We start from the raw sequence: 72,089 nt of genomic DNA on the forward strand, positions 1-72,089 counted from the left end.
AAAGATTTTTTAATGAAAGCGTATTGGGAGAGTAAGAAAATGATTCCTTTATTCACATGTTTTTAAACTTTTCAAATCAACGAAATGTATGTCAAGTTATGCAAAGAAATGATTTGTAGTTTTAGGGGAGAGTTATTTTTTGTGAACCCTTTATTATGATTACTTGAAAACACCATGAATAATAATAATAATAATAATAATAATAAATGTAGACATTTATATAGCGCTTTATGCCGTAAACAGCCTCAAAGCGCTTTACATTTATTCCGCCGTCATTAGATTATGCCGGAACCACGTTTGCAGCCTACAAATGGCGCAGGGTTCATCAGTACAACGACTGTGACTAACCCTAACAGCTTCCCAATTGCACCTGGGTGGGGTGAGGCAAGCGAGGTAAAGCGCCTTGCCCAAGGGCGCAACATGAAATAGTAGCATGTATATGAAACCAGTTGTAAAAGAGGAAATTGTAAAGATTCAACCAAAATAAAAATGCCGGGCATGATGATATAGGCAATTTTGTTGTCAAAAGGATAGCAAACGAAATATCAATACCTCTAACTCTAATTTTTAATATTTCCATTACTACTGGAAAAGTCCCTGATGAATTTAAGAGTGCAAAAGTAATCCCTATCTATAAGAAGGATAGTCATGACGTGTTCTCCAACTATCGACCTGTCTCTGTTCTTCCATGTTTCAAGATTCTTGAAAGACTAGTGTTCAACAGATGCATCAATTACATTAATAAAAACAATATTTTAAATGAAAAACAATTTGGTTTTAGGTCTAATCATTCTTCGTATATGGCAATTTTGGAATTAGTTGATAAAATCAGTACTTCAGTTGAAAATAATGTAAGTACAGCAGGAATATTTTTAGATTTGTCTAAAGCCTTCGACACATTGATCACAACATTTTGTTATACAAGTTAGAGTATTATGGGTTCAGGGGAAATGTATTAAATTGGTTTACAGATTATTTGTACAATAGGAAACAATATGAATATTACAATTCATGTAAATCCAGCTATATGAGCATTTCATGTCGTGTACATCAGGGTCGATTTTAGGCCCATTACTATTCATACTGTATGTTAATGATATTATAAATACTACCTCTGTTCTAGAATTTGTTTTGTTTGCAGACGACACTACTATTGCCTATTCACATCCAGATATTATATCTAAATTTGATCTCATTAACAAGGAACTAGAAGAGGTCAATAATTGGTTTAAAGCAAATAAGCTCTCTGTAAATGCAAGCAAGACAAATTACATGCTATTCGGTACAAGTCGTAAAACATGTATTTATAATGATAGTGTTAACATTGTATTGGATAACACGAATTTGGAAAGAGTTAAAAATACAAAATTTCTTGGAGTAACAATTGACGAGAACCTGACATGGAAAAATCATATCGATATCATTGCAAAAAACATGTCTAGGGTATGAATCATTAACATTCTATATTCATTATATTGTACACTGATACTTCCTTATGTTAATTACGGTATTATAGCACGGGGCAGCACTTGTAAGCATACTTAAATAAAATTCCAAGCTGCAAAAGAGGGCACTGCGAATTATATCAAATAGTCATTACCTAAGTCATTCAGCTCCTCTCTTTCAGAACTATAATGTACTTTTAAGTAAATTACTTTAAAATGTTTAAATTTTACTGTTTAAAGGTATCATTAAAATGTTTACGACACCTATGATCTTGAATTAAGTACTTTTTTGTATAAACATTTTACCAATCAACTTCCAGAAGCATTTCAAAAGTATTTTGTAAGGCAGAGTACTCTGCGCAAATACCACACATGAAATAATGAAGATAATCAGGTTCCTAAATCTAAAACGAATTTCGCTCATAAAACCTTAAAAACAGCGGGCCCAATTAAGTGAAATTCACTTGAGAAACATATAAAGACTATAAAGACGATCAAACATTTCAAAACCAAAGTGAAAGATAATATTATTCTTAGTATAGTAGTATATATAGTATTTTATCTAATTTCCTTGTACGGCTTAAAGTAATTTAACTGTGTATCGTATTATCTGTAATATAGTTAATGTAGAATAATCACGGTAATTTCTTGCATATTATTGATCACAAAACAGGCTTTTTTGGTTTTTGTTAGGGTAAATGAGGGGATGGGGGGGGGGGGGTAACCTTTTTAAGGGACACCTTGTATCTTTCAAATGTTCAAACAAGATAAGCTTTAAAACAAATATCACAACCATGTATTTAATTATAACTTGCAGATGATGTCTTGATAACATACTTAATAAACTCATCATGAACACAGTGTGACATCATGAGTAGTAAACAGGCTATGTGAAATATCCAGTTTTTTTTCCTATGCTCAGCGACCTTATCACTGAGTCTCATTACAAGATAAGATGTGCTAAATAGGTCCTTGTCATGTGGGGCAGGATTAGATAAAGGCATACAAACGAGGGTATGAGATAATAGGAATTATTTTCTAGCCTCTTAACCATAGGGTTGGTGGGCTACAACAGCTATTCAAGACACATGGTATGTAAGGGATAAACTTTGCATATGAAATGTGGGTGCAAGTGACATTAACGTTCACTTGCGTGAACAAAAAACAAAACAAAAACCGTGGTAATTTCATCTTATTGATATCTAATGCCAGGTGTTTCAGAGACGTGTTGATGGTTCAGAAGATTTTTACCGTTACTGGGCAGATTATAAGGCTGGATTTGGAAAACTTGCAGTAGAACATTGGCTTGGCAATGATAACATCTATGCCCTAGTTAACAATGGCAAAACCTACCAGTTAAGGATAGACTTAATTGACGGGTCTGAGTGGGCGTATGACTTGTATGCGTCATTTGTCATCAGTGACGAGGCGGGTGATTACACATTGACGCTTGGAGCAGATATTGGCGGAGAAGGTAAGAACATGTGAATCTTGTGTGGGGTGGGGTGGGTAGCTCCAGGAAAGGTAAGAGGAACGTAAGGGGGGGGGGGGGGAGAAAAGGGGCAAATGAGAAGACGGAGAAGGCGAAGATGGGATTAGGAGCAGAAGTATCTAAAGAAGGACCAGAGAAAGCGAAAAGGAACAAGAAGGAGCAGAGGGGTTAACTCAAAATTAGAGAGAGGATTAAATGATGAAGAAGACGCAGATGATAAAGAAGACGAAAATAAAGAAGGTGAAGGTATTAAAGCAGTTGAAAATAAAAACAGTTAAGGTAGCAGTAGTATACCGAAAGATACCACTGCCTCATAATACTTGCTCTCAATTTTTCTCAAATTTCTACTTTTTGCACGATCGTAATTGATGTAAATATCCTGTGAAATGCTTAGACTGAAGTGCTTTTAAATAAATCCCCGGGGTTTATTCCTCGATCGAAAAAGTGTCGAACCAGTGAAAACTATCATGTGTGTCATGCTTTCGTTGCTAATTATGTGTATATAAAAAGTGAAGGTATTTCAGTGTCTAGCAAAAAATTAAAATAACAAAACCAATAAACACCTTCATATACTGTTTATATTAGTACTGTAGCAACATGCAAATTGACGTTATTCACATACATTTGTAATTAGTCACGTTATTACTTTTGCTTGTTTTCTCCAGCGGGCGATTCATTCACTTATCAAGATGGTTATGCATTTACAACACGTGACGCAGATAATGATGTGTATGAAATCGGACTGTTGTCCATCCAACTTGAATGGACTCTATCTTAACGGATCTTATTCTGCTGAATTTAATATGGGTGTTGACTATATATCATGGAAGGGTGTTACATATTCATTAGCTGCAACGGAGATGAAGGTGCGTCCACCTCCTTAAAATACATGACTTGAATAAATCAGGCTTATGTTAATTGTAGTTATTAGTCCGGCTGCAAACACCACATTTTGGGGGTTAGATGATTTTGGCAGTTAAATTTTTTTTTGCTGATTATTGATCTTTGAGTGGTGTAGAAAAAGATTCTGTAGGATAGAAAATCGTCACCCTTGGGCAATCCGAGATATTCAAGATGGCCGCCACGTAACTCTGAAATAGCATTCAAATGGTGTTTTAGTGACAAAAGGTATGATACCAAATAACTGTAGTGTTTTGGGCAGTTTTGGGCAGTTTGTTGCTATAATGATCGGTCCTACACTCAAGTTGCAGGCGATGTTGATATCAGTCGTCAAGGAATTGAAGACGCTCAGGAAGGATTGGTACAACTTGGGCTGATAATATTGATACATATATCAGTTCAGATATTACCAAATGGGAAGCTTTTAACCCCGGGCTGTCAGACTTCACTCCCTTGAAAAAAGTCTTCCAAAATGTGTTATATTTCTACCTTTCATTTCGGTGGTGGCCATCTTGGAATTTTTAAGCGATTGTGGAGAAGTAAAATGTCAAATTGGATCTGCTTGATTCTACGGTGTACATTAATTATTGTAAAAAACAAAATCTGGCAAAAGAACTTTACCTTGAAACTAATGGTTTTTGCTTATGATATGCTTTTTTAATTGTGTGAGTGTCACATTTAAAACTGTACATAGTTTATATTTGAAGCATCGAAAAGGCAAATATTTACACAAAATACTTTTAAGTTATTATTTATTTTTATTATCCATAGCGGCCATCTTTAATATTTCTAATTGCCCAGTGGTTACCATTTTACATCCCCAAAAATCTTATGTTGTACCACTCAAAGAGTCATAATCACTAAAGAAAACTACTTTAACAGGCAAAACCATCTAACCTTGCTCTGCCACTGGACTACAATGCCGGATGTTCTTTCGTGCATCTTCTTAATAATTCGACTGACTATTTTAGTATTGGAGATTCTTGCACTAACGAACGGAAATGCCTGAACTATGAGAGAGAATGTGGTGAAAAAGGAATGAATAGCGAGGCACATTTGACTTAATTTAGAGGGCATATGTGCAAAGCGATCACTATTTGGCAACCCACAAGACGCATACCTTCATCACCTAGCTAAATCTAGGTACAACGAGCCCAGTGTAGAGAACACCCAGTACCCAGTACATTACAGTATACTAAGTTTCACCGTGCGATATTTAGTAACGACGAGATGATGCTAAAGATGTTTGCAGATCTCTGATCCTCAAATGATTTCCGACAAATTTAATGACTGTTTACAAGCATTGGGCCTAAATTAGCATCCACAATAGTTACATATGGGAATACATACATACATACTCTGAAACCAATATACTCTGAAAGACACTAATCATTTGATTGATGATTGTTTGCAATTTGTGTATAAGCCTTTATAGTCAATATCATTTCTGTGTATGATCAAGTGTCATAATGTTCTTTATCTTATTATGATGTCTACCTGGTTCCACAATTTATATCATTTTGAGCAATCAAGTGTATTGTGTTCCTTTTAGCCATAATGTCAGAATCACCAAGCAATTTGCATTGGCTTTTATATGATCCTGTCCACTTGACATATTGAAGTGGATCCCTCACTTATATTCCTTTGTGATCAATTTTTTATGATGTCTATTCAGACAATCTGTATTGAATTTTATGGTATTGCGCACTTGAAATTATGGCATATTGACTTCTATGGTTTGTGCACTTGACATGATTTTATGTAACATTATGTAATCCTTTTATGCTTGGTGTTGTGTATATTTTAGTTTATGCCTCATTCTGCATTAAGTTTCTGATGAGTGAGGGCCTATTGGCCCTTACGAAACAGCTCTGTAAAGCTATGTAGTATCAAACAAATCCAAATTATTTACATATACAATTTATACCGCGCATATTATCTAATTAAAGGTCAAAGCGTCATTACAAACTACAGCCAAGGCTGGAATGGAAACAAACAAAAAATACATAAGGAAATAATTACAAATTACAATTACATAAAAAGATGTGTTTTTAAAAGTTTTTTGAAAACAATAAGGGAAACAGCTTCTCTGATGGAGAGAGGAAGCATGTTCCATAGCCGGGGTCCAATAACAGAAAAGGCTCTGTCACCTGTTGAACGATGGGTTTTGGGAATGTGGAGCCTAGTATGATCAACGGATGAACGGAGGTAGTGATGTGAAATGCTTTGACTGTTGTATAAAGTAATATCGGAGGAAAGGTATGTTGGTAGTGAGCCATTCAAAGATTGATACATATACACAAGCAACTTAAAATTAACACGTTGGCGGACAGGTAGCCAATGAAGCCTCGCCAGGTAGGGAGATATGTGCTCACGTCTCTTAACACCGCAAATCAGACGCACAGCTTTGTTTTGAATACGCTGAAGTTTGTCAAATTGCGCATTGGTGATGCCTGCAAGCAATGAATTTCCGTAGTCGAGGCGAGATAGAACAAGAGCCCTGATAATATGATGGCAAGTGTCCTCATCTAAATATTTCCTGATTCGGCCAATGTTTCTTAGCTGGTAGTTAAGAGTGCGGCACAATCCAAGCACCTGGCTGGTCATTGACCCATCCGAATCCATGATAACACCCAGATTGCGGACGGAATTTGTGGGTTTAATCTCAGCAGTACCAACATTAAGGGTGAGATCAGGATGAGATCTTAAATTGTGAGGTGATCCAATGATCAGAAACTCAGTTTTCTCCATGTTTAGTTTCAATTTGTTTGATGTCATCCAATTTTGAATATCTGTTATACACCTCTCAATACAAGTGAGTGAACTAAGACATTCTGCTTGGTTCCTGGGATCATACGATATATAGATTTGAGTGTCATCGGCATAGATATGGTACAATAAATTGTGACTGCGTAATATATTACCAAGGGGAAGAATGTATGTTGTAAATATCAAAGGCCCCATTATGGAACCCTGAGGCACTCCACAGTCTAAAGGGATGTCACTAGAGCATTGGCCATCAATAGAGACCCGACTGTATCTATTTAACATGTATGACCGGAACCAAGCAAGAGGTGGACCTGTAACTCCAAGAGCTGTTTCTAGTCTGTGAAAAAGAGTGTTGTGATCGATCGTATCAAATGCTGCTGTGAGATCCAGCATAACTAAGAGCACCATTTTGTTGTCATCAAGCTCACGCAGGACATCACCATGAACTTTCAGCAGTGCTGTCTCGGTGCTATGCCCTTTGCGATATGCAGACTGCATAGAACTATTATGATTACTTGAAAACACCATGAAATAGTACCATGTATAAGTCGACCCCAAGAAATCCGAATCTGACATTAATTTGACGTTATAACATAATTTTTGCCCAGAAATCCAAGATGGCCCCTATTAGAGCGTAAAAGTGATTTTTGAATGAGAGCAGAAGCATAAGTGTGTCATTTTTGCCTTATCTGGGGTTCATGTCCCTTATATGGGGTTTAAACTGCCTTATCTTGGGTTTACATCCCTTATCTAGGGATAAGGCGCCTTATCTGTGGTTTAGACGGCCTTATCCTGGGTTTACGTTCCTTACCTGTGGCTAAGATGCCTTAACCTTAGCATATCGCAGTCTAAACCCAGATAAGGCATCTAAACCCCAGATAAGGAGGAAATGACACACTTATGCTTCTGCTCTCATTCAAAAATCACATTTACGCTCTACCAAATGGGGGGCCATCTTGGATTTCTGGGCAAAAATTATGTTGTAACGTAAAATTAATGTCAGATTCGGATTTCTTGGGGTCGACTTACCAGAAAAGGCGTCTTTGTACACGATTTTAGGTAATCTGGTTCAAAACCTGTTTTTTTTTCAAGATGGCGCCGGCGGCCACCATCTTGGATTTCTGGGTAAATTATGAGTTCGTAATGTCAAAGTAATGTCAAATTTGAAATCCTTGTGGTCGACTAATCCAAAAAAGTGTCTTTGTACACGATTTTAGGTCCTCTTGTTCAAAACTAAATTTTTCAAGATGGTGAGGGCCACCATCTTGGATTTCTGGGTGAAAATGATGCCGTAATGTCAAACTAATGTCAGAATCGGAATCCTTATACTCGACATATCCGAAAAAGTGTCTTTGTGCATGATTATAGGTGCTCTGGTTCAAAACTTAAATTTTCAAACTGGTGGTGGCGGCCATTTTGGATTTTGGCCTCTAGCGAAAAATGCCGTGATTTTCGCGAGGAACATGGTGGCTATTTTTTTTCTAAATGGTCCATATAAGTCGAATCAATCGTCAAACCTTACTAGCCAGAGAGTGGTCACCAAATTGAACTTTTTCACCTAACTAAAAGTAATCATTATTTTGATACCTAGTTTGGCACCATGTGGCTTTATTTCCCCAAGTTATACCAAATTGAATGGAAAAAGAAAGCATGTGAAAAGTTCAAGATAGGCACAAGTTGATACTGGATCTACATAAAAGAGCAAGCATGTCCATAGACTAGTATAAAGTCTGCACAAAAAAGAAACTCAGCTGTTATAAATACGCCTATAGCTTCAGAACTAATAATTGTTTTCACGACACAGCAGCGTTGTGAAAGAAAAATACCCGAATTTAAAAGTTGCAGCTATTTGTATTGATTTGAAGTCAGCGCGAAGATAATGGCGGGTTTTACGTGCCACATGCTTGTGTAATAACCATTGATGGCTGTAAACTGCAACTTTTAAATTCGGGTATTTTTCTTTAAAAGCTCTGATGTGTTGTCAATATTGAACGGCATTGGACAAATGGGGTATCAAAATGCGCGTAAATAACCCATCATTCTCTCTATGTTGAAATATTGTGAAAACAATTATTTGTTCTAAAGCTATAGGCGTATTTATAACAGCTGAGTTTCTTTTTGTGCAGACTTTACATACATGTAAGCATATTATTCAGGTTTTGGTATAGGAGCTATAGCACCTACCCTATTGCGCTATTTGAAATCCATACACGCTATTTGAAATCCTTAGCGGGTGACCCCATTTGAAACCTCCGCCCCATGTGTGAAGATCGGGTGAAGGGTGATACGGATTAACCTCATCGTCACCTGCCACCACCTTTTGAGGTGATTTCTAGTGGGCGACATGCGGAGACGTGCCTAGTAATAACCCCGGGGTGGGGGGGGTGTACTCAAATTTGGTTTTGGTAGGGACGTGCCGTTGAGAATTTGAAAGGGGACCCATAATTATACCAATTTTTCAAGAAACTTTGACCCATTGATATTCCAAAAGTCAAAATTTTCGGCCGAATTTAACCGAAATTGTCTTAGTTTTTACACATTTTCCCAAAATTTTGGCTAGATTATGGAAAAACTGTGCTATTTTCCGAAATAATTGAGAAAATTTTGAAAAAGGGGTCATTGATATACCAAAAGACCGAAAATGCTACCCATATTTGCGGCACGTCCCCGTATGGTCATTTGTACTGAGTACCCCCCCCCCTCCCCCGGAGTAATAACAAAAGATTTAGTGGTTGACACCGCGACCGTGAGTCATTATACTTGTCAAGCTACAATACAGCGCGCAATTCAAACCTGACCTTAAAAACAGCTTAGAAGTCACGAAAAAGTGTTTGCTGAACATCCGCCCTCCTCACTAAATACGTGGATAGCCATTCCCCGGTAGTGAATCGTGACCCTGCATTTGAAAAGCAAGAGAAACGATCCGATTGAAAGAGAGAGGATTAAAAATGCGCCGGAATAAAAGCGAGCTAGCGCGGTGATGAAAGTGCGACTTTTGATACGGGCGTGTATCAGTACCACGGCAACTTAGCTTACTTGCGGTAATTTTTTACCGGCGTGACCTCTGCTGTTACATAAAGAAATGTTGCCAAATACGGTTTTTTTGAAAACACTAAGAGAATGGAATACACGATTCATTTCTCGCTTAACTCCCGTATTGAGCCTACAGACAACAGATAAGATTTGAAACATGAGTTTAAAGCAAACAGTAAAGTTGAATTATTGCGGAAAAATGAATATCTATTGTGCCCGAAGTGATGGACATTAAGGCTACTTGCCCATCAGTTTCATTCAGGGGCGTGTGAAAAACGGCACAGCGCATTAGTAAAAAGAATAAAAAATACTAACATTTTCACCTTTGTTCGAACCACTGCCAATTGCACTATGAATGCTAAAGATGCCTACTGTGCCACGGTGACTGTGGTTAACATTCGGCGATTTTCAAAGATATACATATCAACACGTTTCTAGTGTATTGAAAACCAGATTTTGGTAGGAATACGGTCATAGAAAGACATATGACTCTACTTGTCTGTTTGTTTTTCATTTAATACAAATTAATTTTAGTAATAATAAAATGAAAACGCTGGGTCATTCACGACGTCATTTGTAATTTATGTCAAAATCTGGGGAGGACCACACACATCCGTGTTGCATGTATACGTGCGCAATCGATACTCAATGATCCAGACAATAGCGTTTGAATATACCGCCCTGCTTGACGCATCTTGTCACTTGCGGAAAGATTTACTATAGGTCTACCCTTATAGCTTACAATAGATACCCCACCGTAAATAGCTCTCTTCATTACCTCGCTGTGCCAGTTTATACGCGGTGTGTACGCACTTTTGAACTATATTTTGTTCAAAAATGATAGGAAGGGACTGTTTTCAGCTAAAATGTTGGTTATCAGCACATGCTTAATGATACCGGGAAGTGTTGCAGAAAGGTAAGCGTACTCTTTATTTATTCAAAATATCACATATCAATGAATTTAAATTTGAAATTCAAAAAGGAAATGTCAGGTCAAAATTATCACCTTAGAATTATTGTGAAATAAAATCAAACCAAATTTAGACTCCGCAAACAACGTTCAATTATTCCCATTGGTGTTTGCTACACGTGCATATAATATATTATGATTTGGGGCTAATTTGAGAAGAGTTAATGCCTCGAGTTTCAAAATACACCGAGTGATGTTTTTTGATCAAAAACAAATCAAGAATTTTCTGGGATAATTGCAACTAAGTATAATGAAACTTATGATCTAAGCTACCAGATGCATCATTAATTTCCTGACTATGATATTTAGTTGTGGGAAAAGATTACTATAATGTTTTGGCGGGATTATTTCCCACCAAAAATTTCAACCAAAATGAGCATGTAGCCTTAACCAACGTCAGCTTGTATTAAATTTTCAGCGAAAATGATTGTTGGAATACAGTCGTAGGTTGCGTGACCATTGGTGACCAGTGTCACTAGGAAAATTAACAGTCAGCTCTGTTCTTAATTAATATTCATCAAACAATGCAAATAAACTTCTAAAACATAAAAGTGTGATCATATTAAATGAACAAATTTGCAAGTAAATATTGTATCTCTCGTGGCTCTCGGACTGTTACGTTTTTGGTAGAGTTCTCTTTATAAATGAAACGACGCAATGCTTTTACAATGCGCAATGCAGTTATCGTGCAAACATTATTGCAAAATGTATAGTTCATACCAGATATATTAAAATAATATTGCACCGTTTGATATAAATTCATGCAAATAAATACATTGCCCGAAATTATGATAATCTGGGAAAAGTTAGTTATACCAGCTTGGTAAGGTTCAATAACTCTACATGAACATATTCGTTCATGTATCACATTATGTTAAAAATGTTAGGTTAAATTCACATACTATAGTATAGTAGAGCTCTTCATTAAATATACATAAATAAAACTGTTATTTTCTAAATGTAACGTGATAACATATTTGAAGAAAAAAGTGTTTGAGTTCACTTTTATAAACATAAGTCAGACATTGTCCGGTTCTGCCCAGGGGCGTCGCCAGACCTTTTTCATTAGGGGGTGTAAATGATTGCCGACGAGCCGTCTGTGTGCCGACATACCAAATACTAGAGCGGTTGTCACCATGCAGCTGAACCATGTTGCATCAGCCGGGGCGACTTTGTATTTATTTTACACCTTGGGAATCATAGCTTCTTGGCATTTCGAAATGGACCAAAATATGAATACCACAACGTAGGAAACTTGTGCAAAATGAAGACCCAATTGAAGCGATTTGGTGGACCATTTTGACACTATTAGAGTGTAGAATTTTAGTTTGAAAAAGCCCCCCACGTGAAATGAGCGGTCCATGAAGCCTTTTGCGCGAACTTTCCCCTATTTATGTAGGCCTATAAATTGTGTTAAACAAAAATTTGAAAATGTCGAGAACAGAAACGGAAATGGTCATTTGTAATCCCCCCTCAGAAGTAAGAAACTTTTGCAAAATGAAGACCCAATTGAAGCGATTTGGTGGACCATTTTGACACTATTAGAGTGTAAAATTTTAGTTTGAAAAAGCCCCCACATTTGTGAAATGAGCGGTCCATGAAGCCTTTTGCGCGAATTTTCCCCTATTTTTAGTAGGCCTATAAATTGTGTTAAACAAAAATTTGAAAATGTCGAGAACAGAAACGGAAATGGTCATTTGTAATCCCCCCTCAGAAGTAAAAACTTTTGCAAAATGAAGACCTAATTGAAGCGATTTGGTGGACCATTTTGGCACTATTTTGTGTACAATTTTAGTTTGAAATCTTTCGTGGACAAGTTTTCCCTATTATTGCAAGTGTATAAATTTTGTAAAACATGTTAAACTATAGGCCTAGGGCCTAAACTGGCAAATATTGAAAGCAGAAGCGAAAATGGCCACTTGTTTATCCACTACGCAGGGTTTTTTTTAGGAGGTTCCCCCTCAGAAGTTCCAATTGAAGGTCCAATTGAAGCCATTTGGTGCAGCATTTTTACACTATTTAAATCATTGCTTTACAAGATTTGAGACTCACATTATTAAAGCATGCATGTATTGATGTTGAAGTCAGCACGGAGTCCGTCTTAATATAATACTGACTTTGTGACAGAATGTGACGACGGGCCCTGCATTTCTGCGGGCCGGCAGTAATTTTCACATACTTTTAGGACGAGGACCCTCCTTCAAGCAATGCCTAAAATAATTGCAGGCCTATTATAAGACCTACTTCCGAGCGACCCGACTGCATGTTTTTTAGGCATAGGCCTACTATACGTGCAATTTAACTTTTTTCTCACTTGCCTTTTCCTCTTCTCTCCTCTCCTCTCCTCTCCTCTCTCTCTCTCTCTCTCTCTCTCCTCTCCTCTCCTCTCCTCTCCTCCTCCTCTCTCTCCTCTCTCTCCTCTCCTCTCCTCTCCTCCCTCCCCTCCCCCCTCCCCTCCCCTCCCCTCCCCTCCCCTCCCCTCCTGACCCCCCCTCTCCTCTCCTCTCCTCTCCTCTCCTCTCCTCTCCTCTCCTCCTCCTCTCCTCTCTTCTCTTCTCTTCTCTTCTCTTCTCTTCTCTTCTCTTCTCTTCTCTTCTCTTCTCTTCTTTCCTTTTCCTCCTTCTCCCCCTTTCTTTGCGATTTGCCGACGACGGCACGATTTTGCCGACGGATTTGACGATGGGGGGGTGTCACACCCCCCATACCCCCCTCTAGCGACGGCCTTGGTTCTGCCTTCAATCTAAAGGCCCTGACGTTTGATGCATTATCTTGCCTGTTACTGCGTCCTGTATGCGTTGCCGCTATATGCAGAGGCGGATTTAAGGAAAAGGGTACTGTCAGCAAAATATCCTGGGGCCCAATAGTAAAGAGTTGAAATCAGAAGCGTGCCTGACTTTTTGTCGTGAGGGGGTGTGCAAGAAAAAAATTGACCAGTGAGCATTTGTTCGGCCCAATGTCATGAATGTTATGAGATATGTGCTCGCAGTGCGCGAATATCATTCATTCCATTTCATACTATTTAAAATCATTTTGGTTTTGAGCGAAGCGCACAAAATTTGTAATTTTACACCATTCTATACCCAAATGGAGGGTTTATCAAATTTGTGCGTGTTTAAACGGTACTTAAGAACAAAAAATATTTCTTTTCTGTTTTTGCTTGATAGTCAAGAAGCAAGCAAAATCTCTTACATTATTTGTAATTAAGGTCCAGAATCAGTTTTATTATCATAATCTGACCTCAAGGAATAGGAAAAACTTGGGTGGCAAAAATGCCCCTTGCTCAGAAAAGAGTTAAGGTCATTCAGGGGTCCAATTTCAAAATTGATAAGATCATATGTTATAAACCACGCCAAAGTTTTGGTCTGATCATAACGATTCAGACAATGTATGATTTGACCACAGAGGTCTACGATGTTCACGTAACCGCATTTAACTCATTTGCAAAATTTTGGATACCAGGATCGTATTTTGATATAGGGCCAACTCAGAACATTTTAGGCCCTGGGGCAGAGGGCCGCAAATGTTTAAACAAAGGGTCAAGGGGGCCTATAATATTTGACCTTTGGATCTCATGTACCCATGAATAGTTATCGAGAAACGGTTGGCTCTTTGATTTGACATTTGGGCCCCCGGCAGGGCCGGGTTACCTTTTTGGGGGCCTTGGGAAGGCCAAATTTTGGAGGCCCCAAACGCACCGTGAGGAAGGCATGTGCACTCAAGTGGCCAAGTTTTTAGACTCTATTTGGACATTTGCGTGCGAAGCGCCCGAAACAATTGATTTTAGACTATTTTAGCCCAAATTGAAGCCAAATTTTGCTATATAACAGGCCAGTGTGCGCGAAGAGCGCGAAATTTTGCATTGTTTGTACCCTATTTTGGCCCAAAACATGGTATTTTCGGCTAAAATGGAAGATGCACACTGCACAGGGCAATTTTTTGGGGCCCACAAATTTGAGAGCCCTGGGCCGTATGGTAAATCCGGCCCTGGCCCCCGGGAACACTTGATCTTTGATATCTGGGCCAAAATATGCAAAATTCACATCTAGGTGGAAAGGCCTTTAGGCCTAAGTGTATCACGGTCCACATGTGGGGTCCTTTGTAGTTTTAGAGCCAGCTTTAATGATACCCTAACATTCGGGGCCCTGGGCCCATACTAGGTGACCTACTTGTATTTTGAGTATGTATAATGCTCTAGGATTATCCATTTCTACAGTCTATGGATTATCAGTGTATACCAACTCGTAGACCTGATTCTATAGAAACTGTATTAAATTTGGGCCTCTGGGGCCCTTGACCTTTGATCTCTTGCTAGAGCCAAAACGGGCAAAATGAAACTTTTCGTGGTAGGGCCTGGGTATGCCACATACCGGGCCTGATAATTTTTTGATTAGTTTTAGGGCTACTAGTCTTGACACTCATATGGAAGGAAAAGAAGGAAAACCAACCCACGAATTAAAAATGCGGGCATAAAATGGCCTCTTGCACGCACGGGCATAACTTTTTCATTACTATTCTACCCAGCAAACCTAGATTTGAACCTTGCACAAAACAATTAAAGCAAAAAAAAAAAAAAAAAGGGGGGCCCTTGGATCAAAATAGCAGGGGGGCCTTGTCAGCAACTGTTGACTTGCTGACAGCTTAAATCCGCCACTGGCTATATGCTTGAAGACTTGGAGGTGAGCCTTGAAAATATACCTGGAACTTGAGGTCACCCCATAAGATATAATTCAGCGGGGTTAAATCCTTACCAATCAATACACAATAGGTACTTGGAAAATGAAACCACGTGCAGCTACAAAAATGGGCGGTTTAATTCAAGTGAGTATAATTTGGCTTAACTGTAAACAATTACAACAATTTGTTTTTATTTAGGCGCTTAGAATTAAAAAGAATTTGTAAAAGAATTTTTAAAAGAACAAATTTTGTTCTTTTAAATGACATTTTCATTTGCAGCAGATTCCTTATACAACATTGGTGACAGCCCCTCCAATATGAGTTTACTTCTATTTAAATCAGCTTGTAGCAATTTAAACACTATATCACTTTTCAGAGGTGTGTCACATATTCAGAAAAATACCTTAATTGTAATATTGTCTGGTTTATTATGTTAGTGGTTGCATTATACACTTTTGCTGTTACTTTTGAAGCTTTAACAATGCTGATTATTGTTGTTGTTCATTTTGTCCTTCACAATCAATATAAACCAATAAACAACGATAAACAATAAAGTGTTTTTGTTTGCTCTTATAACGCCACTGCGTTACCTGGTTGCCAATGTCATGTAATTGCTTTCTTCAATTTGTATGCTGTAAGACATAGGTTGAAATCACTCAGTGTGTCGAATGCTAATCATAAAACGCTACAGACAGACAACAAGAGTAATTACAGTTAGGGAAAAGAAGAAGCGAAAGTGAAGTCGAAGTCAATTACCGTGTTTTTTTGGTGATAATGATCATTTGTTACTCCAGTTACTCCCTACATTCCTTTATAATTTTGGCACACAGCTATGGGTCTTCTCCTTAGTAAAGGCAGAATATGGAACCCCGTGGGACAGGTGGAGAAGGGTTGAAGATGTTCTTGTACTTTAGAGGGTGCTGATTAAGAATTTTTGGGTCCAACATCTGTGAAAAGTGGGGAACTCTCGCTAGAGAGCGGTTTTCAAATTGACCAAAATACCATTAAGCTCCATTAAATGGCATTCTAGAGCCTTAGAATAGTATACTAGACTGATAGGATAAATCGAATAACCTGTGCACTTTTGAGGATGCTGAATAATACTACATATTTGAGTCCAACCTGGGGACACGTGGGGAACTCTCGCTAGAGGGCGTTTTTCAAAATGACAAAATACCATTACAGAAATGGCATTCTAGAGCTCTAGAATAGTAAACTGATGGGATATATCGATTGAACCTTGTACTCTTGGAAGTTGAATAATAATATTTGGGTCCATCTTCGGGACAATGTGGGGAACACTCGCTAAAGGTTTTTTTTTTGCAAAATGACCTCCAAAATTCCATTAAATGGCATTTTAGGGCCATAGAATAGTATACTAATATGATATATCAATTGAACTTTGTACTTTTGAGGATGCTGAATAATAATATACTGCGCCAAGAAAGTATCCTTACACTTGGAAAAATAATCACGATTTCACAACTGAACCATATTGGGGTAAATTTGTTTTTGTAATAGATGCACTACCTAATCCTGCACATTATGACACCACATTGAATCCAATATGACCTCAAGATGTAAAGTTACAAGCAATTGAATAGACGAAGGTCCAGTTTTAAAAGTGACAAATTGGCCTATACAAATTACAAGGCCCAAAAAATTCCAACAAGCGCAACAAAGAGACTACACAGTTTCTTCAATGAAGCCTTATTTAAAGCAGTATTTATTTTAGTTTTTACTTCTCTGTACTTTTCATAACTTGCATTTTATTTGTCAGCTCTTTTGCTTCAGTAATTCTTTTGTTCCTTTTTTTTAATTAAAGGCACGCACAAATTAGCCATTTACCACTCTCAAACCAGATGTCTAGTCCTTGGAGTTTTGAATAGGCCAGTGTGTCACTTTTAAAACTGGATCTTTGTCTAATCAAATGCTTGTAACTTTGCTTCTTGAAGTCACATTAGATTCAATGGGGTGTCAAAATGTGCCGGATTAGATAGTGCATCTATTAAAAAAACAAAGTTACCCCAATATAGTCCAGTTTTGAAATTGTGATTATTTTTCCAAGTGTAAGGATACTTTCTTGGCGCAGTATATTTCGGTCCAACCTCAGGGCCATGCTGTAAACTCTGGCTGCATGGCGTTTTTTTAATAGATGCCAAAGTTCAATCAAATAAATGGCATTCTTGATCACTAGGATAGCATAGGCCTACTGATGGGATATATTGACTGAACTTTTGTATTTTTGAGGATGCTGAATAATAATATTTGGGTCCAACCTCGGGAACATGTGGGCGTTTTTTTTAATGGTCACCAAAATTCATTTAAATAAAACCATTCTAGAGCCCTTGAAGAGTATACTGACGAGATATATTGACTGTACTTTTGAGGATGCTGAATAATAATAATTTGATCCAACCTCGGCGACATAAGGTGACCTCTCGCTTTTCACAATAGTTCCCGAAATACCGTTAAATGACATTCTAGAACACTAGAATATACTACTAATGTGATATATAGACTAAACTTTGTACCGTCAAGGATACTGAATAAGTATATTCAAGTCCAACCTCAATGGACTGTGGGAACTCTTGCTAAAAGGCTGGTTTCAAAATGGCAGCTAAAATATCATTATATGCCATACTGCAATTTATAGTGGCAAAGCAAGTAAAATCTTTGCTAAAAGTAGATAAAAATGTCACAAAAATACTTATTTGCCAAGATCCACTTGCCATGGTTAAATCCAAATTATTCGCCTATGTTGACCTAAGGTAGTCCGCTCCTTGACTCCTATGAGAGCAATCATTTTAACAGATTTTTGTATTCGATTCACTGAAACTGTACATAATAGTTAAATGATTGCTTTAATTTTATGTGGTGAGACACATGTGCAGCAATGACAATAACGTGTTTAAAAAATTAGTCAACACATCCCATCAGCAGATTATTTAGATAGAATGCCACATAATGGTATCTTTGCGGCCGTTTTAAAAACCGCTCTCCAACCGGGAGTTTCCGGTATTTCCCCCAAGGTTGGAACCCAATATTGACATCCAGCACCCTCGAGAAAACAAAGTTCATTCGATCGATCCCATTAATAGACTATGGCTCTAGAATGTCATCGGAATTTAGGTGGCCATTTTGAACACCACTCTCTAGCCAGAGCTCTCTACCTTTCCCCGAGGTTGGACATAGATATTATTATTCAGCACCCTCCAAAGTCAAAGTCAGTCGATATATCCCATCAGTATACTCCTCTAGGGCTCTAGAATGCCATTTATTTAATGGTATTTTGGCGGCCATTTTGAAAAACGCCCTTCATCGAGAGTTACCTACATTTCCCCGAGGTTGGACCCAAAAGGTATTATTCAGTATCCTCAAAAGTATGAACTTCGGTCGATATATCCATCAGTATACTATTTTAGGGCTCTAGAATGGTATTTTGGCGGCCATTTTGAAAAACGCTCTCTAGCGATAGTTAAACACATTTCTCCGAGGTTGAACCCAAAAATTATTATTCAGCATCCTCAAAAGTACAAAGTTCAATTGATATATCCCATCAGTATACTATTATAGGTCTCTAGAATGCCATTTAATGGTATTTTGCTGCCATTTTGAAAACCGTCCTCCAGCGAGAGTTCCCCACCTTTCCCAGAGGTTGGACCCAAACATTCCTATTCAGCACTTTCGAAAGTACAAACAAAAAACAAAAAAAATCTTCAAACCTTCTCCGCCTCGTTAATCGCACGGGGTTCCACTACTCTGCCTCCACTACATTCCGGTGATACCATGCTTAATACAAACATTCCTCAATGACGTCATAATGTGAGCTCGCCCTCGCGAAATTGGGAGATTCTTGCTATATACAAAGCTATTTATCCAACGGACATTCCATCTTAACTTTGAAACTAACTAAAGAATTTGTTTGTGATCTCAACCACTCACACACATTTTAAATACATGTCTACGTGAGGGTACTTTTTCAACTGTCTCGAAAACTTCTCCTATAACACCAAAAATCCGAAATGCCAAATCTGTCGAAAACTTGAGGCAAATTAGCCTTACCAAATGATTCGGCAGAATCTTGAAAGCTTCCTGACTGAATGGTAATTAATTATGAAGGGACTTTACCCGTCTCTTTATAGATTAAAAACATTACGGGAATATGTATTATACATACACTGGGCATTTATATTGCGCCATTTCCTATAGACCCTGCGCACAAAATACAACAACTACGTAAACATGGTAAAATTAACAAGCAATAAATAATCAACAAGATTGAAAAAAACAATTCTACAACACATTATTTGCTTGTTCCTGTGCACGATATTATCGCATCATATTTCAGACAATTTGAGAGTTTTGTAGCCAATAGTTGTATTTTTTCGATAATGAGGGACCACATAGCTGGAAGTCTTCAGTCTAAATGTATGTGCAATGGGCTCCAAAGACCCAAAGTGTATTTAAAAGTGCGTTCCTTTATTCCCTGACTTTTAAAACCTAAATTTTCGCCTTGCTATAACATTGAATTGCGTCTTCTGTTGAATGTGTTAGTTAGCTTTCGTTCGACATAAAAATTGGATTGGATGAATCCAACATTGTAACGAATAATGTTCTCTAAACGTGCGTGGTACTCTGTCAAAATTATCATGATCTGCTGTTGCAACTTTGATTTAGTAATTTGTATTATGTAATGTCCCAAATTAATAAAGTAAAATAAAATAAAATAAAATAAGGAAATGCAAATCTGCGAATGTCCCTTAAAAGTTATGATTCACTCTCATTATGCTACATAAGACTGTTATAGTGCACTACCCACATGTCCCTTAACAATGTCAAAGTGATATGATCTACATTGTGGCTGCCTGTTGCATAGGTCTACTTCTCTTCTGTCGTGTTGATGCGTAACTCCTGCTAAATAACTGCAGAAACGCTTGACGATATCTTGGATTGGTAACGCTGTAGATGAGCGGATTGGTAGTCGCATTTACTACAGACAAGCCACGGACAAACCACAACATGGTCCACAGCTGAATGTCTGTCATCATAATTCCGATGCGATAGTCGCTGAGATACAATACAGCAACATTAACTTGAACGAAGAAATACGGCATGAAACACAGAGAAAAGACCGCGTGTGTGACAAAGAGCAACCTAGCGACGTGATTACGTGATTTTAAGGCGTTCTGATCAAACCCAACAGCTTCATTAATGCCGGATATTCTTTCGTGCAACTTCTTGATAATTCGACTGAACATTATGGTATTGAAGATTGTTGCAATAACAAACGGGAATGCCTGAACTATGAGAGAGAATGCGTTGAAGAAGGGATGAATCGCAAGGCAGACTAGACTGAATTTAGAGGGCATATCTGTAAAACGATCGCTATTTGGCCACAAGACGCATACCTTTATCACCTTGCTAAATCTAGGTACAACGAGCCCAGAGTAGAGTACGCCCAGTACCCAGGACATTATGATCAGTTTCACAGTGCGTTCTTTGGTAGCGACGAGGCGGTGTTGAAGAGGTCTGCAGATTCCTAGGTATCTTTCTGTTGTCATGGTGAGCAGTAAACATACCGATGTAAAGTGGGTGACATACAGGCTTAAAGCAGTCATGATGCAACCAAAATTGGTTTTATGGGACCTCATATCCAATGGTGCATGTCGTATGTAAGAACCAAGAATGTCATTGGTCTGTGTGATGATGGTCACCGTATCACATATTGCTAAATTAACAAGATACACATTGGTCAATGTACGCATTGATGGTATCCTCGCTACTACAGCTAAAAATGCGAGATTACTGAATAAACCAAACGCCAACAGGATTGGATAAAACACAATGATTATGTAACGTTCCCCAGTGGAAAAGAAATACTTCTCAATAACGTCTTCTTCTAAGATAGTGCTCTCATCCCTGAAACTTCCTCCCTTGCAGAAAGCGTCGTGTGATGAATTACTCTGTGACTCCATTGTATGACTAAACGTTACGTTTCTCTAGATGTTAGGGTCCAGGTTTATGGTATCAGACGAAATAATGAGCACCAGCTAATTTAACATCAATGTTCCAAATGCTCTCATCAAATGAAAAATACTATAAGTTGCCAGTTCTTCGGTTGGTAGCAAAACCAACAAATTCAATAATTTTGAGTAGAAACACGCGTTATCAACTACAACAAAAACCCATTTTTGTTAAATAACATTCACCGTAATAAACACTGCAAATTACTAGTCGACTAGAATATTAAAAAATCTAATGCAATTGGTGCTGCAAGATTAATTTTATAATACAATTTATTTTCATAAAATTACCATGAACTTGTATATTTTATCTGAAATCTGCTCAATTTAGGTTGAAATACTGGTGATAAATACAAATATGTACTTTACTTTACTTTTGTCCTCCGCTTGATCCTCTCAGAGTCGCGGGGAAATGATGGGATGCCTGTCTTGGGCTGCATGGGTAGCATCTGACAGGTGGGTATTGTGCCTTGTCAGGATTTTCTTGACCCCCTCAATCCATCTTCTTCTTGTTCTTTTTACAGGCTAGCATAGGCTTGGTGTCAACCATGTCTCTGATGACTTCATTCCTCATTTTGTCCCGTCCTGTCTTGTTTACAGCTTTTCGTAGGCATTTCATTTCACAGGTGGTGATCTTCCGTTCAGTCTTTTTGTTCATAGCCCATGTTTGTGCCTGATAACACAGAGAGTCGGAGTATATATTACGTTGATGATTGTCCTTTTTGCATCCATTGGTACCGCTGGGTGGGGTAGAATAGGCCCAAGCATGAAGGTGATGTTGTTTACTTTCTGGCATCTGGTTTTGATTCCTCAGTTACTTAAAATCCTTCGATTGCTGGAGGGTGGTGTTGTCAATCTTGATGCCCAAGGTCTCTTGGGATCGGCTGATCAGCATGGTTTCTGTCTTTGGGATGCTTATTCATGCAATACTTCTGGCAGGTTGCGTGCAGTCTGTTGGTGTGGTTTTGTAAGCTAAGGCTGTCACGATGGATGAGACATTGATCAAACAGGAGTCCACTGAGAGCTTCTTCATCTAGATTTGCTTCTTTGGTGATCCTTTCCATAAAAAGATGGCTCTCACACTGTCCAGCAGTTGCCGCTTTACACCGTAGTCTTCTAGCACAGTCCAGAGTAGATATCTGTTTACTTAAACAAACGCCTTTTCTTGGTCTTTGAATATAGTGTATAAATCTTGGTTGTACTCAATACTCCTTTCACACAGCTGTCTCAGACCAAACATGGCATCAGTGCACCCCTGTTCTTTCTGAGCCCAAACTGCGCTTCACTCAACTGATGTTCCACAACTGGTCTTATTCGTTTTTCTAAGATCTTTGCATACATTTTTCCTGTATGGCTGAGTAGAGAGATTCCTCTATATTTACTACAATCTCTTTTAACGCCCTTTTGCCTCCAGATGGGGGACAATTATTGCACGTTGCCAGTCATGGGGCACTGCTCGCTCATCCCAAGCCCTGATAAACACTCTTATCAACCATTTGACTCCTGTATCTCCACAAGCAACTTACGTATTATCCAATAATATGCACACTGAACGACAGATGGCAGGTTAGAAACCTACCCATACAATGCCAAATATTTGTATGCTAGAGCAGCAATTTCCAAAACGAACGATAACGATATCAAATCATCTGATAATGTTAACTTCTTGTTGGATGTCTTAATCACCTCTGTATCAGTGATATATAGAGAATCTTAAGTGAACTGTGAAGTAAAAAGGACATTTTTGTTTAAGGCTTCGGATACGTAAAGTAAACCAGATGCATTCTTTGAAAGTAAATGATACTAAACCGAAAGGTTTGTGTAAGAAAGACGCAAACGATTTTGTAATAATTTAACAGGAGACGTGCTTTGGGTTTTTACCGGTCAGTGGAATCATATTCAACTAAATGTATGTATCCTTACCCGGCATAAAAGGCAAAAGTAAAATAAAACATACGACAGTATATAAAATAATTGCATATTTTGAGGTGCGACGCAAATAGCACCGTTGTACTTTAACGCAAGACGATAGGTCGTTATGTGAAACGGCGATTTTCACGAAAACACCCTTACGACGACAGAATGATCGTTATGTGAAAGGAGAATTATTGCAATCGACAAGATACGGCACGATGAAAAACACGTGTAACCCAATTGCGTTTGGCACATACGTCTTTATTTGAAATAATGCACATACGACCATATAAATAAATAAATTAATTAATTAATAAATAAATAAATAAATAAATAAATAAATAAATTTATTAATTAATTAAAAATTAAATTATTAATTAATTAAAAATTAATAAATAAATAAATAAATGAATAAAGAAAGAAAGGAAGAAATATAAATAAATAAATAAATAAATAAATAAATACATAAATTAATTAATTAATTAATTAATTAATAAATTAATTAATTAATTAATTAATCAATTAATCGTGAGACGATAGGTCATTATGTGAAACGGCGATTTTCACGAAAACACCCATATTATCCAACATCTCTAACCAGGTTTCCTAAGTTTGAAAAGGATTATTAAAATTCACAAAAATGTCAAAAATGCAGTGATGTCTGTTTCATTTGTCTCATAAGGCCATTTAATATTTCGGCTTAAAATTGACAGAAAATATGCAAATTTGACAGATATCATACAGTACGAACCACTAAACCATGCGCACGCGCATACATCCGTGTCCAATATATTTTCGCGAAATGCGCAGACCGACTAGACTCAGAAAATAGACGCAGAGCCAGCGAGGTATCAGTGGTAATCTGATGTGTTTCCGAGCTGCAAACAAAAGTCATTTTATTTTGGAACCACCTGAGAAGATTACTTTAGACATTTAGGAAGGATCCGAGATGATATTGGATAATTGGGCCACCTACCTGGTGGCCTTGTCGGGTGAGTTATTTATGTTTCTTGAAATGATGCCATAGAATTCTGTTGGAAAAACTACGCTCGTTTTCGGATTTGGTTTAATTCTTTTTCACATAACTTGGGTTTGAATCTGCAGATGCTTAGCATAATTATTTTAAAACTGGGAATTTTAAAATAGGGAAGAGCATTTTATACAAGTATTGTATATTATTACACTGTGCGGTCAAATTCGTGCCAAAATGCTCCGAATTTTTCTTGTGACAACATACATAAAAATAGTAGAACTTTTCAGTTTGATTTTTATTACGAAGAAGAAGAAGAAAAAAGATGCACTGCAGCGGGTCTTTACGTTTGAGGCGAGCCATAGCTCGCAAAACTTATCATAACCTATAAATTCAGTCGCTCTCAACTCCACAAAGTGGATTCGCTATTACACATTCCAGGAAACCGCCCCTTTTCATAATACGATTAGCACTGACTCCTTAGTCTCGTCTGATTCCCTTTGATATATTGTGATGTATCATGGATGCTTGCAAACAAGCTAAAGTTGAACGCCTTGAAAACCGCGGAGCTTTTCTATAATTGCTCCTTGATTTGAAAATCGGTGGCTAGGTGATTTTTCCACCTGCTTCTATTACAAATAAGACCCAAACTGTTTAACAACTTGTCCACGAACGTACGTACTGAGTATGTGGAATGTTCATAGGCAGTGAAAGCGGGATGGGGATGGCGAAGGGTACACGTCCCTCCCCCCAAAAAAAATCCTCCTAAGAGAAGAAAAATTCAAAACAAAAGCGCTCCATATGCCGGAAAGAAATCTAACAGAATTGCCTTGTGCATCTTTCTTTTAGGTCCCATAAAACTGTGCGCACTGGCCCGGTTAATATTACATTTCGCATTCATTCAGATTGAAAATATTCTGAAATCCTGTAGAATTCCCCCTATAAAACCGCCCCTCTGAAAGTGTTCTGTAAAGCCTTAAGCCGTAGTCGTTTGTTTTATTCTGGCTGCTTTTTATATTTAATTGTTGGATTTTAATTGTCTTTGAACATGTTGAATTTCCATACAGATATAATTATATATATAATTTTTATAGTATTTAATTTTATTTATTTATTTAGTTAGTTAGTTTTTGTAATATCATTAGGTTTTTACATTTGGTAGTACGTATTTGACGATGTAATATTGAGTGTGGGATGTGAAGAGTTTTGGGGTTGCTGTGTGATTGTGGGTGGTGTCGGTTGGAATGTAGACTATTACTGCTGTATATTAAAGGTCTGTAACCCGATCGACAGAATCACCCCTCTCCCCCGATTTTGACCCCCCAGTTCGATATATTTCCGTATAAATCGTAAAGAAACGTCATATTTGTTGTATACGATGTTTCGTTTCCATGGTAACACAGCAAAGTTGAGTTCAATTGATATTGATATAGTGAAAACTATTCTTTCTGAGAATTATTATAACAAGACAATTTGTATCTATAGATCGGATTAATTTACTGTATTTGACATTATATTGAGCACAATTTCAACCTTCGACGTTTTCGCTAATAACTCCAGACTTATTGGTCGTAGGTTGGTTAAACCATATATTTTCGGAATCCGTGTGACCTTGGGAATATTTTGGTAATGTCCCCCTGTATAACCATATGTGTTATAACCTTTGACATCACATTTCTTTAATAATTGCTCAAGGTTGCTCACTTGGCATCTGTCATTGTTGACCTCTCAACATGTTAGGTGTCAACTTTAAGCAAAAGAATGTTGCCCTACGCATCTTTACACAAAACGAGAAAGAACAAAATGCATCTACTCGACTATTTTTAGGGGTGCACCTGAAAATCTTCTTTTTGTTTATTGTAATATAATTATCTTTTGTACTTATACTTTGCATGTATTTTTGCATTATGTAAAACGCATTGGTCTTTTCGGCAATGTACTAAAGAAATATTGAAATATTTTCCACTTTGAGTGATCCTGCGTGCCACCCTGTGTGTTCTTGATATGTTATTCTAGAATTGGCTCAATTCTCAAACCATCACGTAGACACGAAATTAACATAACAGTTTTTTCAGTGATTGTAAGTGACTACTATGGGTCAAACTTCTGTCTTTAAAATGTTTGGCAATTGAAATTTCACCAGATAGATAGACCGTTCTTTATGATTGTTGGGAAACAAAACCACTCTAATAATTTGTTAAAATTAATAAAAAATAGCGTGGATTATAAATTCTGTGAAAATTAATTCCGGATGTAATTGTTTCAAAATTAATCAGCTCGTGGCTATGGATCTTTCAAGCATAACAAAGATAATGGAAACGGAAATGACAAAAATGTTATCATATAGTATATTTCATTGTCACCATTCATATTTTATTCATGTAGCAATATTAAAACCCATTAGATTAATTTGAAAAGTTCTAAGCAAGTGAAGCAGACGGAAACATATCACTTGATATCATTTATGAAAAATCGACGTGTTATTAAAAAAGTATTAAATTAAGTACTCTTACGAAAGCTTTGTTTTATGCATGGTCTTATACTAATGACTAATTTGAAAAGAAAAAAGAAGGGATTAAACAATCCGATAATAAGCAAAATCAATCCCAGCAATGGTGTTATGCTTCTGTGAAAAGATAGTAAACTCCTCATTATTATACAAATATTGAATGTTTGTGAATACAAAAGAATATTTTCATGAGGTGAAACATGGACTGTTCCATTCAACGAGAATATTTGTTTTATATATCTCAAATATAAATTCGCTTTCTTGCACTTAATTTGATATATCACCAGGAAAACAAAATAAATTAAAACAATATATAAACTATATTTATTTCAGAAGCGACACTGTGAGCGACACCCACACCTATATTTGGCGAGTCGAAGTGGTCGTTGGGCGAGCTATACGCACGCGTATGTCAGCGTTGCCATGGTAGCTGCGAGTGAGTGCAATGGAAAATTGACTATTGCACTCGCGCGGAAAATAGCAAAAATAATCAATTTTAATTGACTAATCAAATGACCAGAATCTTTGTGAGTTATATAAAAGATACTGACAGATTTTTTTACACATTATAATGTTCATGTCATTAGTGTATTAATTTTTAAATGGTATTTTTTTGAGGGGGGGTCCTGCATATACAAAACTACATAAAAAGATTACAGTTTGTTCTCCACTTTGCGTCATAGGTCTAATCATTGGTAAGATGCGAGATATTTTATGCAGCTACGGGGTTATGATTTTACCCGCGAAATATTTCTTTCATTTATCAACCATAAAAAGAATAGAATAATATGTAATTTAGAATAGGAAAAAAGTGGCAATCCTGTTTCTTGAATTATAGATCAAGCAAAGATCAATAAAACCAAACAACAAATATACGAAAACAAGCAATACTAACCTAAAACAATATTCAGTAGGTGACTTAAATGATTCAGGATCAGGAGAAAAACATGCCCAGTAGAGAGTACCACAAAGGAGAAGCTGCCAAAGCATATTATCTGTTTCCCCATTTTGGTAGCTGAGCCCAACTCTGTTCAAGGTGGTTTGACCAATTTCCAACCTATCGTTCTGGAGATAGGCCAAAAGGTCAATGGTTAAATTCGAAGCTAAAATACAGGGATTTAAATAGATGAAATACTCCAATTTTTATGAAAATGGTCTCGAATTGTTGTCATTGTTATCTCAATATAATAATAATAAATAATAATTAACAACATTTATCAAGCGCAAAATACAAAAGATTCTAACAAAGGCGCTAACTAAAACTTACACTACAACTTAAAATACAACAAAATGACATGAACATGAAAAGCAAGAAATGCAGAGTCAATTAATTGAACAAGAAAGTTTTGAGCTTAGTTTTGAATTGATTAGTGGAGACAGCAGAACGAATGGCGAAATGGATACTGCTCCGGAGCAAGGGTGCCGTACAAAAGAGAGTTGTTGCAGTCCAATTGAGATGAATCAAAAGCATGGACGAGGCGCTCAGTTGATTGACGATCTAAATACTTGCGAATGAGGCCGATCTTATAAATACAAAAAGAAGCGTTCCGGCATATATTGCGAACACGGTCTTTTAACAGCAATGTGTCATCAAGCAAAACACTTTATAGAAACACGGAATAAGTACGGAACTTGGAATGGAAATGAATGATTTCAGTTTTTGAATCATTTAACATGAGTTTGTTTTTAGATTGCATAGCAGCGAACGTCTGAAATGCATGATTCAAGCTTACATTTTAAGGATAATTGGTAGGTTCCCGCGTCAAGTAAAGTTGAGTATCGTACATAAATCGTATATAAATTACATGGTGAATATCATGATGAGCATTGATGACATCGCTCAGCGGTGCACTATACATAATACAATCAAGTGGTCCTTTGACAGATCCTTGGGGAACACCCCAAAGTAGCGGAAAGGATCAGAGACGGAATCTACGATGAAAAAGCAGTGCCATATATGACATACCTCCTTTGGAATCTTTCAGATAACATGATGTGGTTAATTGTATCAAAGGCAAATATATAATTTCTTCTAAACAAAACCAAAATTACTCACTAGTTTGACGGTTTCGCTTTTCATGGTCGAAAAGCATCATCAGAATATTGATTGTTGATCACTTCTTCCGGTTGGACGATTCCTGACCACAGAGGGTGTAGAACTGTCACTCAGTAGAGGTTCATATACGTGACTTAGATAGTGTGCCCCGTCGTCCCTATTCATGACGTTGGGTCCTCTTCTACGAATCCAGATTGATTCCTTGATGCGTCTTATATTTGCATTACACTCCTTGCTAAGGATTTTTGATTTGTCCCAATCTATTATGTGGTTCTGTTGAACTGCATGGTCTGCAATAGCCGATTTTGATTGTTCAGTTTCTGATTGTTTGCGAGTTTGACGCGTGTAGTTTTATTTTGTCTGTTGCCCCCTCATAGTTTCTTTTTGATGTTCTTTGAGTCGTGTTGCAATTATTATAACTTGTAAGGATTGCTCAATTGGGGTGTTCGTAAACAGAGATACTACGTCATGAGAATTAAATATCTCCTCCTCTTCGATCATGACTTCAGCTAAACCCTCGGCTAAATGTTTTGAGTTTTGCACGTGATGTTCTGTACCTCCAACCAAAGGTGACAGAATGTCTGCTAACGCACGGGAAGTCTGATATGCGATGGTACCCGTGTAGTCAACTATGGGTCTGACTTTATTTCCAGGCTTGTGGATCTTGGGTGTTCCATAAATCCTCGGGATGTTTTCCGCCGTAGGAAAAAGGAGGTCATACTGAGTTCTATTAATTTTACCATCTTTCTTTAACCTACTCAATATAGCCACTAACTCTCTTTTATAGCGTTGCGTAGGATCAGAAGGGAGGGTTTCATATGTTCTTTTATCATTAAGCATCTCAGATAATTTCTCCTCATATTCATGAACATCCATAATGACACTAGCTTTACCTTTGTCAGCTGGAAGAACAAGCACTGATTTTTCATTTTTGAGCTCATTGATTGCCTGTCTTTCTTCCCTCGTGATGTTGGATTTGGGGGGTTTTGAACTTCGTAACGCACCGGCCATTTCTGATCTAAGTACTGTAGCTTCATTATTATTATTTAACTTACGGCATGCTAATTCCGTGGCAATGATGTAATCCTCGTAAGGAAGCTTACTCGGTGACGGTGCGAAATTGAGTCCTTTGGCCAGAATGCTCTCTTGCGGTTTCGTGAGTTTGTGTTTGGAAAGATTAATCACCCATTTCTTCAACTGCTCACCTCCTAATTCCACATTATCGGGTGTATTTCTACTTTGAATTGGAACATAATGTTGTTGTAACCGGTCCAATTTTCGTGCATGACGGCATTTTGTTTTGCAGAATTCACTTTCCGATTTTTTGGTCACATGATCGGTCACGTGTTTCGCTATATCCGAATCCTGGGGCAACCGCGTAAACAATTCATTCTCCGTTCGCGATTTTTTCTCCTTGTAAGAATCTAATTTGTTGTTGATGACACGGATACGCTCGCGAACTAGTTGTTGTCTCGCTTTTTCCACAATATTCCTGGCTTTTGTTGTGTTGATGGGGCATTTTAGTTGTAAACTACGAGGTGTGATATGTAAATCCTTGCAACGGAGTGTAAACACAAGGTGATTCCTATGTCTGGCGATCTTCTTGCCTAAACTCTCTAAATCTCGTACTTTCTTGACAGTTTCTTGTCCATAAGTTGTTCATAAGTCACTGAATAGATTCATCAGGTTTGAAGATAAATAAATATATAATTTCTTCTAAACAAAACCAAAATTACTCACTAGTTTGACGGTTTCGCTTTTCATGGTCGAAAAGCATCATCAGAATATTGATTGTTGATCACTTCTTCCGGTTGGACGATTCCTGACCACAGAGGGTGTAGAACTGTCACTCAGTAGAGGATCATATAAAGCGCTTTGTTCATACTTAAGCTAAGGCGCTATATAAATTCCGTTTAATGTAATGTAATGTAAATTGCAACGGTTATTCATGCTTTAATCTAATCTCCCCAGTAAAATTGAGTAAATTTCCCCAATAAAATGGTTAAATAATGGGTCTAAACGGCAATTTCAGTGGAAAAGTTCTTCTCTTTGAATTCTCCTAATAGCGTAAAATTAAGAAAGCCCTTTATATCAATACTATAAAGTGTAATTCAAACTTTTTATGCACTAAATTGGGAACGGAATAGAACGCGTAACAAATTTGACAACATGGCAGAAAAGATTCTGCAGAATCTTCTGAACATTTTGAAATAATGATTTGTCCATTTGAAACATCCGTAAAACGACACGAAAATTTCATTGGGCTGTCCCCTCTACTGCAACATATTTCTAGTTGATACAATCGAGGAGGGAATTAACATAAATAACAAATAATAATGGACCCAAGATTGACCCTTGCGGAACACTAATATCAATATTTTTCAAGTCAGATAAGCTTCATTTATTATAAGATATGAAGAAAACCACCGAAGAGCATTATTTTTGATTTCATATTTGTAAGGAATATGACTATGATGAACAGTCAATTTTGAGGTCAATAAAAACTATGTTATGGTGACTAAAATGACCCACGCCAAAATCACCTGCTTCCGAGTTCACTCAACAGCAAATACACAAACACACTGTTTAATATATAGAACAACTTAATTACTATTGATTAATTTGTGCAGTATGGCTGTCAATCAAATTATAATGTAAGATCGTAATAGAATTAAACTTAAATTACTACAAAGATTTCTTTATGCTAAACCATCTGATTCTGTACGCAACCTTGGAGTTCTTTTTGATTCAACCATGTCTATGTCATCTCAAATATCTGCTGTCTCTCGCTCTTTAAATTATCATCTTCGTAATATAGGACGCATTCGCTGTTATATTGATAAAGATACTTGCAACCATGCTGTCCGCTCACTTGTTATTTCTCGAATTGATTATTGTAACTCTTTATTATATGGAACAACTGTAAAAAACACACACAAAATACAAAAGATACAAAACAGAGCTGCCAGACTTGTTTTCAAGGCAAACCGTATGGAACACACCACTCCTCTTCTGAAAGAGCTTCACTGGCTTCCAGTAAATGAGCGTATTACCTACAAACTACTCACATTCGCTTATAAAAGTAGACATGAAACAACACCACTGTATATACAAAATCTTCTAAAATCTCACACATTTTCTGATGGTATGTTCCTACGATCACATGCTGATGGCAGTCTGCTTGAATGTAAAAGAACTCACACAACACATGGGAATAATGCCTTCTGCAATTCTGTGCCAGCTCTCTGGAACAAATTACCTGTAAAACTTCGTACTTCTCATAGTCTGGCCACTTTTAAATCTAATCTGAAAACCTATTTGTTTCCAAACTAAGTTTATTTTGTTTATTTTTAATTAAGTTGTACATTTTACTGTAGCCTAAGATGTAGTGTAAGTTGTATTTTTAAGATCATTGTAAAGCGCTTTGTTCATACTTATGCTAAGGCGCTATATAAATTCCGTTTATTGTATTGTATTGTATTGTATGATTACTTAGCTAAGCCTGGAGATCTTGATTGACTGTCTTTTTGATTCCCTTGACTCGACAATCTCAGTTTTTGATCAAAGATCCGGAAATGTCCAAGATCATGTCCACTACAGGCTCTGTCCTAGTCCTGAAGACTATGCTTTCACTATCCTAGCTGCTGTGCTAGTGTTTTCCAAATGGTCTTCTATGTTGACCGCAAGCTCCTCTTTTGGAGATCTCTTGAGCCAAATACTTGTTGTCAATGGAATTGCTCCCCCATACATATATGAACTTCTTGACTTTTACAACCCTTCTCGCCCCGGTCTCCGTTCTGCAAATAAAACTCTCCTTGTTCAACCTAAATCATCTCGGTCATGGGGTGATCGCGCCTTCTCTGTGGCAGCCCCTCGCATATGGAACAGTCTTCCCAATTTTATTCGCAGTTGCCCGTCAATCGAGTCATTCAAATCCTCACTCAAGAAATATTTTTTCGAGCTTGCTTATGAGCTGGATTAATTTGTAGTATAGTTGTTATTTTTTTACTTCATGTATCTTGAAATGTTCTCTTGTTGATTGCAATTGTTCCTTGTTTCCATTTTTTCCTGCTGGTATATTTTTGTTTTTGCTCTGTATGCGCCACGAGCGTTTATTGCGGATCTGCGCGCTTTACAAGTGTACATATTATTATTATTATTATTATTAATACCACAGTTCGTTGGTGGAGATATTTCAGTCTCCCGCTTCTTTGAGTCGACAGCACAATCAAGCACTATTGGCTCTACTACCGCCTTTAGAGTCAATTAGACATCAATTATGGTAAATTTTGTACCAATATTGGTAACATAAATTTCACAGAGTACCCCATTTGAACTTCATATAGCTTCTCCCAATCAATTACTCTCCTGGCCTTATATCTATTTTTTCCTTTCTAGAATAATCTTAACTATTTATGGTAAATTACAGCAATTCTAAGAATAGCACATTAGATCTCCACAAGCCAATCACAATCATTAATCTGTGTACATCATTTATATTTGTGTATAGATGGTTACTGTAATAGCGCCAACACTTACGCTTAATGTTTTATTAATATCTAAATGTCTCCAGAAACTTCTACATGTAACTAGATATGAATATCTTGTTCACTTTTAATCATTAGCATTCCAGAATATTCCATGTAGAAACAAAAGGAAATAAATATCAAAGTAAATGAAAATTAATGTTTGATGACAAAATACATAACTTTTAATGATTATTATGGATTTTTGTCTGGGGGACATAACAAATGTACCACTAGCTTTACCTTGATTCATGTTAAAATGTGATCAGAAACATCAAGTAAAGCTGTAGTAGTAGAACGCCCTTTTCAAAACCCAGACAGACATGAATTTAAGATACCATTATGTGTTAGGTAATGTAAGGTTAGTCTCAAGTTCATGGGAATGTTTGGCAAAGTAGGGGTAAGACTTGACAAGTTGATTTTCCACCGAAGATCAACAGTTCCTAGCACAGGAAAAGAACATTGAATGGTGCATTGGGCATTAAGTTTGAGTAGGCTGAATCATTTGGATAAGATTGAGTAGACCAACAGTTCCTACCCCACCAAAGAGCATTATTGTCAGATTATTGATTTGTTCCTATGTTATTCTGTAATTAGTTAAAGAGGTCCATGCACCCCCACGCTACGCTCCGCGTTTAGCAGGGACCGCGTCATTCAATATCCTTCATGTTGATTTATGTATTATACATATAACTATGTTTTATAAATGTAAGATTTATTGTAGGCCTATACCTACATTATTATGTAAATAGGATTGTTATACTATATTATGATTGTTATACTATATTATTATACCCTGTATTCACGTTTTGATCTCAAATATACTTTATTATTATATCCTGAATACCTAAGTTTAATTTTTTAAATGTAAGTTTTATTGTAGGCCTGAACCTACATTCACATGTATTTATGATAGTATACTATATTAATATACCCTGTATACCTATTTATTCATGTTGATGAATTTAGTTGTATAATCTTGTCAACTTTGTTATTATATCCTGGATACCTATATTATCATGTATAACGTTATTTTTTATTTTATTGCCATATCCTGAGTTATACTTCTAATCATGTTAGATATATTATATAGTACATTGCCTATGGTATACAACTTGTATTAATTCTTACATTAATAATTGCTTTTACCAATAATCTTACTGTTTAATGTTACTCCAACTGATTTGTATATATACATATATCGATCTATGTTATTTGTATTTATATATACTGTATTTGATATTGATTGATGAATGAATGAATGAATGAATGAATGAAAAAAAGAATAGGGCGCTGTGTTTTATTAAGGTTGAGTAGAATGAATGAGTAGTACAAGGTTGAGTATACTGCAGTAATTGTGCAAAGATTGGATGGACTGATATTTGTTTTTGCCATGATCATGCGACATACTGAATGACATCCTACAGCGTCATTCAGCATGCATGGTCTGCTTTTCAGTACGAAGTTCATAGAATTGTTTAGTAAAGAATGGGTAAAACTTGATACGTACTGGTTGTCCATCTAAGACCAACAGTCCCAGTTCACCAAAGAGCATGGAATGGTGCATTGTATGTTCAACCTGGTCTCCTAACTAAACGGCCGTATATAGTCAGTTTACATAATGGTTCTAAACTGACTATATAGATCAGTTTAGGACGACTATATTGACGCCTCTGTTGGTCAACGCTACATTAAGGTAAATCGTTGCTTTCTTGCCCCTCCAGTGCCATATATATTGGAACTTCATTAGTTGCAAGTCTTCGCTATGGAAGTTGCCGACCTCAGCCCTACATGCTCGCGGCAATGATTTTTTGTTGATACTGGGCTTCCAGCCATTTAGGGCTTAAAACATCAAGTTCCAAATAATTCCACACAGGATAAGGAAGCAAGGAGTAACCTTAAGTTATCGACAGCCCACAATTTCCCTCATTCTTTAGGCCCTGCCCTCTATCGGGGCTAATTTATAGTTTATACTTTATCGCTACTGTTTTTGAGCGCTTATTGTTTCTTTATAGCCCTTTTTTTACAAATATATATCTCCAATCTCGGACTCGTCATGTTTAATCATTTTGTTATTTCTTTAGCAATATGTCTAGGTAACTGCCAACTGTGCGTTCTGAAGAAACGACCAGACCCATCCCAAGGTGGCGCTTTGAGGTGGTCACTCCCATATAGCCAGATATGTTTATGTCCAGGAGTGGTAGCGCCAATACAGTCGCCTGCTCATTTCTGTACCAATGTAGATATGATAAAGCTGTGGTATGTGGATGACGCTACACCATTAATCAACCGAATGAATTGGAATAAAGAGACACTTGATTTATTATTAGACCGAGCTGAATATTGTGGTAAGCATAAATTCTTCTAATATGGAATCACAGCAAACACAAAACGTTGGACAGAAAACGTTCAAATGTCGGGTTATATAAAGGGTATAAAACGTTTTAATAACATTCAAAAACATTTTTGAAAACTTTATGCCAAACATTCTAAACAGAATATTATTTAAGTGTTGACAAAATATTTTACAATAACGTTTTAAAAACGTTTTCATTACCTTTATATAACCCGACATTTAAATGTTATTGACACGTTTTGTATAAACATTTTAAGAACATTTTTGTGTTTGCTGGGATATGCCCCCGTTCCTTAAAAATATATATATGTTTTTTTTCTTTTCATTCTTCAGGGCGTCTGCATTCCCGGTGCTCGGTTGTTTATGTATTATGTCACGCGTGTGTATTCGCACGTGGGATATGAACAATAGTATCATGAATACACCCGGATTACTTTAATGCACTTAACTTAATAATATAAACGGTAAAGAAACACGCATTACTGACAAATGTTTCCAAAACCTTATCACCGTCAGTTTCATTTTACTATAATTCGTCATTATTATATACCACCAAAAAGTGTTCATTCTTGAAAAGCGAAAGACAAAAAGGCACCTTTTAATTTTCTTTTTTGATATTATTTCATACGTATTTGTACAGATATTGATGAATGTCTTTTGGGTACTGATAACTGTAACACAAATGCTGCCTGCACCAATACCGTTGGTTCCTTCACATGTGCATGTAATGCCGGTTACAATGGAGATGGGGAAACATGTACAGGTTAGTAAACCACCATGTTAAATAATAATCACCGAGTCAAAGTACCTTTGGAAATGCTGAATATCCTTTATAAATTGTCTGCTATGATTACTAATTAATTTTCAATACCAGTTTTGTCGTCCGTCCTCGCCATCGGTATCATCAATATTATTATTTTGTGCTAGTTCTTCAAAACAAATTGAATTTTAATAGCACACTTCAAAAATGTCTTTTTATGCATTTGTATACAGATAATGACGAATGTGCACTGGATACTGACAACAATATCGTTTTAGTGTGAATACCGTTGATCCCTTTATATCAAGATTGTTAAATAATGTGCAATATTTATTCTTCTGTTTTGTTTTTATTTTGCGTCCAGCATGTGGGGTTTGGACCCACTTGTCCTTCAGGCGTTATCAGTGATTTCCTTCACAATTCATTGTTAGGCCCTGACAGGCTTTGCATAATGGTCCGTTTTTGATGTTGTTAATGTTTTCTGCTAAAGTACTATTAAATAAATGTTAATTGTGATGTGATCCTACTTTATGTTGCTAAGCAAAGTCAGTTTATTCAAGCATTAAAAGAAACACTTCATATTTTTTTATCATTCCACAGTATCTGTTTTTAGCTGATGAATTTGGTTTTAATAGTCATTTTTAAATGATCTTATTTCATATATGTGATGCGATCAAGCAAAATCAGTCGGAACTCGGAAATATCAAATATTGAGTTTCTGATAGGATAGTAAAACGCATTTACAAAGCTGGATTTTGCAGAAAACCCCATTGTAATTGAACAACCAGTTCCAAAGATATGGGCGATTAAAGAGTTTCCAAAACAATAGGAATCAAAAGGAAATATTTCCTTTGTTTGGCTATATCTCAAAATCAATATTTGCGAGTTCCGACTGATTTTGCTTGATCGCATCACATATGTGTGTACAGATATAGATGAATGTGCTTTAGATACCGATAACTGTGATACAAATGCTAACTGCACCAATACTGATGGTTCCTTCACATGTGCATGTAATGACGGTTACAATGGAGATGGAGTAACATGCACAGATGTTGTCAAATGTTCTGCTTTAATTGCTTTTAAAACCAGCTTTGTCGCGTCCTCATCATCGCTATCATCAATGTTATCTATGCCCGTGCAACGGGGCATAGATATTGTATTTGTTCTGTTTAGTCTTCGGATTCTCCTTCTTCTCCTTCTTCTCAAGATCAGTCCTTTGCCCTCCTCTAGCTCAAGAACTAAAGTAGCCTCGGGGCCCATACTTGGTACAATGATGGCCCATGACCCCTAGAAACATACTACGGTACCCCCGACCCCAGAGGTCAAAGGTCATGGGATACTATACAGGGGGCAATATGTGTAAAATTTTAAACAGCTCTAGCTCAAGAATTACAGCACCCACAGGATTCATACTTTGTACAATGATGACCCATGACCCTTAGATACTCCTGTGGTAGCCTCGACTCCAGAGGTCAAAGGTCAAGAGCTACAGGTGTAAAATTTAGCTACTTAGCATAAAAATACTCAAATCTTGTCCAAAGTGTATCGTGATTGGTACCAAAATGTGGCAAATTTCATGAGCAACAACACATAGCCGATTTAATTTTTTCATTGGACGCTTCTGTTTTGAGTTATATGCAAATTAGCTAATTAGCATAAAAATGCTCAAATATTGTCCGAAGTGTGTCGTCATTGGTACCAAATGTGGCAAATTTCATTAGTAACAACATGAAGGCGCTTTATTTTTTCATTGGACGCTTCTGTTTTGAGTTAGTTAATTAGCATAAAAATAGGGTATTAGAAAGAGTGTGGGCCAGTCTTGTGATGTTTTAGAGAGAATGAGTGTATAGTGGAACATAAGAGAGAGTGAAGGCTTGGTGGGGTAATAGAGAGCTTATGGGTCAGCCTGGTGGTGTTTTAGAGAGAGTGATGGTCTGGTGGAGTATAAGAGAGAGTGAGGGTCTGGTGGGGTATTAGAGAGAATGTGGTCCAGTCTAGTGGTGTTTTAGAGAGAGTGATGGTCTGATGGGGGTATAAAAGAGAGTAAATGCTTGGTAGGGTATTAGAGAGAGAGTGTGGGCCAGTCTAGTGTTGTGAGCATTAGGCCTACATGTATATCAAATGAAAGCTTAAAACAAGGGCTTTCACATGGTGCTCACCAAGTTTTCGTTTGTGAATAGGGGAAGGGGTTAGGTGTGGTCACGGGCATAGATATTCGTGTTTGGTGAAACACAACTGTGGTTTCTAGTTCTTATCTATGCCCGTGCAACGGGGCATAGATATTGTATTTGTTGTGTTTAGTCTTCGGATTCTCCTTCTCCTTCTCCTCCTTCTCCTCCTTCTCAAGATCAGTCCTTTGCTCTCCTCTAGCTAGCTCAAGAACTAAAGTAGCCTCGGGGCCCATACTTGGTACAATGATGGCCCATGACCCCTAGAAACATCCTAGGGTACCCTCGACCCCAGAGGGCAAAGGTCATGGGCTACAGGGGGCAATATGTGTAAAATTTCAACAAGCTCTAGCTCAAGAATTACAGCACCCACAGGATTCATACTTGGTACAATGATGACCCATGACACTTAGATACTCCTGTGGTAGCCTCGACCCCAGAGGTCAAAGGTCAAGAGCTACAGGGAGCTATATGTGTAAAATTTAGCTAATTAGCATAAAAATACTCAAATTTTGTCCAAAGTGTATCGTGATTGGTACCAAAATGTGGCAAATTTCAAAAGCAACAACCTACAGGCGATTTATTTTTTCATTGGACGCTTCTGTTTTGAGTTATATGCAAATTAGCTAATTAGCATAAAAATGCTCAAATATTGTCCGAAGTGTATCGTCATTGGTACCAAAATGTGGCAAATTTCATGAGCAACAACCCATAGGCGATTTATTTTTTTCATTGGACGCTTCTGTTTTTAGTTATATGCAAATTAGCTAATTAGCATAAAAATGCTCAAATATTGTCCGAAGTGTGTCGTCATTGGTACCAAAATGTGGCAAATTTCATTGGCAACAACATATAGGCCCTTTATTGTTTCATTGGACGCTTCTGTTTTGAGTTATATGCAAATTAGTTAATTAGCATAAAAAGGCTTGGTAGGGTATTAGAGAGAGTGTGAGAGCCAGTCTGGTGTTATGAGCATTACATGTTACATGGATATCAAATGAAAGCTTAAAACAAGGGCTTTCACATGGTGCTCACCAAGTTTTCGTTTGTGAATAGCGGAAGGGGGGTTAGGTGTGGTCACGGGCATAGATATTCGTGTTAGGTCAAACACAACTGTGGTTTCTAGTTCTTCTTCTTCTTCTTCTTCTTCTCCTTCTTCTTCTTATCTATGCCCGTGGAACGGTGGCATAGATATTGTATTTGTTGTGTTTAGTCTTCGACTTCTTCTTCTCCTTCTCCTCCTCCTTCTCCTTCTCAAGACCAGTTCTTTGCACTCCTCTAGCTCAAGAACTAAAGTAGCCTTGGGGCCCATACTTGGTACAATGATGGCCCATGACCCCTAAAAACATCCTAGGGTACCCCCGACCCCAGATGTCAAAGGTCAAACAGCTCTAGCTCTAAAACTATAGCGCCCTCAGGGTTCATACTTCGTATAATGATGGCCCATGACCATTAGAATTAACTTATTGTAGCCTCGACCCCAGAGGTCAAAGGTCACAGGCTACAGATGGCAATATGTGTAAATTTTTAAAACCGCTTTAGCTCAAGAACTGGTACAATGATGGCCCATGACCCTTAGATTATTCCCGCAGTAACATCGACCCCAGAGGTCAAAGGTCATGGGCTACAGTGAGCAATATGTGTAAAATTTCAAACAGCTCTAGCTCCAAACCTACAGCGCCCTCAGGGTTCATATTTGGTACAATGATGACCCATGACCCTTGATGTATTCTGTATTAGCCGCATCTCCAGAGGTCAAAGTCTAAAGACTTTAAAAAAGCAAAATAGGTACGACCTATTAACACAGTGTAGCGCAATAAGGTAGTATTTTGTTAGCTACCTGTGTTTGCAATGATAACGGTCTGAATCGTACGTCAAGAAAACTGATCACTTGACAAAAACTCCCTTAAAAGGGAATGTGACTGGCATTTTGATTTTGGTTCCTTGGACCACATCAAAAGGTTGTCATGATGGGACAAGGGGTATGTTTGGTTGAGGGGTGGGGTATTAGAGAGAGTGTGGTCCAGTCTGATGGTTTTTTAGAGAGAGTGAGGGTCTGATGGGGTATAAGAGAGAGTGAAGGCTTGGTAGGGTATTAGAGAGAGTGTGGGCCAGTCTGGTGGTGTTTTAGAGCGAGTGAGTGTCTGTTGGAGTATAAGAGAGAGTGAGGGTCTGGTGGGGTACTAGAGAGAGTGTGGTCCAGTCTGGTGGCGTTTTAGAGAGATTGGTGGTCTGATGGGGTAAAAGAAAGAGAGTAAAGGCTTGGTAGGGTATTAGAGAGAGTCTGGGCCAGTCTGGTGGCGTTTTAGAGAGAGTGAGTGTATAGTGGAGTATAAGAGAGAGTGAAGGCTTGGTGGGGTATTAGAGATAGTATGGGTCAGCCTAGTGGTGGTTTAGAGCGTGTGAGTGTCTGGTGGAGTATAAGAGAGTGTGGGCCAGTCTGGTGATGTTTTAGAGCTAGTGAGTGTCTGGTGGAGTATAAGAGAGAGTGATGGCTGGGTGGGGTATTAGAGAGAGTTTGGGTCAGCCTGGTGGTGTTTTTTTGAGCGAATGAGTGTCTGGTGGAGTATAAGAGAGAGTGAAGGCTTGGTGGGGTATTAGAGAGAGTAGGGTCAGCCTGTTGGTGTTTTAGAGCGAGTGAGTGTCTGGTGGAGTATAAGAGAGAGTGAGGGTCTGGTGGGGTATTAGAGAGAGTGTGGGCCAGTCTGGTGGTGTTTTAGAGCTAGTGAGTGTCTGGTGGAGTATAAGAGAGAGTGATGGCTGGGTGGGGTATTAGAGAGAGTTTGGGTCAGCCTGGTGGTGTTTTTTTGAGCGAATGAGTGTCTGGTGGAGTATAAGAGAGAGTGAGGGTCTGGTGGGGTATTAGAGAGAGTGATGGTCTGGTGGAGTATAAGAGAGTGAGGGTCTGGTGGGGTATTGGAGAGAGTGTGAGCCAGTCTGGTGGTGTTTTAGAGCGAGTGAGTGTCTGGTGGAGTATAAGATAGCGTCAGGGTCTGGTGGGGCATTAGAGAGATTGTGGTCCAGTCTGGTGGTGTTTTAGAGAGATTGATGGTCTGATGGGGTATAAGAGAGAATGAAGGCTTGGTAGGGTATAAGAGAGAGTGTGGGCCAGTCTGGTGGTGTTTTAGAGAGAGTGAGTGTATAGTGGAGTATAAGAGAGAGTGAAGGCTTGGTGGGGTATTAGAGAGAGTATGGGTCAGCCTGGTGGTGTTTTAGAGCGAGTGAGTTTCTGGTGGGGTATCAGAGAGAGAGTGTGGTCAGTCGTGTGGTGTTTTAGAGAGAGTGATGGTCTGGTGGGGTATAAATGAGAGTGAATGCTTGGTAGGGTATTAGAGAGAGTGTGGGCCAGTCTAGTGTTATGAGCATTACATGTACATATCAAATGAAAGTTTAAAACAAGGGGTTTCACATGGTGCTCACCAAGGTTTCGTTTGTGAATAGGGGAAGGGGGTTATTAGGTGTGGTCACGGGCATAGATATTCGTGTTTGGTCAAACACAACTGTGGTTTCTAGTTATCTATGCCCGTGGTAACGGGGCATAGATATTCTGCTTATGCTCTTTATTCTTCTCCTCCTCTTTCTTCTTCTTCTTCTTCTTCTCCTTCTCAAGACGCTTCCTTTGCACTCCTCTAGCTCAAGAACTAAAGTAGCTTCGGGGCCCATACTTGGTATAATGATGGCCCATGACCCCTAGATACATCCTAGGGTACCCCCGACCCCAAAGGTCAAAGGTCATGGGCTACAGGGGGCAATATGTGTAAAATTTGAAACATATCTAGCTCAAGAACTATAGCGCCCTCAGGGTTCATACTTAGTATAATTATGACCCATGACCCCTAAAAGTATAATATGTTAGCAGTGACCCCAGAGGTCAAAGGTCATAGGCTACAGGGAGCAATATGTGTATATTTAGGAATGTCACCATCTCTACGTAAGAGGTATATAGGATGTCAACCTTGAAGGTATATAGGATGTTAGCCTTGTGCTCATCGCGCTATTGCCAAGGATACTTAAATCAGGATGTGACAATAGCTTATTAGCATGTGTCCAATTGATTCTTATGTATATAGGTATTGTTATAAAGCTATTCCAGATGGAGTATGTAAATTCAATGGAACAGCCATTAAAGGGACACTCCGTTTGATTTTTTTTTTGCATGGAACATGTTTATTGATTTATTTAAGGAGGAGCGCCCTCAAGGGTTTACACAGCAAATGCAATTAAAGGTGCATTCCTTGATTTTCAAGTTAATATTTTAATATTTGAGTCAGTATAATACTGATAGCCCTTTTAGAATCAAAAATATTACAGAGTGTCAGGGTGGATTAAAGGTGTCATGGTAAGTTAAGGGGGTGTTAGGGTGATGGAACAGCCATTAAAGGGAATCCGTTTTGGAATTAAAGGGGTATTGAGATTTTTTTTTTTTTTTTTTTGTTTGGAACATGTTTGTTGCATTATTTAAGGAGGAGCGCCCTCAAGCGTTTACACAGCAAATGTAATTAAAGGGGTATTATTTGATTTTTAATAAATTAATTTTAATTTTTTTCGTTGGTATACTGATAGCCCTTTTAGAATACGGGGTGTCATGATGGATTAAGAGTGTCATGGTGGGTTAGGGTGGGAAACACGGGCATAGATATTCGTGTTTGGTCAAACACAACTGTGCCATCTAGTTATCTATGCCCGTGGAACGGTGGCATAGATATTGTATTTGTTCTGTTTAGTTATCTATGCCCGTGTTAACGGGGCATAGATATTCTGCTTATGCTCTTTATTCTTCTCCTCCTCTTTATCTATGCCCGTGGAACGGTGGCATAGATATTGTATTTGTTGTGTTTAGTCTTCGACTTCTTCTCCTCCTCCTTCTCCTTCTTCTCAAGACCAGTTCTTTGCACTCCTCTAGCTCAAGAACTAAAGTAGCCTTGGGGCCCATACTTGGTACAATGATGGCCCATGACCCCTAGATACATACTAGGGTACCCCCGACCCCAAAGGTCAAAGGTCATGGGCTACAGGGGGCAATATGTGTAAAATTTCAAACAGCTCTAGCTCAAAAACTATAGCGCCCTCAGCGTTCATACTTGGTACAATGATGGCCTATGACCCTAGAAGTATGCTATGCTAGCCACAACCCCAGAGGTCAAAGTTCATATGCTTTAAAAAGCAAAATAGGTACGACCGGTTAACACGGTGTAACGCAATAGGTAGCATTTTGGTAGCTACCTGTATTTGCAATGATGAAGGTTTCAAATATACGTCAAGACGTACAATGGGGTTAAGAGGTTAACCGCTTAAAGGGACACAATGTTTTGGGATTAAAGGGGTATTCTCCAGTCTGGTGGTGTTTCAGAGAGTGAGGGTCTGATGGAGTATAAGAGAGTGATGGCTTGGTGGGGTATTAGAGAGAGTTTGGGCCAGCCTGGGGGTGTTTTAGAGCGAGTGAGTGTCTGGTGGATTATAAGAGAGAGTGAGGTTCTGGTGAGGTATTAGAGAGAGTGTGCGCCAGTCTGGTGGTGTTTTAGAGCTAGTGAGTGTCTGGTGGAGTATAAGAGAGAGTGAGGGTCTGGTGGGGTATTAGAGAGAGTGTGGTCCAGTCTGGTGGTGTTTTAGAGCTAGTGAGTGTCTGGTGGAGTATAAGAGAGAGTGATGGCTGGGTGGGGTATAAGAGAGAGTTTGGGTCAGCCTGGTGGTGTTTTAGAGCGAGTGAGTGTCTGGTGGAGTATAAGAGAGAGTGAAGGCTTGGTGGGGTATTAGAGAGAGTATGGGTCAGCCTGTTGGTGTTTTAGAGCGAGTGAGTGTCTGGTGGAGTATAAGAGAGAGTGAAGGCTTGGTGGGGTATTAGAGAGTATGGGTCAGCCTGTTGGTGTTTTAGAGCGAGTGAGTGTCTGGTGTAGTATAAGAGAGAGTGAGGGTCTGGTGGGGTATTAGAGAGAGTGTGGGCCAGTCTGGTGGTGTTTTAGAGTGAGTGAGTGTCTGGTGGAGTATAAGAGAGAGTGAGGGTCTGGAGGGGTATTAGAGAGAGTGAGGTCCAGTCTGGTGGCGTTTTAGAGAGAGTGATGGTCTGGTGGAGTATAAGAGAGAGTGAGGGTCTGGTGGGGTATTGGAGAGAGTGTGAGCCAGTCTGGTGGTGTTTTAGAGCGAGTGAGTGTCTGGTGGAGTATAAGATAGCGTCAGGGTCTGGTGGGGTATTAGAGAGAGTGTGGGTCCAGTCTGGTGGTGTTTTAGAGAGATTGATGGTCTGATGGGGTATAAGAGAGAGTGAAGGCTTGGTAGGGTATAAGAGAGAGTGTGGGCCAGTCTGGTGGTGTTTTAGAGAGAGTGAGTGTATAGTGGAGTATAAGAGAGAGTGAAGGCTTGGTGGGGTATTAGAGAGAGTATGGGTCAGCCTGGTGGTGTTTTAGAGCGAGTGAGTTTCTGGTGGAGTATAAGAGAGAGTGAGGGTCTGGTGGGGTATCAGAGAGAGTGTGGTCCAGTCGTGTGGTGTTTTAGAGAGAGTGATGGTCTGGTGGGGTATAAATGAGAGTGAAGGCTTGGTAGGGTATTAGAGAGAGTGTGGGCCAGTCTAGTGTTATGAGCATTACATGTACATATCAAATGAAAGTTTAAAACAAGGGGTTTCACATGGTGCTCACCAAGTTTTCGTTTGTGAATAGGGGAAGGGGGTTATTAGGTGTGGTCACGGGCATAGATATTCGTGTTTGGTCAAACACAACCGTGGTTTCTAGTTCTTCTTCTTCTTCTCCTCCTCAAGATCAGTCCTTTGCACTCCTCTAGCTCAAGAACTAAAGTAGCCTCGGGGCCCATACTTGGTACAATGATGGCCCATGACCCCTAGAAACATCCTTTGGTACACCTGACCCCAGAGGTCAAAGGTCATGGGCTACAGGGGGCAATATGTGTAAAATTTGAAACATCTCTAGCTCAAGAACTATAGCGCCCTCAGGGTTCATACTTAGTATAATTATGACCCATGACCCCTGAAAGTATTATATGCTAGCAATGACCGCAGAGGTCAAAGTTCATAGGCTACAGGGAGCAATATGTGTATATTTAGGAATTTAGGTACATAGGATGTCAACCTTGTGCTCATCGCGCTATTGCCAAGGATAATTAAATCAGGATGTGACAATAGCTTATTAGCATGTGTCCAATTGATTCTTATGTATACAATGTATATGTATTGTTATAGAGCTATTCCAGATGGAGTATGTAAATTAAATGGAACAGCCATTAAAGGGACACTCCGTTTTGGGATTAAAGGGGTATTCAGATTTTTTTTAAATTTTTTTTTTTGATTTTTTTTGCATGGAACATGTTTATTGATTTATTTAAGGAGGAGCGCCCTCAAGCGTTTACATAGCAAATGCAATTAAAGGCGCATTCCTTGATTTTCAATTTAATATTTTAGTCAGTATACTGATAGCCCTTTTAGAATCAAATATATTATGGGGTGTCAGGTTGGATTAAAGGTGTCATGGTAAGTTAAGGGCTGAGGGGGTGTTAGGGTGATGGAACAGCCATTAAAGGGACACTCAGTTTTGGGATTAAAGGGGTTTTCAATAGCTTATTAGCATGTGTCCAATTGATTCTTATGTATACAATGTATATGTATTGTTATAGAGCTATTCGAGATGGAGTATGTAAATTAAATGGAACAGCCATTAAAGGGACACTCCGTTTTGGGATTAAAGGGGTATTCAGATTTAAAAAAAAAAAATTTTGATTTTTTTTTTGCATGGAACATGTTTATTGATTTATTTAAGGAGGAGCACCCTCAAGCGTTTACATAGCAAATGCAATTAAAGGCGCATTCCTTGATTTTCAATTGAATATTTTAGTCAGTATACTGATAGCCCTTTTAGAATCAAATATATTATGGGGTGTCAGGTTGGATTAAAGGTGTCATGGTAAGTTAAGGGCTGAGGGGGTGTTAGGGTGATGGAACAGCCATTAAAGGGACACTCCGTTTTGGGATTAAAGGGGTTTTCAGATTTTTTATATATTTTTTATTTTTTTTGTATGGAACATGTTTGTTAATTTATTTAAGGAGGAGCGCCCTCAAGCGTTTACACAGCAAATGCAATTAAAGGGGCATTCCTTGATTTTCAATTTAATATTTTAGTCAGTATACTGATAGCCCTTTTAGAATCAAACATATTACAGGGTGTCAGGGTCGATTAAAGGTGTCATGGTAGGTTAAGGGCCGAGGGGGTGTTAGGGTGAAAGTCATCACGGGCATAGATATTCGTGTTTGGTCAAACACAGCTGTGCCATCTAGTTATCTATGCCCGTGGAACGGTGGCATAGATATTGTATTTGTTGTGTTTAGTCTTCGGCTTCTCCTCCTTCTTCTCAAGACCACTTTTTTGCACTCCTCTAGCTCAAGAACCACAGTAGCCTCGGGGCCCAAACTTAGTATAGTGATGGCCCATGACCCCTAGCATCATCCTAGGGTACCCCGACCCCAGAGGTCAAAGGTCATTGGCTACAGGGGGTAATATGTGTAAAATTTCAAACAGCTCTAGCTCAAGAACTATAGCGCCCTCAGGGTTCATACTTAGTATAATGATGGCCCATGATCCCTACAAGTAACTTATGGTAGCCTCGACCCCAGGGGTCAAAGGTCACAGGCTACAGGGGCAATATGTGTAAATTTTTAAAACCGCTTTAGTTCAAAAACTATAGCGCCCTCAGGGTTCATGCTTTGTAAATGATGACCCATGACCCTTAGATATTTCTTGCACTAACATCGACCCCAGAGGTCAAAGGTCATGGACCACAGTGAGCAATATGTGTAAAATTTCAAACAGCTGTAGCTCAAGAACTACAGCGCCCTCAGGGTTCATATTTGGTACAATGATGACCCATGACCCTTGATGTATTCTATATTAGCCGCATCCCCCAGAGGTCAAAGTCTAAAGACTTTAAAAAGCAAAATTGGTACGACATATTAACACAATGTAGCGCAATAGGTAGTATTTTGTTAGCTACCTGTGTTTGCAATGATAACGGTCTGAATCGTACGTCAAGAAAACTGATCACTTGACAAAGACTCCCTGAAAAGGGAATGTGTAGGCATTTTGATTTTGGTTCCTTGGACCACTTCAAAAGGTTTTCATGATGGGACAAGGGGGATGCTTGGTTAAGGGGTGGGGTCACGGGCATAGATATTCGTGTTTGGTCAAACACAACTGTGGTTTCTAGTTATCTATGCCCGTGGAACGGTGGCATAGATATTGTATTTGTTCTGTTTAGTCTTCTTCTTCTTCTTCTTCTTCTTCTTCTTCTTCTTCTTCTTCTTCTTCTTCTTCTTCTTCTTCTTCTTCTCAAGATCACTTTTTGCACTCCTCTAGCTCAAAAACCAAAGTAGCCTCGGGGCCCAAACTTGGTATAGTGATGGCCTGTGACCCCTAGCATCATCCTAGGGTACCCCGACCCCAGAGGTCAAAGGTCGTGGGCTACAGGGGGCAATATGTGTAAAAATTCAAACAGCTCTAGCTCAAGAACTATAGCGCCCTCAGGGTTCATACTTAGTATAATGATGGCCCATGACCCCTAGATGTAACTTAATGTAGCCTCGACCCCAGAGGTCAAAGGTCACAGGCTACAGGGGGCAATATGTGTAAATTTTTTCAAACTGCTCTAGCTCAAGAACTATAGCGCCCTCAGGGTTCATGCTTGGTACAATGATGACCCATGACCCTTAGATATTTCCTGCAGTAACGTCGACCCCAGAGGTCAAAGGTCATGGGCTACAGTGAGCAATATGTGTAAAATTTCAAACAGCTGTAGCTGAAGAACTACAGCGCCCTCAGTGTTCATATTTGGTACAATGATGACCCATGACCCTTGATGTATTCTATATTAGCCGCATCCCCAGAGGTCAAAGTCTAAAGACTTTAAAAAGCAAAATTGGTACGACCTATTAACACAGTGTAGCGCAATAGGTAGTATTTTGTTAGCTACCTGTGTTTGCAATGATAACGGTCTGAATCGTACGTCAAGAAAACTGATCACTTGACAAAAACTCCCTTAAAAGGGAATGCGTAGGCATTTTGATTTTGGTTCCTTGGACCACTTCTAAAGGTTTTCATGATGGGACAAGGGGGGTGCTTGGTTAAGGGGTGGGGTCACGGGCATAGATATTCGTGTTTGGACAAACACAACTGTGGTTTCTAGTTATCTATGCCCGTGCAACGGGGCATAGATATTGTATTTGTTCTGTTTAGTCTTCGGATTTTCCTTCTTCTCCTTCTCCTTCTCCTTCTCAAGATCAGTCCTTTGCCCTCCTCTAGCTCAAGAACTTGAGCTAGAGGAGTGCAAAGGACTGATCTTGAGAAGGAGAAGAAGAAGAAAGAGGAGGAGAAGAATAAAGAGCATAAGCAGAATATCTATGCCCCGTTAACACGGGCATAGATAACTAGAAACCACAGTTGTGTTTGACCAAACACGAATATCTATGCCCGTGTCTTCCACCCTAACAACCTTAACCCACCTTGACACCCAATAGCCCACCCTAGCATCCCTTCACCACCTAAACCTACACGGATACCTCTTAACCCACCATGACACCCCCCCCCCCCCCGGGACACCCCCAATACACTTTAGACAAAATTTGAGCATTTTTATGCTAATTAGCTAATTTGCATATCTCAAAACAGAAGCGTCCAATGAAAAAATAAATCGCCTATAGGTTGTTGCTCATGAAATTTGTCACATTTTGGTACCAATGACGATACACTTTGGACCAAATTTGAGCATTTTTATGCTAATTAGCTCATTTGCATATAACTCAATACAGAAGCGTCCAATGAAAAAATAAATCGCCTACAGGTTGTTGCTCATGAAATTTGCCACATTTTGGTACCAATGACGATACACTTCGGACAACATTTGAGCATTTTTATGCAAATTAGCTAATTTGCATATAACTCGGGGCCCATACTTGGTATAATGATGGCCCATGACCCCTAGAAACATCTTTTGGTACCCCCGACCCCAGAGGTCAAAGGTCATGGGCTACAGGGGGCAATATGTGTAAAATTTGAAACATCTCTAGCTCAAGAACTATAGCGCCCTCAGGGTTCATACTTAGTATAATTATGACCCATGACCCCCAAAAGTATTATATGTTAGCAGTGACCCCATAGGTCAATGGTCATAGGCTACAGGGAGCAATATGTGTATATTTAGGAATGTCACCATCTCTACGTAAGAGGTATATAGGATGTCAACCTTGAAGGTATATAGGATGTTAGCCTTGTGCTCATCGCGCTATTGCCAAGGATACTTATTTCAGGATGTGACAATAGCTTATTAGCATGTGTCCAATTGATTCTTATGTATATAGTTATTGTTATAAAGCTATTCCAGATGGAGTATGTAAATTCAATGGAACCGCCATTAAAGGGACACTCCGTTTTAGAATTAAAGGGGTATTCAGATTTTTTACATTTTTTTTTTGATTTTTTTTTGCATGGAATATGTTTATTAATTTATTTAAGGAGGAGCGCCCTCAAGCGTTTACACAGCAAATGCAGTTAAAGGGGTATTCCTTGATTTTTATTTATTTATTTATTCATTTTTTTAATTTCTTAGACAGTATACTGTTAGCCCGTTAAGCATTCAACATATTTCTGGGTGTCAGGATGGATTAAGGGTATCAAGGTGGGTTAAAGCAGGGTTAACTGCTTAAAGGAACACTCCGTTTTGGGTTTAAAGGGTATTCAGATTTTTTTTTTTTGATTTTTTTTTGCATGGAACATGTTTATTGATTTATTTAAGGAGGAGCGCCCTCAAGCGTTTACACAGCAAATGCAATTAAAGGGGTATTCCTTGATTTTCAATTTAATATTTTAGTCAGTATACTGCTAGCCCTTTTAGAATCAAACATATTCCGGGGTGTCAGGGTGGATTAAAGGTGTCATGGTAGGTTAAGGGCCGAGGGGGTGTTAGGGTGATGGAACAGCCATTAAAGGGACACTCCGTTTTGGGATTAAAGGGGTATTCAGATTTTATTTTTAAATTTTTTTTTGTATGGAACATGTTTGTTGCATTATTTAAGTAGGAGCGCCCTCAAGCGTTTACACAGCAAATGCAATTAAAGGGGTATTATTTGATTTTTAATTAATTAATTAATTTTAATTTTTTTCGTTGGTATACTGATAGCCCTTGATCATGATGGATTAAGAGTGTCATGGTGGGTTAGGGTGGGAAACACGGGCATAGATATTCGTGTTTGGTCAAACACAACTGTGCCATCTAGTTATCTATGCCCGTGGTAACGGGGCATAGATATTCTGCTTATGCTCTTTATTCTTCTCCTCCTCTTTCTTCTTCTTCTTCTTCTTCTCCTTCTCAAGACGCTTCCTTTGCACTCCTCTAGCTCAAGAACTGAAGTAGCTTCGGGGCCCATACTTGGTATAATGATGGCCCACGACTCCTAGATACATCCTAGGGTACCCCCGACCCCAAAGGTCAAAGGTCATGGGCTACAGGGGGCAATATGTGTAAAATTTGAAACATCTCTAGCTCATGAACTATAGCGCCCTCAGGGTTCATACTTAGTATAATTATGACCCATGACCCCTAAAAGTATTATATGTTAGCAGTGACCCCAGAGGTCAAAGGTCATAGGCTAGAGGGAGCAATATGTGTATATTTAGGAATGTCACCATCTCTACGTAAGAGCAGGCCGTTGCAACTCGTATACTAGCGCAATGCAAAAAGATGGCGTCACCGTCGGCTTCCCCCGTGTATTACCCACCAGCGCCATTGAAAGTCACGGCCGCTGCCATTAATATTGAATATTGCTACAATTCATTTGTTTATGTTTCTTATATTTTTTCTTTATAACTATGACCATTTATACATGTACTTTAAATATTAAATGTCATGGCTGTATCCGTTTGTTTGGTAAATTTTCATGAAATATTGATAAATTGAAGAATTTGTAATTAAACCCTGGGCGTCGCCATTTTAGAAAAGTGAAGAAAAATGCTGCTGCCACCACCACAGTACTAAAAGCAATATGCGTAGTGCTGTGGAGACTTACGTTAACATGACGTCACGAATATGCTAATTAAAGAAAAATGCTGCTGCCATCTACGTCCACATGTTGCAAGCGTGACGATCGCTGACCTCACATCGACGAACGGAGTTGCAAGTCCATCGCACTTCGTGCTCTATAATACGTCCATGGTAAGAGGTATATAGGATGTCAACCTTGAAGGTGTATAGGATGTTAGCCTTGTGCTCATCGCGCTATTGCCAAGGATACTTAAATCAGGATGTGACAATAGCTTATTAGCATGTGTCCAATTGATTCTTATGTATATAGGTATTGTTATAAAGCTATTCCAGGTGGAGTATGTAGATTCAATGGAACAGCCATTAAAGGGACACTCCGTTTTAGGATTAAAGGGGTATTCAGATTTTTTTTTTTATTTTTTATTTTTTTTTGCATGGAACATGTTTATTGATTTATTTAAGGAGCAGCGCCCTCAAGCGTTTACACAGCAAATGCAATTAAAGGTGCATTCCTTGATTTTCAAGTTAATATTTTAATATTTTAGTCAGTATACTGATAGCCCTTTTAGAATCAAAAATATTACAGAGTGTCAGGGTGGATTAAAGGTGTCATGGTAAGTTAAGGGCCGAGGGGGTGATGGAACAGGCATTAAATGGACAATCCGTTTTGGAATTAAAGGGGTATTTAGATTTTTTTTGATTTTTTTTTTTTTTTTTTTTTTTGATTTTTTGTTTGGAACATGTTTGTTGCATTATTTAAGGAGGAGCGCCCTCAAGCGTTTACACAGCAAATGCAATTAAAGGGATATTATTTGATTTTTAATTAATTAATTTTAATTTTTTTCGTATGTATCCTGATAGCCCTTTTAGAATACGGGGTGTCATGATGGATTAAGAGTGTCATGGTGGGTTAGGGTGGGAAACACGGGCATAGATATTCGTGTTTGGTCAAACACAACTGTGCCATCTAGTCTTCTCCTTCTCCTTCTTCTCAAGATCACTTTTTGCACTCCTCTAGCTCAAGAACCAAAGTAGCCTCGAGGCCCAAACTTGGTATAGTGATGGCCCGTGACCCCTAGCATCATCCTAGGGTACCCCCGACCCCAGAGGGCAAAGGTCATGGGCTACAGGGGGCAATATGTGTAAAATTTCAAACAGCTCTAGCTCCAGAACTATAGCGCCCTCAGGGTTCATACTTAGTATAATGATGGCCCATGACCCCTAGATGTAACTTAATGTAGCCTCGACCCCAGAAGTCAAAGGTCACAGGCTACAGGGGGCAATAGGTGTAAATTTTTAAAACTGCTTTAGCTCAAGAACTATAGCGCTCTCAGGGTTCATGCTTGGTACAATGATGACCCATGACCCTTAGATATTTCCTGCAGTAACATCGACCCCAGAGGTCAAAGGTCATGGGCTACAGTGAGGAATATGTGAAAAATTTCAAACAGCTGTAGCTCAAGAACTACAGCGCCCTCAGGGTTCATATTTGGTAAATGATGACCCATGACCCTTGATGTATTCTGTATCAGCCGCATCCCCCAGAGGTCAAAGTCTAAAGACTTTGAAAAGCAAAATTGGTACGACCTATTAACACAGTGTAGCGCAATAGGTAGTATTTTGTTAGCTACCTGTGTTTGCAATGATAACGGTCTGAATCGTACGTCAAGAAAACTGATCACTTGACAAAAACTTCCTTTTAAAAGGGAATGCGTAGGCATTTGATTTTGGTTCCTTGGACCACTTCAAAAGGTTTTCATGATGGGACAAGGGGGGGGGGTGCTTGGTTAAGGGGTGGGGTCACGGGCATAGATATTCGTGTTTGGTCAAACACACCTGTGGTTTCTAGTTATCTATGCCCGTGTAACGGGGCATAGATATTGTATTTGTTGTGTTTAGTCTTCGGCTTCTCCTTCTCCTTCTCCTTCTCCTTCTTCTCAAGATCAGTCCTTTGCACCCCTCTAGCTCAGGAACTAAAGTAGCCCCTGGGCCCATACTTGGTACAATGATGGCCCATGATCCCTAGATACATCCTAGGGTACCACCGACCCCAAAGGTCAAAGGTCATGGGCTACAGGGGGCAATATGTGTAAAATTTCAAACAGCTCTAGCTCAACTACTATAGCGCCCTCAGGGTTCATACTTGGAACAATGATGGCCTATGACCCTAGAAGTATGCTATGCTAGCCGCAACCCCAGAGGTCAAAGTTCATATGCTTTAAAAAGCAAAATAGGTACAACCGGTTAACACAGTGTATCGCAATAGGTAGCATTTTGGTAGCTACCTGTATTTGCAATGATGAAGGCTTCAAATATACGTCAATACGTACAATGGGGTTAAGAGGTTAACCACTTAAAGGGACACAATGTTTTGGGATTAAAGGGGTATTCTCCAGTCTGGTGGTATTTCAGAGAGAGTGAGAGTCTGATGGAGTATAAGAGAGAGTGGTGGCTTGGTGGGGTATTAGAGAGAGTTTGGGCCAGCCTGGGGGTGTTTTAGAGCGAGTGAGTGTCTGGTGGATTATAAGAGAGAGTGAGGTTCTGGTGAGGTATTAGAGAGAGTGTGCGCCAGTCTGGTGGTGTTTTAGAGCTAGTGAGTGTCTGGTGGAGTATAAGAGAGAGTGAGGGTCTGGTGGGGTATTAGAGAGAGTGTGGTCCAGTCTGGTGGTGTTTTAGAGCTAGTGAGTGTCTGGTGGAGTATAAGAGAGAGTGATGGCTGGGTGGGGTATTAGAGAGAGTATGGGCTAGCCTGTTGGTGTTTTAGAGCGAGTGAGTGTCTGGTGGAGTATAAGAGAGAGTGAAGGCTTGGTGGGGTATTAGAGAGAGTATGGGTCAGCCTGTTGGTGTTTTAGAGCGAGTGAGTGTCTGGTGGAGTATAAGAGAGAGTGAAGGCTTGGTGGAGTATAAGAGAGAGTATGGGTCAGCCTGTTGGTGTTTTAGAGCGAGTGAGTGTCTGGTGGAGTATAAGAGAGAGTGAAGGCTTGGTGGGGTATTAGAGAGAGTATGGGTCAGCCTGTTGGTGTTTTAGAGCGAGTGAGTGTCTGGTGGAGTATAAGAGAGAGTGAGGGTCTGGTGGGGTATTAGAGAGAGTTTGGATCAGCCTGGTGGTGTTTTAGAGCGAGTGAGTGTCTGGTGGAGTATAAGAGAGAGTGAGGGTCTGGTGGGGTATTAGAGAGAGTGAGGTCCAGTCTGGTGGCGTTTTAGAGAGAGTGATGGTCTGGTGGAGTTTAAGAGAGAGTAAGGGTCTGATGGGGTATTAGAGAGAGTGTGGGCCAGTCTGGTGGTGTTTTAGAGCGAGTGAGTGTCTGGTGGAGTATAAGAGAGCGTGAGGGTCTGGTGGGGTATTAGAGAGAGTGTGGTCCAGTCTGGTGGTGTTTTAGAGAGATTGATGGTCTGATGGGATATAAGAGAGAGTGAAGGCTTGGTAGGGTATAAGAGAGAGTATGTGCCAGTCTGGTGGTGTTTTAGAGAGAGTGAGTGTATAGTGGAGTATAAGAGAGAGTGAAGGCTTGGTGGGGTATTAGAGAGAGTATGGGTCAGCCTGGTGGTGTTTTAGAGCGAGTGAGCTTCTGGTGGAGTATAAGAGAGAGTGAGGGTCTGGTGGGCTATCAGAGAGAGTGTGGTCCAGTCTGGTGGTGTTTTAGAGAGAGTGAGGGTCTGGTGGGGTATAAATGAGAGTGAAGGCTTGGTAGGGTATTAGAGAGAGTATGGGCCAGTCTAGTGTTATGAGCATTACATGTATATCAAAATGAAAGTTTAAAACAAGGGGTTTCACATGGTGCTCACCAAGTTTTTGTTTGTGAATAGGGGAAGGGGGTTAGGTGTGGTCATCACGGGCATAGATATTCGTGTTTGGTCAAACACAACTGTGGTTTCTAGTTCTTCTTCTTCTTCTTCTTCTTCTCAAGATCACTTTTTGCACCCCTCTAGCTCAAGAACCAAAGTAGCCTCGGGGCCCAAACTTGGTATACTGATGGCCCAAGACCCTTAGTATCATCCTAGGGTACCCCGACTCCAGAGGTCAAAGGTCATGGGCTACAGGGGGCAATATGTGTAAAATTGCAAACAGCTCTAGCTCAAGAACTACAGCGCCCTCAGGGTTCATACTTAGTATAATGATGGCCCATGACCTCTAAAAGTAACTTATGGTAGCCACGACCCCAGAGGTCAAAGGCCACAGGCTACAGGGAGCAATATGTGTAATTTTTTAAAACCGCTTTAGCTAAAGAACTATAGCGCCCTCAGGGCTCATGCTTGGTACAATGATGGCCCATGACCCTTAGATATTTTATGAATTAACATCGACCCCAGAGGTCAAAGGTCATGGGCTACAGGGAGCAATATGGGTAAAATTTCAAACAGCTCTAGTTCAAGAACTGCAGCGCCCTCAGGGTTCATACTTGGTACAATGATGGCCCATGACCCTAGATGTATTCTGTGGTAGCCGCAACCCCAGAGGTCAAAGTTCAAAGGCTTTAAAAAGCAAACTAGGTACAACCTAATAACACAGTGTAGCGCAATAGGTAGCGTTTTGTTAGCTACCTGTGTTTGCAATGATAACGGCCCGAATCATACGTCAAGGAAATTGATCACTTGACAAAAATTCCCTTAAAAGGGAATGTGTAGGCAATTTGATATTGGTGCCTTGGACCACCTCAAAAGGCTGTCATTGTGGGACATGGCGTATGGTTGGTTAATGGGTGTTAGGAGGGTTAAGGGTTGTCACGGTTTGTAAGGGGTGACCAAGGGGGTGGTCACCAGTTTTTTTAGATTTGGCGCCCAATTGGGCGCTTTTTATTTTATTTTAAAAGGGCATTTCGTGATCCACAGCATCATCCCCCACTTTTCTCAAAAAAGTTGAGATTTTTATATCAATGGAAGCCTCTGGCTACATAATGTTTATGTACAAAATATTTCTTGCAGATTAATTCGTTTGGCAAAGATATCGTGAAATTTTAATTTCGTTCTGGTGCACCAGAACGAAATTACAACACATTGTCTATGGAGCAGTGTAATACACATAATCATGCATAACTCGCAAACGCAAAATCGGAATCAACTGAAATTTTGGGAATAAGCTTTTTTCGTGGATATCTACTGAAAAATGCCATAAAAAGAGGATGCTAAGATCACGAAATACTCCTTTAAGTGCTATGAGGATGATACTTATATCAATTAAAGCTTATAAAAAGGGCTTTCACATAATGGTCACCAACTTTTGGATTTGGCGCCCAATTGGGCGCTTTTTTATTTAAGGTGCTACGAGGTTAATACTTATATCAATTAAAGTTTATAACAAGGGCTTCCACATGGTGGTCACCAACTTTTGGATTTGGCGCCCAATTGGGCGCTTTTTTATTTTAGGTGCCATGAGGATGATACTTATATCAATTAAAGTTTATAACAAGGGCTTTCACATGATGGTCACTAACTTTTGCATTTGTCGCCCAATTGGGCGTTTTTTTTTTAAATTTTAGGTGCTATGATAATGATACTTATATCATTTAAAGCTTATACCAAGGGGGATAAGTTTTCGTTTTGTGAATAGGGGAAGGGGGGTTGGGTGTGGTCACGGGCATAGATATTCGTGTTTGGTCAAACACAACTGTGGTTTCTAGTTATTATTTTGTGCTAGTTCAAAACAAATTGAATTTAATAGACCACTTCAAAAAATTATCTTATTTCATGCATATTACAGATAATGACGAATGTGCACTGGATACTGATGACTGTAACACAAAAATGCTGATTGCACCAATACCGTCGGTTCTTTTACATGTGAATGTAATGCTGGTTAAAATTATCTTATTTCATGCATATTTATACAGATAATGACGAATGTGCAATGGATACCGATAACTGTGACACAAATGCTGATTGCACCAATACCGATGGTTCCTTTGCATGTGCATGTAATGCTGGTTACAATGGAGATGGAGTAACATGCACAGGTTAGTCTATTATCTCCAAATTAAACCACCTTTGGAAATGCTGAACTTCTTTCCAAGTGTTCTGCTTTGATCGCTTTTAAACCAGAATCGTCACGTCCTCGTCATCGCTATCATCAAAAATGAGTACTATTATTGCTTTCAGTTTACGAAACAATATCGTTAATACCGTTGATTCTTTTACATCAAGATTATTAAATAATATGCAGTATTCGTTTTTCTGTTTTATTTTTTATTTTGCGTCCAGCATGTGGAGCTTTTGGCACACTCGTCTGTCAGGCGTTATCAGTGATGTCCTTCACATTTGTTAGGCCCTGACAGGCTTTGCATAATGGTCCGTTTTTGATGTCGTTAATGTTTGCTGCCAAAGTACTATTAAATATAATGTTAATGTGATGTGATCCTACATTATGTTGCTCATTATGTTGCTAAGAAAAGTCAGTATATTCAAGCATTAAAAGAAAAACTTGACCTTTTTTTTATTATTCCTCAGTGTCTGTTTTATCCGACAAATTTGGTTTTAATAGTCATTTTAAAATGACCTTATTTCATGTGTGTACAGATATAGACGAATGTGCTTTAGATACCGATAACTGTGATACAAATGCTAACTGTACCAATACCGATGGTTCATTCACATGTGCATGTAATGCCGGTTACAATGGAGATGGGGTAGCATGTGCAGGTTAGTCCATACTACTAACATATCCTTTATAAATTATTGTCTACTTTGATTGCGTTAAGTTTTCAAAACCAGCTTCGTCGTCCTCGTCATGGGTATCATCATTATTATTATCTTGTGCTAGTTCTTCAAAACAAATTGAATTGCAAAAGTCAACTTCAACAATGATTAGTTCATGTATTTTTATACAGATAATGACGAATGTGCAATGGATACCGATAACTGTGACACAAATGCTGATTGCACCAATACCGATGGTTCCTTTGCATGTACATGTAATGCTGGTTACAATGGAGATGGAGTAACATGCACAGGTTAGTCTATTATCTCCAAATTAAACCACCTTTGGAAATGCTGAACTCCTTTCCAAGTGTTCTGCTTTGATCGCTTTTAAACCAGAATCGTCACGTCCTCGTCATCGCTATCATCAAAAATGAGTACTATGATTGCTTTCAGTTTACGAAACAATATCGTTAATACCGTTGATTCTTTTACATCAAGATTATTAAATAATATGCAGTATTCGTTTTTCTGTTTTCTGTTTTATTTTGCGTCCAGCATGTGGAGCTTTTGGCACACTCGTCTGTCAGGCGTTATCAGTGATTTCCTTCACATTTGTTAGGCCCTGACAGGCTTTGCATAATGGTCCGTTTTTGATGTCGTTAATGTTTGCTGCCAAAGTACTATTAATATAATGTTAATGTGATGTGATCCTACATTATGTTGCTCATTATGTTGCTAAGCAAAGTCAGTTTATTCAAGCATTAAAAGAAACACTTGACCTTTTTTTTATTATTCCTCAGTGTCTGTTTTATCCGACAAATTTGGTTTTAATAGTCATTTTAAAATGACCTTATTTGATGTGTGTACAGATATAGACGAATGTGCTTTAGATACCGATAACTGTGATACAAATGCTAACTGTACCAATACCGATGGTTCATTCACATGTGCATGTAATGCCGGTTACAATGGAGATGGGGTAGCATGTGCAGGTTAGTCCATACTACTAACATATCCTTTATAAATTATTGTGTGCTTTGATTGCGTTAAGTTTTCAAAACCAGCTTCGTCGTCCTCGTCATGGGTATCATCATTATTATTATCTTGTGCTAGTTCTTCAAAACAAATTGAATTGCAAAAGTCCACTTCAACAATGATTAGTTCATGTATTTTTATACAGATAATGACGAATGTGCACTGGATACTGATAACTGTAACACAAATGCTGATTGCACCAATACCGATGGTTCCTTTGCATGTGCATGTAATGCTGGTTACAATGGAGATGGAGTAACATGCACAGGTTAGTCTATTATCTCCAAATTAAACCACCTTTGGAAATGCTGAACTCCTTTCCAAGTGTTCTGATTTCATCGCTTTTAAACCAGAATCGTCACGTCCTCGTCATCGCTATCATCAAAAATGAGTACTATGATTGCTTTCAGTTTACGAAACAATATCGTTAGTACCGTTGATTCTTTTACATCAAAATCTTTAAATATTGTGCAACATTTATTCTTCTGTTTTATTTTTATTTTGCGTCCAGCATGTGTGGTTTTTGACCCTCTCGTCTTTCAGGCGTCAACAGTGATTTTCTTTACTTTGTTAGGCCCTGGCAGCCTTTGCATAATGGCACGTTTTTGATGTTGTTAATGTTTGCTGCCAAAGTACTATTAAATAAATGTTGATTGGGATGTGATCTTACATTATGTTGCTAAGCAAAGTCAGTTTAATCAAGCATTAAAAGAAACCATTTGATATTTTTTTATCATTCCTCAGTATCTGTTTTTAGCGGATGAATTTGGTTTTAATAGCCCTTTTAAATTGATCTTATTTCATATATGTGTACAGATATAGATGAATGTGCTTTAGATACCGATAACTGTGACACAAATGCTAACTGCACCAATACTGATGGTTCCTTCACATGTGTATGTAATGCCGGATACAATGGAGATGGAGCAACATGCACTGGTTAGTCTATTATCTCAGAGTAAAATCACCTTTGAAAATTCTTAACTAATTTCCAAATGTTCTGCTTTGATTGCATGTAAAAGCAGCTTTGTCGAGTCTTCGTCATCGCTATCATCAATTTTATTAGTTTGTGCTAGTTCTTCAATACAAATTGAATTTTAATAGTCCACTTCCAAAAATCTTTTTTTATATACAGATAATGAAGAATGTGCACTGGATACTGATAACTGTAACATAAAAAAACACATTTTCATCAGTATCTGGGAGGCCGATACATTATATAGCCGATAAATTGAGTTTTAATAGTCCTTGTCTTATATATTTGTGTACAGATATAGACGAATGTGCTTTAAATATGGATAACTGTGACACAAATGCTAACTGCATCAATACTGATGGTTCGTTCACATGTGCATGTAATGCCGGTTACAATGGGGATGGGGTAACATGTGCAGGTTAGTCCATATCATCATGTTAAATAATAATCACGGAGTCAAAATACCTTTGGAAATGTTGAATATGCTTTATAACTTGTCTGATTTGATTGCGTTAAGTTTTTAATATCAGGTTCTTCGTCCTCGTCACCCGTATTATCTTGTGATAGTTTTTCAAAACAAATTGAATTTTAATAGTCCACTTCAAAAACTTCTTATTTCACGCATTTTTACAGATAATGACGAATGTGCACTGGATACTGATAACTGTAACACAAATGCCGTTTGCACCAATACCGTCGGTTCTTTTACATGTGCATGTAATGCTGGTTACAGCGGAGATGGAGTAACATGCACAGGTTAATCTATTTTGTACCAGATCGATATTTTGTTTATTTAAACTACCTTGGGATATTGTGTCTTAATATCGAATATATCATATCATATTTACCAATTTATTTCATTTAATTCAATTGTAGACATGCAATAATTTATCGTAATATTACCACGGTAATCATGATAATGATCACTATTAGTTTAATTGGTAGAGCGAGTACCTAACACTCGTAAGCGGACAAAATAAGTTCGCGGGTTCGAACCCTTGATTTGTGTGTTTTTTGAATACATCATAGATTTAGTTTGTTCGAAATAATATTTAACACGTCCGTAGACTTGCAGATCAACTGACTATGTTTCTGAACAGGACCAAACATACGGTATAATGATGTTGTTGACTAGTCCCGGAATCCGAAAAATTGTAGTATCTTAATTAAAGCACAATGATACGAACTTATTAGCCTTGAAATTGTAGATCAATATTTTACAATTTTTCGTTTTATAGCCAAAATGTTTTTCGTATTTTTACAGGCAAAGCTCGTCTAAAGTTATTCAGACACCTATGGAATTTTTTAATGTCATGAAATGCCCCTTTCTTTGTTGTCAAACCTTAAACATTCCCTAAGCACTCCAAAAAGGGGATGGGCGGTCATTAACATTAACCTATTGAAAGTGTCCCAACACCATTGACTCTCTTTACTAAACAGTCAATTCAATATATTTATTCAGATGTGGATGAGTGTGTCAGCAGCCCTTGCCTTAATGGAGGCACGTGCATCAATGGGGTCAATAGGTGCACATGTATATGTATACTTTCCATGGTATTGATATGCCAATACGACTGGCTGTATCTATTGCTCTAAGCATTCAGTCCAGATTAGCAATATTTGAGTTTTGCGGGTTATTGGAAAATGAGTACTGTTCACACGTGTATGCTATTTGTCTAAATAATCTAAAAGAGTTTGGTACTGGAAGTCGCCAAATATTATTCGAACAACAAGAAATAAACCCCATTATCATATAAATTGTACCATGTTTACTCAAAGCAAAATTAAAATAGATAATTTAATATACCTAGTTCGTTCAGCATAAAACTAAAAAATGACTACCTTTTCTTTTTCAGAACCTCAAGATTGTTATGAGATCTTGACCACATATGGAGGAAACACGAGTGGTATTTATTGGATCTATCCCATTATAAGCGGTACTTCTACACCAACACCTATGCAAGTATGGTGTGACATGGATACCGCCTTCGGAGGTTGGACAGTGAGTTTTGTTTTATACACTAATCTGCTAATCATTAAAGGGCTGGGGTATGAGCGACCTTGAAGTTCCGGTATCTGGAGAGGGGAAGCAATGAGTTACCCCAAATCACAGCGGCAGGTAATGACTGGGCCGCCGAGTGCTAATATATATTTATTTTGGAAGGTTCGTGTTTGTTTTAAATTTTGGGGCGTTTTTCCAAAATTTGATATTTTTGGTCATGTTTCAAAAAAGCGACATGCCAAAGACAACTCTTTGGGCACATAGTTTGTTATTGTTATTGCAGTTCTTTTCCACATACCTACGTTAACATTCGATTGGGTGATTTACTAATATTATATATTTTATGACTGCAATTTGGCGTTTTCAATGCGTTTTACACGTATCATGAAATTAACGCAAATATCTAGTCACGCTGCTTTTAGAATTTTTACCTGATCGTCGGCTTTTGCAGGCAACAGAATGCAGATTGGCTCACGATAGATGTCGTATTCCTCTATGTGGTTCACTCATTGATAAAATGAGTTTGCGTTCCTTGTAACAACACACACATTGTCGTTTGGAAACCGGGTCTGGTACTGATTTTGGGACAGCCAATAGACTTCAGCGCCGTATCAAATCTCATAAAAACCACACGACTGACGACTATGTGTTTATGTTTCCCGCACGAAAGCTTGTGTCTACATCTATTACTATACTTCTTTGGAAACGTTGACCTTTGACCATTCTTTGTATAACGCCCTGATATGACCTTGATATGTTCGCTTGATTGGGTACGTTATAGCATCCATTTCATTCATTGTTAGGACTTGGTCAGTAGATAATACTTGCAGGGATACAATAGTTTAACATGGTGTGTGAGCATGGTGAAAGACGCATTATTGATTAGGCGCGGACATATTAAAGGCACAGGTCCTTTGCGTGTATAGCAGAAAATTATAATATATAGAATGTGTGAATAGAATGTTTGGAATTTTGCAACTAAAATACTAACTGCATTCTGCATTATGTATTTATTTATTTATTTATTTAGGCCTATGCCTATTTATTTATTTACTGACTTATTTATTTATTTTATTTATTTGGTATATTAGTTAGTAGGCCTAGTTAGTAATATTCCATGATAGGCCTACGTCGGTTTATTATTGATTGTTGATAACTTGACAACTTGATTGATTGATCGATTGATAGTCATTTCACTAATTCCTAGTTTATAGGCCAATTTGAATAACATCGTACATTAGATAAATAGACCTATCAGTATTGATTTATTCTATTCAGCAATATCAAGGATTACTATCAAACTTCTCATAGCTGATTGTCAGTTGGCTCAGTGGTAACGTAGTAGGTTTTACAACACCGAGGTCCCGGGTTCGATTCCCACCTCTGCCTATTTTTTGCAAGGCTGAGAAAAAAATGAAATTTCTGGACTGCAAACTTATTTGGCGCGCGATCTGAGCTGGTCCTTTTCTGGTGGCTGTGTCTGTTACAGGCACACTCCCTCTGCATCCAAACCAGGTTCACGCTCATTACACCTCCCTTAAGGGGGTACTACACCCCTGGCCAATTTTGTGCTTATTTTTGCATTTTTCTAAAAAATTATAGCGCATTGATGACAAGTAAGATATGTATATTATAGGGGCAAGGACTACAACTGCTGCACTGAAAATTCAGCAACTCAAGGCAAGTAGTTATTGATTTATTGATCAAATATTGGTTTTCCCTCATTTTTGACTGTAACTCCACAACTGTTGTCTGTGTTGAATTAAAATTGTAGTCCATGCCCCTATAATATACATATCTTACTTGTTACCAATGCGCTATAATTTTTGAGAAAAAAGGCAAAAATAGGCACAAAATTGGGCAGGGGTGTAGTACCCCCTTAATAGTATCTGGCTACCTTGCATAGAGCTAATAAGAAGAAACTACTGGGAACCCATTACACTACTGTGTGACTAGTCTCCTTTTCAACCGTTTAATGTAGGGTATAAATGAAACTTATTTTGATGAAACTTTTAATAACATGAGGAGGATTATGAAATTTTATGCTAGAATTTTTATATAAAATGTAATACTATTGGATCACAATTAACCCATATATTTGTTGCACTGATGCCTAAGTCCCGGGCACAAGTGTATTTCAGAGGCGTATAGCTTCTCAATAGACACAGTGCGCTGATTTTTGTTGATTCTTAAATGAGTTGATATTTTGATATTTTTCAAGGTGTCAAACTTCTCTCAAAAATTTCACCAGAAATAATTTTTCTATATTTAATGTCTGCAATTGACTCATTTCATTTCATTCCATTTCATTTCATTTCATTTCATTTCATTTCATTTCATTTCATTTCATTTCATTTCATTTCATTTCATTTCATTTCAATTCATTTCATTTTTCATTTAAAAAAAACCGAATTGCAACAATTTCGCATACATTTCAACAACATAATAATAATAATCAAATAATCATTACGAGAAAATTACGAAAAATATCAAATGAGCATTGACAGCACATAGGCCCTGTAATATACGCGTACAATTCCAACACAAACGCCCAAGCATCCACAATGTGAGATAAAATTTTGACACCTCTTCTGGTGTCCAAAATTAATACTTTTCACGATTACAGTTCTTTATTTTATTAATCAATTCTGACTTTTAATGTCATCAAACTGGTATATCAAGGTAGATTCAATCGGCCCTTCATATCTCACAAAAGCTATCACTTATTACTCACCTGGCAGAACAAATCTTTGGTGTGTTAATGATAACCTCTCAAATTTCACTCACACATTGCACATACATGACATATGGCAACAATGCATTCCGGGTAGCTGCGCCAAGACCCTTGAACTCACTTCTTACATCATTACGCAAATGCAACTTTGAGAAACCTCTTATTTCTACCCATAATCTCCACCTCCTGTGTGTGTTTTTTCTTTTTAGTTGTATTTATTATTTTTTATGTTTTTTATGCTTTATGTTTATATTTTCGGCAAGACGGGGGGGGGGGGGGATTTTTGGCAAGTCGAGACGTCTGAAGTCCGGGGCAAGTGAGTTTTGGTACATATTTACTGCGGGCCACCTAAAAGGCTCTAAAAGGATTAGGAAAACAGTACAGAAACGTTTAAAAGTAATATGCAAAATGTCGTGCTCGCTACAATCACATTTGGGACTATTTAGGTGTTGCAAATTGGGTTCTTAAAATTTAGCATGTGTAAACTGCAAAGAGAGAGGTGGCAATGATTTGATGGCAGGCCGATATGGGGATGGGCATTTTTTGGGGCCGAGAGGGGGCAAGCAATTTTTGGCCCGATGTTCTGAAATTTTACCCGGGGGTAGATAATTTTTGCACAGACCTTTTGTTTTCACTTTCAATTTTAGCGCATTATATCCTACTTCTTATTGTAATGTATTGCTTGCTTCTGTATATTATGCAATGTTTCTATTTTATCTTGGTTTGTTTTGAAAGGTTGTATCTATTATCTATTATCTTTTATATTTTATAAGTTTTGTTTTGCTCTGACTTTGTACAAGAGACTTATCTTGTCTGTGCAGCGCTTTGTTCTTCAGTAAAGGCGCTTTATATACTGTTTAATAATTATAACTAGAGCTGTCGAAACAACCACCCAGTGCACACATATGTACACGTAACACATTGTGTCCACACGGGTCGTTAAAAAAAGAACCACTAACCGCGAAATGTGGATATCCAACTAGTTTGCCCCGCAGGGCTACAAAGAAGCATTAACCGCGAATATATTGATATCCAACAAGCTTAAACTATAAATTAGCCCCCGAAAGAGGGCAGGGCTTGAAGAATGAGGGAAATTATGGGGTAAAAAGTAAAAGAAAAAAGTAGAGTTAGGGTTAGGGATTAGGGTTAGGATTTAGGGTTAGGGTTTAGGGTTAGGGTTGGGATTAGGGTTTAGGGTTAGGGTTTAGGGTTAGGGTTAGGGTTAGGGTTTAGGGTTAGGGTTAGGGTTAGGGTTTAGGGTTAGGGTTTAGGTTTAGGGTTAGGGTTAGGGTTTAGGGTTATGGTTAAGTTTAGGGTTTAGCGTTAGGGTTATTACTTAATTATGTTACAAATTTAAAATACGTACTACGTATTTTGACAACGTGGTACACCGTGCCCATACGTATGCTGTAATACAGCATATCCATCCCAGCACGGCATTTACCGTGCCCATATGACCCGTATGGACACAATGTGTTATGTGTACATATGTGTGTAGAGCAGAGGGAATGAACAACAGTTGACATGATTATTATGACGCCGTGATATTATGGAGGGGACATGGTAAAATAACCAATGCGGAGGAAAACAAACCGGACAATTTCGCAAGTCTAAGATATGTCCTTTAGTAGCTCAATTTTGTAAGAAGAGGTCATCAATGTTTTTCTGACAGACGCACACAGAAAGCAACAGGGTTTATTAACGGGCAGGAGTGCAGGAGCCACATCCAGCTCACCGCTCTCCAAGTTGAAGGTGTAAGTTTTTAAGGCACGTCTTGGCACCTACATTGCAACAAACCAATAAATAAGTCCAACAAGTCAGTAAATAATGAATAAGAACACTAATTCGTCGGGTGCATTGCATAGTGACGGATGTTGATTTTTGTCATTTTTTTGAAAATTGGCCAATGTATTTTAAATAGTGAGTAGTCTAATATTACCACGATTTGAAGCTCAAGTTTGCATAATTATTAAGTTAATTAATTTATGCAATTGACGTATGTTGATATATGACATTACCCGACGTTTTACAAAGTGACGGATCTAGGATCACAACTAAATTGTTTGGCGTATCCCCAGCATCCGTCACTATGTAAAAACATGATTTTTCAATCTGAACGTACGTAATTCAATACTAGAGAGATTGCGAAGAGGCGTTCACTGCTAACGCCATACGGGTGACGTATTACGACATTGTGCGGTAAAACGTCATAATGCCGTTCACATCCAAACTAGTCTCCTACACAGCCAGTTTGTGTCGGTCCTAACGCTCGTCGTTCCTAATATATGTTCGTGATAGCCTCAGTCTGACCGGATACTATATCTAAACGTAATTGCAATAAGCTCATGGTGGCGCTATGCTGAGACAAATATATCTAAAGATATAGGAATCATCCATTGATTCACCTTGGGTGCATCGAACCAGAGAAGATGAGAATAGATTCTCATCTTCTCTCATTGAACCTACTTTCCTTGGTATTGATATGCAAATACGACTGGCTGTATCTATTGCTCTAAGCATTCAGTCCAGATTAGCGATATTTGAGTTTTGCGGGCTCATTGGAAAATGTTCACACGTGTATGCTATTTGCAGGCGGCTGACACTGAAAAATTTGCATGGCAAAATAACCCGTCTCCTCCGCAGCCAATTTGGTTCCGCTCCATCGAAATCAAGCTGGTCACGGAGGAGACTACCCTCCTTGTGTTTGTTCATTTGTGTATGGAGAGCCCTTCTTGGAGTCCGTAATGACTTAGGCTACGCTCTCAGCTAGAGTCCGACGCTGCATTGCACTAGAAATACCTTTTCTGTGACATCGCTATAGAGCCAACCGGGAACACGTATTCGTTTTGAAAATATAGCATTAAAATTAGTATCACCCTTGTGGCCCCCGTGCAGTGGAAAACCTTAATTCTTTCATTAAAAGGAAATGAAAATTAAAAAAACACGGATCTACCTGTGCACCTATAAAATGGGCACAGCAATTTGTCTCAAATATGAATGAATTTTAAGAAACATACGGGATATGATGAACATTGACCTGACGCCATGATAGTAGGATCTACTAGTCGTTTTATATACAATGTATATACCGTATTGTCATAATACCAATATTTGTCATTATATATAATGAGTAATATTTAGCAACGTAAATGTGCAGTTCATATGCACAAACGAATACTGATCTTTATGATATTCAGGTTTTTGTACATCACATATAACATGTCACATAGGAGGTCATACGTGTTGACCTGCATCTATTGTATTTGTTCATTCGTGTATGGAGAGGATTAACGCCATTAAACGCCATTAAAACTCCATCAGTATTAGGGCGTAGTTCAGTGAACTCACCGTATTGCTATTCCAAGTACTTTGATAATACAGATAATATGTATTAATGGGTCGAGGCGATTGCATTGAAAAACCTAATAAATTATTCATAACAGTTACGTAATCAATCGCTAGTGCGGACACTTTTCATTTGCAAACCACCAAAATTCGTGATCTTTTAGCTTTGGAAAAGAAACCACGTGAATAGAGTGCCCTCTCAAGAATAGGTTCTCTGTGCTATTTGAATTGTCTAAATAAACTATATTAGTAGAGTTTGGTGATGGATGCCTTGGAAGTCGCCATGGTGTATATTATTCGAACAAGAAACAAACCCCATTATCATATAAATAGTACCCTGTTTACTTATTAAAGCAAAATGAAAATAGTTAATATAACATGCCTAGTTCGATTACTACCCAGCAAACACAAATATACAGGGTGTCCCAAATAAAAGAGGCCCCTCATTGCGCCCTCTTTTTCTCCTATTTCTGAAAACTTGATCAAATATATTTTGGTATGTAAAAAAACCTTGAGCCGTTAGCTTTAATAAACCAAAACAATTATATCAATCGGCTCACAAATTTTTAAGATATGCTCTTTTACAGAAATGTACCCGTTTTTCACTCTGTCCACGGAGAAGGTTTGGCTACTTCAAAGATTGAAAAGGAGTACACATACCATGCATGAATATCAAACATTCCTCAATGATAACTTTATAAAATAACTTTATTTATGGAATGGGCTTTACCGGTGGGTTAATGGGCAATGGATTTTGTTAATAGTGTCATTAATTTGTGGGTAAAATGGGTGCCGAATGGGACTTCTTTTGCTTTACTTGCAATTACTTATTTTTTCTTGGTAATTTTATGCCTTTTTGTTTTATTATGTTTCTTACTTTCTTACTTTGTTGTTTCTTGCTTCTTTTTTTATATTTACAACATGAGTCATTTCTCTTTTTAGGATAAAAGATAGCCCTAAAAGGCTGTTTGGTTTGTCTTTGGTTCTTCTGGAGTGAGTTTAATGTGCTGCTCTGCCCTCTATCTGGTTGCCTTCTTGGCGAATACAGGTTTCAGCCCTGGTCCTCATTGCATCAATTGTGTTGCGTACCATCCTTATGCGCCGGATACCTGCGAATGCATTCAGTAATACGTTTACGAAGATCTTGGATTTTGCCACAAATGAAAAAATCAAGTGGTGTGAGGTCTGGTGATCGTGCAGGTCACTCCACAGCATGAGCCATCCCAACCACTCGGTTTGCTATCCGTGGACAGTGTGAAAAACGGGTACTTTTATTCAAAAGGCCATATCTTCAAAAGTTGTGAGCCGATTGAAATAATTGTTTTGGTTTATTAAAGCTAACGATTAAAGGTTTCTTTACAAATCAAAATATATTTAATCAACTTTTCAGAAATAGGAGAAAAAGAGGGCGCAATGAGGGGCCTCTTTTTTTTGGGACACCCTGTATCACAGAAAACGGGAAATGTCGGGTTAAAGGTTATGTGAGGGTCAAGGGTATTTGTTCAAAAACATTTTGTTCAAAACTTGCTGCAAAACATTCTAATATACTAGTAATAGACTTAAGTACACACAATGTTTAGCAAATGATATTTTACTATAGCATTTCGAATTTTGGTTTAAAATGTTGTATTATTTTTTTCAGTAAAACACGTTTTAAAAAAGAATTTTCATGACTTTTATAAAAACCGACATTGATATGTTATCAAAATGTTTTAACTAAAACCAAATACATATGCAAATATCATGTTTTAAAAACATTTTGGTGTTTGTTGAATAGTATCCATAAGCAAAACACTTTGACAGCTGTTTAATGCAACGAAATAGCAATGGCGAAAAATGACGTTGCACGAACTGGTGTCTCCTGTCCAAAACAAACAATTCATACCGCATTATGTCGTAAGACGACACGATCTTGCCTAAAACGCCTCTTCGCAAGATGATTTTTGGACGGCATTCTCCACACACAAATGAATAGGCAATCTGCCCGTTCGAATTCGCGTCGAAAAAAAAATTGAAATTTATTCACTTCTTTTTAGGTCAAATTGTAACCCCCAAACTGGATTTTATTACATGTCGGACTCTACTTGTTCTATATGGATACATTGATTCGCTTCATAACACGAAAAACATAACATTTTTCTGCATTTTGTAATGCGTTTTTTTTGTCATTTTGGAACGTCATTTTTTGCTACCAACCGCAACGTAACCGCTTTACGGGAATTCCGCGGCTGACCAATTCACAATGGATTTCACCCTCTAGAGGGCATACTAACTAGTTTTCGACTAATGTAGCATGCAGTTGGCGTTCCCGTATCGCGTTTCACGTAAATTTCGCAATCTCTCTATTGTTCATTAAAACCTACGGGATTTCTTGACGGATGTTGATAACTGGGTATAAACCAGAAACGTTTACGTAAAAGAGATATTTCAATGGATCATTATTTTAGTAAAATAGCATTTTAATACATTTTGAATGGTTCGAGTTGCTTCGACAATTATTTAGAGACATAAATTCAAAACTTTCCAATATAAAAGGGATGGTTAAGTAATAAAAAATGAAAATATGATCCTTTTTAATGAGTAGGTTATTGGAAGATGATCAAAATATGTTTAGATGCGACTCCAAGTTGACAGATAATACAGTGTAAATTGGTAAAAACTGAATACAATCAATGGCGTTTTTATAAAAAGAAGTTACAGCTTCTAGCTATATCATGAGAGTGAGAACTAGTAAGTAAATAATCAAATACAATATGTCATGTATGTCGTGGGCACTCGTGGCGAGGCGGTTTTATCATGAAAAAAGCGTTTAAAAATAAGCGTAAAGAACCGACGGATGCTTCGAAGTCCTTCCTTGATCCGACTTTCATGCGCAAGACATACTGGCGGATGTGTGACGGATCATCATGGATCAACACGAGAGACCAGATTAACGTGCACGATATCGGGGCAAGACATAGTGACGGATGTGTGACGGATGTTAGGGAGCAACGTTTTCTCTTTTTTACATACTGACGTATGACTTTGCAATCATTTTAATGATTTAATAGCGAATAATTCTTCATGTGATAGATGTTTCAAGATCTTTTTTTTTTACAATACAACAACTTTTGGAGGATTTTACTTGTTAGTGTTCTGCTATGGTTGATCACAAATTGGCATACTCTTTGATCGCGTCTAAATCAAAAACTTTTTTTCTGGCGGAGTCCAACATCCTTCACTATGTAATGCACCCGAAGAATTGATCAATCAACCATTCATGGATCAATTAAGGCGCGATCAATCATTTAGTTATTAATCAATCAGTAAACTAACAATCATTCATATATCAGGCAATCAATCAAGCAATATGATCTATCAATCATCAATTCAATCAACCAATCAATCCAACATTTATTCGTTTTATTATTGGGTAGGAATACAGGTGTATCAACCTGCTTTGAGTTGAAGGTCTAACTTCTTAAATCCATGCCATGACTTTGCGTCTAAATTGCACGTCAAATTGCATGCTGATTCTACCATAACATTCCCACGTTCCTTGACACAAATTTTGCTACAGTAGCATAAAACTCTCGGGAACACACTTTAAAAAGCTACAAAAAGACAACGTTTCGTTTTCCAGCACTTCAAGATTGTTATGAGATCTTGATAACATAATACGGAAGAACCACGAGTGGTACTTATTGAGTCCATCCCCTTATAAGCATTATAATAATATTATTTATATATGCACCAACCTTACACGTATGAAATAATATATATGA

The 72,089-nt window shown here is 38.3% G+C and overlaps 2 protein-coding genes across 2 annotated transcripts; both read right to left on the bottom strand.

Annotated features, from left to right (window-relative positions):
• Nucleotides 1-20,136: 20,136 nt before the first annotated feature.
• LOC140139963 (mu-type opioid receptor-like) lies at nt 20,137-21,261 on the bottom strand. The gene has a single exon (XM_072161758.1). It carries the CDS (start codon nt 21,259-21,261, stop codon nt 20,137-20,139), a length of 1,125 nt encoding a protein of 374 aa, XP_072017859.1.
• Nucleotides 21,262-29,109: 7,848 nt separating this feature from the next.
• On the bottom strand, nt 29,110-33,537 carry LOC140139964 (uncharacterized). The gene is made up of 2 exons (XM_072161773.1): nt 33,528-33,537; nt 29,110-30,401 (listed from the first exon to the last, which is right to left on the bottom strand). Exons 1-2 carry the CDS (start codon nt 33,535-33,537, stop codon nt 29,110-29,112), a joined length of 1,302 nt encoding a protein of 433 aa, XP_072017874.1.
• Nucleotides 33,538-72,089: the final 38,552 nt, after the last annotated feature.

This window comes from Amphiura filiformis, chromosome 2 (assembly GCF_039555335.1).
Source record: "Amphiura filiformis chromosome 2, Afil_fr2py, whole genome shotgun sequence".
NCBI lineage: Eukaryota > Metazoa > Echinodermata > Ophiuroidea > Amphilepidida > Amphiuridae > Amphiura > Amphiura filiformis.

Coding starts and splice junctions, on each gene's coding strand:
- LOC140139963 (XM_072161758.1), bottom strand. CDS start 21,261: ATGGAGTCACAGAGTAATTCATCACACGACGCTTTCTGCAAGGGAGGA.